Source organism: Pseudopipra pipra, chromosome 1, assembly GCF_036250125.1.
Source record: "Pseudopipra pipra isolate bDixPip1 chromosome 1, bDixPip1.hap1, whole genome shotgun sequence".
In the NCBI taxonomy this organism is placed as follows: Eukaryota; Metazoa; Chordata; class Aves; order Passeriformes; family Pipridae; genus Pseudopipra; species Pseudopipra pipra.
Window position 1 is genome coordinate 106,895,420 of NC_087549.1, and position 52,120 is coordinate 106,947,539.

The 52,120-nt window shown below is 39.3% G+C and overlaps 1 protein-coding gene across 1 annotated transcript; it reads right to left on the reverse strand.

The window, feature by feature from the left end:
* Positions 1-2,046: 2,046 nt before the first annotated feature.
* On the reverse strand, positions 2,047-33,580 carry DCLK3 (doublecortin like kinase 3). Its single transcript, XM_064669787.1, has 5 exons — positions 33,308-33,580; positions 18,122-20,004; positions 9,454-9,586; positions 8,381-8,548; positions 2,047-7,422 (listed from the first exon to the last, which is right to left on the reverse strand). The coding sequence occupies exons 1-5, from the start codon at positions 33,366-33,368 to the stop codon at positions 7,226-7,228; spliced, it is 2,442 nt and encodes an 813-aa protein (XP_064525857.1). The 5' UTR covers positions 33,369-33,580; the 3' UTR covers positions 2,047-7,225.
* Positions 33,581-52,120: the final 18,540 nt, after the last annotated feature.

The window sequence follows — 52,120 nt, forward strand, 5'->3', positions numbered from 1 at the left end:
TTTCACCCATAAAGCTTTGTTAGATTTGTCTACAGCATTTATTTACTTAAGAAAATAAAACATTTAGGAAAAAGTTATGTTTTCCTTTAGCTTTTCCTCCTCTTGGTTTTTTTTCCCCACTTTTTTCTTTCAGAATCTTTTTTTGTTTTAAATTATGAGGGAATATTTAACATGGTGTCTCTCACTCCATCTTTATTTGAAGAAATAATACCTTACCAGGACACATGCTGGCTTTTAGCCCAACAGCCAACATGTTCACCTTTCCAAGGAATATTGGAAATACTTGTCAATAATATATTTTTCACCCGTCAGTCAGCATGTGAACAATACTTTGGCCAGTCTATTTGCAGCCAAACTGAAATTAATAAGATGTATTTGACACATTTAGTTCCACCCTTACACTAGGCACAAAAGTTTCTTCTGCACCTGTTAAATAAGGAATTTATATACTGTAGTATTGCAATGTCATTGAAACTGTCAACATTGCAAGCTGGGCAGCTACAAATGCTTAGCATCACAAAATTGCACTCTTTTTGAAAATCTAGCAATAAAGTTTTCTTGACAACTTACCATAGTGGTTAACAATCATACACTTCCATTTTCCAAGAAAATTTTCTTCATTGCTGAAATCCTTTATGTTAAACATTATCTAAAATGTTTTATGCTGAAGTTCTTCATTAGAAATGAAGCAATGACAACACAGGAATAACCTTTTGCTTAGGATGCAATTCATTTTTCCATTGATTAGAAGGAGTAGCACTTTTTCAGACCTGCACTCCTTATCCAGTATAGCAATCTCAAACAGTTCCTGCTGCAGCCTCTGCTTAGCCCTAGCAATGTACTTCACGGCTCACTATTCTCACCAGGTCAAATATTCTTATTGCTTGAATTGCTGAAACACTATGGGAATCATCTTGCATTTCTCTAAATTTTTTAAATGCTTCCAGCTCTTCACTTCAGTTTCTGAATTCAGAAAACAAAATATACTTCTGTTGACAATTAAAGGTTATTAGCTCTACTTTTTCTGTTTTTCAGTTGCTACATCATGAAAACCATTCTAATTTCAAAAGATAAAATTCTGTGGGAATACAACATCTGACTTTTATGATAATCACCCAAATTTATTGCACTGCTGGACACTGCCTTCAACTACTTCTAACACAGGAAACACATCTGAATCCCACTTGTAACAGCAAAGCTTTAAATCAGATTTAATTAGCTGCCCTTGTGTGATTATCATAAAAGTCAGTCATTCCAAAGAGTTTACAGCTATTCTTAGAGTAGTGAAGAGGCTGTGATGTCTTTAAGGACGAACATGCAATAAGCGATTCTCACTGGCAGCCACTCTGTCACACGTGCTCACATGAGGAGGAAGTAATTTCTTCAAAAACACCATCAATATAATAGACACAGTTATATTTCCACTGCTTCAGATGATACTGCAGGTCTGCAGGAAAATACCATTTTTAATAACAGAACTGAAATATACACAAGGTACTAAGAAACCGTGTCCTTTGAAAAAGCCACATTTGCAAGCAACTCAAATTCAACTAGAAAGTCTGTTTCCACAAAGAAAGCAAATCTTTTTCTAAATAAACTTGCATTTTACAGAACAAGAATAAATGATGGGAGAAATCAGTTCTGTGTGCATTAAGCCTCAACAAAATCAGATCTGCTTGCCACGATTGCTTTAACATCACAGCAAATATGATTAATGCAGTATAGGGGGTAAAAATGGTGGGAGAATGAATCTTAGCCCCAGTTCTGCAAAGATTTGTGGTTTTTTTAATGAGATTACATGCAGCAGTAAAGAAAAACACATCTGTAAGTATTCAAAGGACTGCAGCATTAGAATGGGTTCTTTGACTCATAAAGGACATTACGCACAATACTTACTGAAATTGCAAACCTTTTAAAATAAGCGTTTCCCAAAGAGATAGTCAGAATAAAAAATAAAAAACAAAACAAAACAAATCACAGAAAAACCAAAATCAAACAAACTAACAAAAAAACATAACCCAAAATAAATAAATAAAAACCCCAAACTTGACCACACAATTGTTTCCCAATTTATTGGAAAGAATTGAAACAGACATCCACTATATATTTTGTCTTTATTAGGGGAGCAAGGGAGGGAGGAACAACAACTTTTCTGCTGAAATCTATAATGTATTTTAATCTAGAAAATGACACATTCAGCCTAGTTACAAATAAACCATATTGTAGAACAAACAGTGGCAATATGCACTGTCAGCCCAGTTAAAGTGCCCGTATTTCTTTCAGGAGCAAGAATGTCAACAGTAAAGTATTACTGGTGGACTTAGAGAGGATGGAAAAATGCATGCGCAGCAACATAAAAAACATTTTCCATACATCGTTTAAACTAAAAGAAATCCAGCTCACAGAAGAAATTATAGGAAAAAGATTTCAGAGTGATACTTACATGTCTTTGGGAAGATCAGTTTATAAGTACAGCAAATTTACTATATTCTCAAGCAGACCGAATAATTCCCCAACCTGGACACTCACAGAAAAGTAAGCAGTTGACTCCAGAAAGTTCATCTACGACAAGACCATAACCCAAAAGGCCCAAGCTCAGGGAAAACATCCCACTATCCCTCTTTCACCCTACAGCCAAAAACTGCAGTAATGGAGATATGGGAAATCCACCTGTAACACCAGTCAGAACAGAGGTGGCAGATTTAATGGTATTTGAATCCAGCTATTCCACAGAGCAGCTAAACAATCTTAGATGAAGAAGAAGGTCCCTGACTAAAAGAAGTTAAAGTATCTGTGTCTCAGAGGAAACCGTTTCTGCTGTACTGCCAAGCTTCAATCACAAGTCTCTTGGGCAGACATTTTTAAAGAATAGGTGACTGAAGATATGAGCAACAACCAAATTCCCATTGTTCATTTTCAGATGGTTATGCACTATGCAATGTGAAATGCCAGTCTTTTGCACAGCTTTAGATGCCTAAATACTTTAAAAAAATTTTGATCATTCCCATTTCTAAGGCCAGAATTTCCTGAAGAAAAACATTAACGTGCAGATTTCACCATCTTTCAGTAATGGGAGTTATCCAAGGGGATAAGAAGTAGATGACAGTAGGCAGATGATAGGTGATAGAAAATAGGTAGGTGAGGTCTAGGATCAATGAAATGTAACAGCATATGGGAAAGTGAAGAAGTTGACCTTGGCGGACAAATGGAGGAGATATCCAGGGACAACTTTATCTTCTGACAGTGGAGAGCACGCCACCGGAGAGAGTTATTACTTAGTTTGTCAGTCACAGGCAGCCATTAAAAGCCTGGATTTAATGTTCAGAGACTTCTAACACAGTCAAAGAAAGTTTATGATGCACAAAGCTAGTAACACTGGCTTTTAAGGATACTCAGAGTGCTTCACAGGACCCTTTGGCTGACCCCTGTGAGTAGCACATCCTTACCAAAAACCCAACTATCCCTTAGTGACCCCTTTTGTTACTATGGAAGTTGAAAGCCTTGACTGTGACTTTAAGTTCTGACCCATTAATAAAATAAAAAATTTAAAAAAATAAAATAAAAAAAAGCAACTCTATGAGGAATGTGTGTCACTATGAAATGAAATATTGATGACTCAATTCTATGTGTTTGGATCTTTGTGCTTCACAAATCCAAGACATATTACAGTTAGGGTACGAAAATATGCAAGTATGCTTAAAAGCTGCAACCAACTAGAGAATAGCCAAATCAATGGTTATAAATCATGGAGAGCCTCTGGTTTGCAAAGAGAGAAAAATTTTTGAATAGTCAATACCAGATAGTAAAGAAATAACCCCGGAATAACTAGAACTCAATCACTTATTTTGAGATAGGAATCAACCAATACCTTTAAGAGGCATGAAAGGATTCCTACTCAGCTGATCTGCAAAAGCTTGCAAAAAACAAACAAGTTCTTCCCTTCTATTGCCTTAGATCTAGCAAATCCTCTGGAAGTGGAACTTTCCTATTGAGGTCTGCAATACTAATCCATTCTTTGCACTTAGCTTTTTCAGGTTTTTTCCTTTTCTTGGTGGTATATTCAAACTTTCTTCATTGTTAGAATTCAAAGATCTGGGATAACTTATTTTATTTTCAGAGTACTATAAAGCCAAAGGAGAGTCTAATCCACAAAGATTTAAGGAAAGGCAAGGAGGGATACTTCTTCTTCCTAACAAATCAGCAAGAACTTGCTCTTTCTGAGACTTAATTGTCCCCCAGCTTTGACCTTCCTCAGACTTCCCACAGACAGAGGAACCAATCAAGAAGTGCAAGCATAAAGGGAAGATGACTCCAGAACCCAAGGAGACAAATCACAGGAAAGGAAGAACAGTGATATTCCTCAATCCTAAAGTGTGAACTTGGTTCATGTATTAGAAACTGTCTTACAGAGCATAACGATGAGGTCTGCATTGAAATGTCACACAGTGGGAAGAGAAAAGCCTGAGAAAAGTCAATATGAGATGAGGGGACATTGAAGATTTTTGAGACGGGTAAGGGTTTTTCACACTTTTTTGTCTGAGTCCTCTCTAATATTATTTACTTTCAATATCAGCAAGCAATGCTTGAGGCTGAGCTCTCCAAAATCATATGGGTTCTCATTGTTACAAGTAACTTAAACCATAACGTTTGGGGACCTGAATTCCCTACAACAGCACAAAAGCAGAGCAAGAACATCGGAAGCAATGAGAGAAAAGAAGGAATATCTAAGTAGGAGAGAGAAAGAAAGAGATAAAAACCCTGAGAAGCACCTGGAAGCTTTTTCAGCCTCCAACCTGAAGAAGGAGAGCCTAATGCCACACATCTATTAGCAACACTGACAAACCAGTGCCTTAGTGCCACCACAGCAGCATCTGTATATAAAGATGCAACGCAGTGACTACCCAGCACAATCCACATTCAGTCTGTCTAGAACCCAGAGAACTTGAAAGAAAAACAAAATCATTGAAAAAATAATTACTTATATAATAACAATATATATAATTACAAGCAAATTCTCTATCTTCTGCACTATGAATAAGGCTGTAGACAGGTTCTTAGAGGTGAAAAAGGCAACTTATAACAATCTCCAAACTTTCAGATTCATTGCTAATTAAATATTCTTTTTGTCACTTCAAACTTTATTCCTAAACGACTATATTAAAAATAAGATAATTACAAAATATAATATTGCACATCAGAAGCTATTTTTTCCACAGTTTCCTATCAAAATAGACTTAAATAAACAGATGAGACATTATTACTAGTACTTAAAGAACATGTAATGCGTTTAGAATATTAGGTTACACCATAACCTTAACTCAGGGAAGCACTTAAATCCATTCTTCTTTTCAGAAATAGGAAAAGACTTCCTGAGTCAGAGACTCCAAAGCAGAAGTATGAAATATTATATAGCTACCACTGCGGCATACAGTAAAGATTTAATTAGTTGGTTTCACTAATTCTTGAACTCCACAGCAAGTCTTATTCCAATAAATATTAGAAATAAGCCAATTAAATTTAAAGTGCAATTCTCCTTTGAGAGTCAAGTGGTCTCTATTTTCATATATTATTCTTGCAGCAGAACAATACAAGATGAAACAGAAATATGATGACAGCACCCTACACTTTTTGGTTATTCAGAAAGTTCGCACAAAATATTAACACTCACCAAAAAATAATATTCTGGTTCATATAGTTATGAACATGTTCTACTAATTCTGAAATGCTTCTGACACTTCTCATTATGAAATACATGGGCAGAGCAGCAGGTCTTCAAGTGGAAAATACCCTAACTCATTTCTCAAAGCTGTGTATTCAATCCTAACACCACTGATATTCTAACATCAATATTATTTTCTAGCATACAGAACTCATGGACAAAGAATTATTAAATGGACAACTCAAGTGCTTTTTGAATTTGATTACTTAACCAAAAATTCTGAGATTCAAAAGCTATTCCAGGTCATGACCCTTCTCTGGACTGTATTTTTCCCCTCAGGATTTCTTTAAAACTACATCCAATAAAAATATAAAAAACCTACATGCAATAGAACATCTGACACTTTCCCTGGGAGACCTTTCCATAGCCAACAAGTTGCTTTTCCTCAAGTTGGACTTTAGTGTAATTTCATCCCATTGCCCATTCTCAAGAAAGCAAGGAGAAAGAGGCCTCAGGGAGGGTAAGAGGGGGGAAAAAACCCCCAGCAATTGCTAAACTACACTAAAAAAGTGTATAAAAGCAATTCAGCTGTGAAGTGTGCTGATGAAAGGGGAACTGTGAAGGCAAGGGTTAACTTTAGTCATAGTTTCTCAGCTTTTTCTTCGCCATCAGCATGGAAGAGTCACAGATGCACATGGATGGCTCCCAGGAAAAAAATGAACGTGGAAAAATGCTTGAGTTATCATTCTGTAATTATGACTTTGGGAAAAGAACCAAAGTGCCCTTTGAAACGCTCATCTTCTTACTTCCCAGAATAGAAAGAAAAGCTCTCTGAAAGTCGTCATTATCACAGTCTTGAAAAGGTATCAGTCATGATATCTTCCCACTTCTCAAAAACAAATGAAACTACCCTACTACACAGCACCATTATCGTTTAACAGAAACATTGTACCATCTGTTACCCTGACCCTGAGAACAACCAGTGAGAGATTTTGCCAAGGCAGATATCATAAAACGTCAGATTTAGTCTATAAGGATTTTTCTTCTCTCATAACTTAATAAATACAGTATCTGGCTGGTTATTTAATATATTCTACAGCTAAAGAACATATTTACTTTTTATTCTTCTTTCTCTGTGGCTAGAGGGAATTAGTGGAAATACAGTTTAAAGAATTAGTGCAAGATGTATATGCAGACAGCTATTTTGAAAACATTATAAACAAAAAACTCCTGGAACATATCATACAAAAAGGATGAGAGAAGACTCATCACTAGTGTCAGCCACAGAAGCAAACATTTGTCATCTAAAACATATATAAGAGCCCAAATCAGTATTTAAAGAAAAATAATAGACACCCTCCAGGACTTTTCTAGTCCCAACTGCTATCAACAGAGCACCCGGATGTGAATTTGATCTCTGTCCTTCAGAATCTCAGAATAAAATAAAAAAAAAGGTATGGAGATAGCCACCAACAGCTATACACTAAAATCCCAATTCATTTAGAAAAGAAAACATAAATGATCTGTTAATCAATAAAAAGAAGACTAAACAAGCTTGAAAAGACTTCATGTGTTCTCATCAGCAACTTCCTTTCGGCGTTGGGCCCGGAAATGGCGCTCAATATTTATTGTCACTTCCCTCTGCAAATTCCTGCTGTTAGTTTTTCCAGCTGTTCTGATCCAAGGGTGCTGAAGTACTTGACGTGCTGTGTAGCGCTTCAGGGGATCCACTATCAACAGCCTGGTTATGAGGTCTTTTGCTGCTGTTATTAAAAAAAGAAAAGGAGTGAGAGGGGTGAGGTACAGTGATGTGACAGTCCTGTGCAATGTGCTCTAGGATGATCCTGCTTGAGCAGGGTGGTTGAACCATGTGGCCACTGTGGTCCTTTCCAGCCTCACCCATTCTGTGATGCTGACAGTTATACCCACACAAAATGTCCTTCTTATTTCTTTTATTGGTTTTACCATAATGACCCTTGCGACTATCCTCAGGAAATATTCTAACAACTGGATTTAGAATTAGTAACAGAAGATATTAAATCTCCATAACTGATGTCATTCTCCAATTCAGAAAGAGAGGAGGAAGTGAAGGGAATTTAATCTTGAAAGCATGCTGAAGGCATCAGGCTAGGTGATTAACAGGAATCACCTGTGCATTGAGTATCTCATCCCTTAACGATCATAAAAGTTGTAAAATGCTGTGGAATATGTTCTTTAAAAGACTGTACAGGGTGCAAGGGGGTTTTAGAGTTTCTGATTCTGAAGAGTGCACGAAATACACTGTACTAGCCTATGAGAAGGAAAAAGTTATGTGCAGACCCCATTGATGTCAAAAGAAAATCCACACTAGAGGGATGCAGGGTAAGGATTTCATTCTCAGCTTTTGAGATATTTGCATATATCTTTACAATCTAATGTAACTCTTAAGATTATTTTGGTACCTTTTTCTACAGAGACCTATAAGCAAGGTGAGGAAAATCCTTGCTCTTGCCTAGAAAGGGAGCAATCCATTAAAACATTCAGAGCTAATATTCAGAAACACAGACATTGATAGTACCAGAGGACTAAATTCATATCTAAAGCAAACACAGAATCACACAAAAGAGACCTGTAAGACACCCCATGTTCATTCAGCTCACTGTCCTGAGCAAAAAAAGAGAGATTTCCCCACTCCAGGGAAGAAGACTGTCACTTAGATCTGCTATAAGTGCAGAATCTTACCTGCAGAAATATTGTCCCAGTAAGGGGAAAGGAACTCATAGTGACCCAGCTGTATGATCTGAAACAGCTCATCTTGATCACGGTCCTGACTGCGAAAAGGGGGAAAACCGCAGAGCAGAATGTAAAGGATGACACCAGCTGCCCACATATCTACTTCGAGCCCATAGCCTAAAGAAGAAGGGACAAACCATAAATTCTGCTTTAGAAAGAAATCTCACAGTAGGGAACTGTTTCTTGGAAATAGAATGAAAAAGAAACACAGAATCTCTGCTCAGTTCCTCAAAAAGACAAGGTCAACAAAAGAATAAGTGGCTGGTACACCACGCTTACAAGCTGCCTATGATTAACTACAGCTCTCACAAAGTGTCTCTCTTCCTCAACATGTTTCACAAACACTGCCTCACAAGGCCAGTGTCAATTGGAGACTAATTGAGAAAACACAGCATATATTTCTAAAATAGTTCTCCTCAGATTCCCCTCAAAAAAGCACTAAGAGTGCCAAGTTTCCATTGAAACTGGATATAACTGGAGATGTGCAACCCAGCTCCACAGAACAAAAACCAGAAATAGCTTTACTTGAGTCATCAACAAAACTGACTTCTTTCCAGGTCTGAATCTTTTTACATATGAAATCTGAAAAATTCCCTCTGATGAGAAACATGTTTTGGCTTGTTACATAAATTTAACATACATGTTCACAATGATTTTTTATCATTAGGCGTCTTGGAAAGTTTTTTGGGTTACAGTCATGAAATGGGGCTGGCTACCCCTAACTTACACCATGAACTTTTGGTCACTTCCCCACTTCAGCAACTACCATCTATCATACTTTATGGCTTATCTGCTTGGAAGTCAGTGCTATATTCACATAGACAGTAATAATACAAACATGACTGATTTCATGCTTGTGTTTGTTAAAAGCTAAAAGTTTTCCTTTCCCAGATTACACTGCTAACCAACTTCCTACCTTAAAAAGATTTATCAGTAGGTTGAAACATTCTGGAATATTTCCATTATTAGAAACTTCAGAGTAATTGTATGATTTATGAAAAATTGTAAATATATACACTCACCCTTCTCAGCAAGTATTTCAGGGGCAACATACGTTGGTGTTCCACACACTGTAAATATGGGTTTTGTAACCTGCTTTGCAAGGCCAAAATCTGCTAGTTTCAGTGTAGTAGATTTATCTGCATTGTGCTGAACCTATAACCAACAAAATATGCATATATTTAGTCCAATGCATTTTAAGACAGCAAAATACAAAGGAAGTAGTTAATAAAACAGGAAGAAGTTCTAATAACAGTACTAATAGTGGAAACAGTCTTCAGAATGTGGGTGTTTTCCCTATATACTAAGAGGTTGCATATATTTTAGAGGATAAGCAATTATGGAAAAAAGAAAACTTCTCTCTAGAAACTCTGGCACACTGCAATTTCCAAGAAATAAAAAGAAGGAACACAAAAAATAACAAAGAGTCAATTAAATGCTATTATTTCCTCTTGGGAAAGTAAACTGTTCTTTTTCCTAGGGAAAGCAAAGAATGCTGTGGGCATCTTTATACTTAAGTGCAATAACTTTATACTTAAGCTACTGACTTTACAGTGTCATTTGATGTTGCGTTTTAGCCCCAGACAGCAAATAAGTACCATACAGCTGCTTGGTCACTCATCCCCCTCTTCCCCACAGTGGGATGGGGAGGAGAATCTGCAAAAACAGGGGTTGAGATAAGAACAGTTTAATAATTGAAATAAAGTATAAAAATAATAACAATAGGGATAGTAACAACTGTAATAAGAAGGAAAGAGAGAGAGGGAAAGGAATAAAACCCAAGAGAAACAAGTAATGCGCAACACAATTGCTCACCACCCACTGACCCCCAGCGCAGCCTGCCCCCCAGCAGTGACTAGCAACTCCTGGACAACTGTCCCCAGTTTCCCTCAGTTTATTTACTGACCATAATATTCCATGGTATGGAATATCCCTTTGGGTCAGTTCTGGCTATGCTCCCTCCCAGCTTTTGGTGCACCTGCTCCCTGGCAGAGCATGAAACACTGAGAAGTCCTTGACTTAGGGTAAGCACTGCTCAGCAATGGCCAAAACATCACTGTGTTATCAATGTTATTCTCATATTAAATCCAAAGCACAGCAATGTACCAGCTACTAGAGAGAAAAAATAACTCTATCCCAGCTAAAACCAGGATACATGAAAAGCATACCTCCATCATACTGGTCTAACAAAAAAACAAAAAACATAAAACAAACAAACAAACAAACTTTACTTTCTTTCCAATTACTCTGCTACTCCACCTGCTGTCCTGAAAATAAATTAGCAATGGTCACCACATAGGAAGAGTTGAAGAAAAAAATCCATGCAGAATGACCTCCAAAACAGGTCTTTTCAGCAGTTCTCATCTCCTACATCCACCTGGCAAGTAGTCAAAACATTTTTTCCAATTCTAATTCTGTATGCATGTGTCTTTAGCATTAATTTGTAATGCAGCTAATGAAATGTTATTTTAAGACATAAAATATGTTAATGACAGACAGTGGGATCAAGCACAACCTCAGCAAGCTGGCATATACCACTAAGCTGAGTGATGAGTTTGATACACCTGAAGGACGGGATGCCATCCAGAGGGACCTGGGCAAGCTCAAGAACTGGGCCCATGGGAACCTCATGAGCCTCAACAAGGACAAATGCAGGGTCCTACACGTGACCTGGGGCAATCGTCAGTATCAGAGCAGACGTGGTTGTGAATGGATTTGGAGCAGCCCTGTGGAGAAGGACTTGGGGGGGTTGGTGGATGAAAAATTGGACATGAGCCAGCAATGTGCACCTGCAGCACAGAAAGCCACTATCCTGGGCTGCATCAAAAACAATGTGACCAGCAGGTAAAAGGAGGTGATTCTGCCCCTCTACTCTTGCTCTGATGAGACTCCACCTGGAGTGGTGCATCCAGCTCTGGGGTCCCCAGCACAGGAAAGATACAGACCTGTTAGAGCAGAGTCCAGAGGAGGGGCACTAAAGAGGGATGGAGCACCTTTCCTATGAGAAAAGGCTGAGCTGAAGTTGTTCACTCTGAAGAAAAAGTTCCAGACAGACCTTATTGTGGCCTTTCTATACTTAAAGGGGGCCTATAAGTAAGATGGGGACAGGCTTTTTAGTAGGGCCTGCAGCAATAGGACAAGGGGCAATTGCTCTAAACTGAAGGAGGGCAGATTAAGACTAGACATTATGAAGAAATGATTTATGATGAGGGTGGTGCAACACTGTCACAGGATGCCCAGAGAGGTGGTAGATGCTCTATCCCTAGGAACATTCAAGATCAGGTTGGACAGGGCTCTGAGCAACCTGACCTAGTTGAAGATGTTGCTACTCACTGCAGGGGGGTTGGACTAGATGACCTTTAAAGGTCCCTTCCAGCCCAAACTATTCTATTATTCTATATTCAAAGCCCAAGTCATAAACAATGTAGCAGGATAATTAAATACATTGGTATGGTTAATACCAGTGACTGATATTCAAACTCTTTGAGGGGTAAAAAATATGAATTTCCTTTAAATGAAAAACTGTTTGTCTCTAGAACCACGGGGAACAGATCAGCAGCTAAAATGTCTACAAAAAGGCAAAGAAAATCTGGACTTCGGTTTTGAATGGACAAACTGGAATATAATGAGACAGGTATACTCCATGCTTTAACACCTCATACTTTGCCATCAGACACTGTTTAAGAAAGCCAAAAATTCAAGATGGTCTCTATTATAAGATAACTAAGGAAACAGATGGGACAAAATTTGCTCTTGTACATTACAGCTGACAAATCCGTTTATCATCTTTACTGAAACCATAAGCAGTCATCCGATTTTGATTAAGCAAAGTGGTTTGGGGCTTCTTCTTTTTTTTTTTTAAGAATAAAAGTATTACATTACAAAATAATACAATATAGCCTACTAATCCCTTTTTATCTTCTTTATAAAAAATGCACAATACAAAACTGGGCAAGTAATTGATGCCCCAGAATCCTATGCAGCCGTTCAGAAGGATGTCAACAGACTTGAGAGACAGGCAGGGTGGAACATTTTCAATTTCAACAAAGGCAAATGCAGGGTCCTACATCTGGGGAATAGTAACCCCTTGCACCAGTACAAGCTGGGTGCTGATCTGCTGGAAAGCAGCTCTGTGGAGAAGTAGCTGGGGATCCTAGTGGACAACAAGCTGTCGTGAGCCAGCAGTGTGCCCATGGAGCCAAGAAAGCGCACAGTGTCCTGGGGTGCATTAGGAAGAGCATTGCCAGCAGGTCAAGGGAGGTGATCCTGCCCCTCTACTCAGTCCTAGGGAGGCCACATCTGGAGTGCTGTGTCCAGTTCTGGGCTCCTCAGTACAACAGAGACATGGAGCTCCTGCAACGGGTCCAGTGGAGCGCAACAAAGATGATTGGGGGACTGGAGCATCTCTTACAAGGAAAAGCTGAGGGAGTTGGGCCTGTTCAGCCTCAAGAAGAGATGCCTCAGAGGGGACCTTCAGTATCTGAAGGGAGGGTGTCAAGAGGATGGAGCCAGGCTCTGCTCAGTGGTGCCAAGCAACAGGAGAAGAGGCAACAGGCAGAAGCTGAAACATAGGAAGTTCCATCTGAAGATGTGGAAGAACTTCTTTAGTGTGAGGGTGACTGAGTACTGGAACTGGTTGTCCAGAGAGGTTGTGGAGTCTCCTTCTCTAGAGATAATAAGAAAACGTCTGCACACAATCCTGAGTAATGTGCTCTTGGTAAACATCCTTGAGTAGGGGGCTTTGATCACACCCAGTGGTCCCTTCCAACCTTAACCATTCTGTGATTCCATGATATAAGCACTCTTCTAGTTTTGATTAAGCAAAACACTTTGGGCTTTTTTCTTGCTGTTTCAAGAAAAATATTTTTCTGTATGAAACTGAAAATAAAGTTTACTACAACAGTGCAGCCAAAATTTCTGCAGGGAAAAGCAAAAATGCCATAGCCATTTTCTCTATTATATTAGGCAACTACATGATGATTTTTTGCCATGATACACTGTGGACACAGATAAAAATGAAAAAAAAAAATTATAAAGGTAACGCTTTCTAGAACAGCATCTATCTACAGAATTTATATTTTAACAATAAGGCCAACAGTGATAGGATGCTACAAAAATTCAATTTAAATGTTCAATTTTATATGTAGTATGAAAATATGAGCATGAATATATTTTCCTATTGCATACATAATTTTTTAAAAATTATAAATGAAAATTATGTCACATGGAATTTCATGTGACTCCATGCTACTGTACTGAGACAAATAATACTGAAATGTTTATATACATTTTTAGAAACCAGTGGGAAGGATGGAGAACGCACTGGTCTTAATCCCAATCCCAGAATCATTAGGAAATTTCTTGCTTTGTAAAATGCACTTTTTCTTTCCTCAGGATGCCTGACTCCTAATCTCCCATCACAGCACAAGGTGGCAACAGTGCACCATCTGTTCTTCCAAGACAAAACCACTGAGAGTTCATTTTACTTAACCAAACAGGTAGGAACAGCATGCACCATGGGTATATTTTCACAGTTTTGTGACAATCACTTCAAAGACAGCACAAAACCTGTCAGTATGCCTGCAAACCCCAGCCCAGAACTCCTCAGCAGCTTCAGTAACACTATGCTCAGAACAAATCAGTCAGCTCAGAGCATTCCCTTCATCCCCAACTTTGTACTCTCCAGTCTACCTTTCTATCACCTGGCATCACCTTGAGCATGCAAATATGCTGCACTGCAGAAACAAAAGCTTCTCAGGTTCCTTTTATTCATAGCAGTATTACAGACATGTACAACCTGCTCAAGAGAAATCTAGCCTCTGACATCCACAGTATGTATTCCATGAAATGGTGAGTACAAAGCAAAAAGAGTAACATTAAATCACACTAGCCTTTCCAGAGACACCTAAAAGATAGCTATTACTCTTTCTGCATTCAAGACTGAAAAGAATTGTTATAAAAGTCTATTTAAAAGTGCTGCCTCCCCATAGAGTTAATTAAAGTAAGAAAGACCAGTATTCAGTACACTTCCTGTAGACAGCCAATTTAGGCCATACAACTACTAAGGTCTTTCAACTGCAAGGTAAGCCAACATCTGGTGGCCTTGGACTAAAGGCAGTCAGAATTGCTCACTACTTTCTCAAATACAAAAGACATGGCAGGATATCAGAATATTGTCTCAGGATTTCTAGCTGTCCCACCCATACAACCAGAAGGTCATAATACAAAGCCAAGTTCATCTTCAAAGAAGGGAAAAAAAAATCTTTTCCTTTTCTTCTGTCTGTTGATGATTCCCAGTACTTAATGTTCTTGTTTGGTTTCATATCTACCTTATGAAATCCATCAAGGTGTTCAAGATGATAATTTACAGCACTAATATTTCTCTGTATGCATATATATATAATAGCACAGATTCTCCTAATGGACATAATGAAAGCAAGCTAGCCCATGGGATGTTTGGTATACTGGAAATAGATAGAGCTTAAGAAAAATCACTGCTTAAACATTTGAGTTTCAGACACCTCTTGCTGCTAGCTAGAAGAATCTCCATGAAAAATCATACAGAAAACTTCCTACGTAGGTTTATCATACTGAAAGTTCTTGACAGGTAAGTGGTTAAACAGGACTTTAACTCACATGCACTCAGACAACTGACAGTGTTTTGTGTGTATGGTAATAGAGTCACAAAGTTAAAGGACAGAAAGACTATACTTGAAGTTATCACACTTTTATGAAAACTTGAGAAACAGGGGTGGGAGAGAAGCCCACATGCATAAAAATCTGTAACACTTATTTACGAAGTTGAGTGTTAAACAATTACAACATTAGTATGGTAGGGAAGTGTACAAGGAGATAAGTACACAATCAGAAATACATCCCTATCCCTTCCCCCTAAAAGGAGGTGCCTTTGTGGCTTTATGGCTGGAAAAACACCACCACACTTTGGCATTAATTTCTCACTCACAAATCAAGAAATGCCAGCATCTGTAGAATTAAACAGTCCTTATCTAAAAATGTGGCCAGCAAATCCTGCTCCACCAGGTAGCATTAAAGAAGTGACTTCATTTGTGGGACCAAACACACAACACTGCCCATCCTTGGTAGCAAAGGTTTTCTTGCTGAACACCTAGTCCTAAATGAGGTGATTCTGTTAGCAGATGGGAGGCAGTCGTAGCAGCTGTCTTCACACCAGTCATCAGACAGATTTTGTTTTTGTAGCGCAAGTCACCACCCTTCTGCCTCACAGCTATGCTGCAAAAAGTCTGATCATTGTGGGCAGACACAGTAGTGAAAGAGGGAGGGGAAAAAGCAGAAAGGATGATGGCCTGGTACAGAAGTTTATAACTAGAAGATAGTTCCATAAGAGAAAGAAGTGCAGTAAATAATTAAACCAGGTTTCCAACTCTCTCCTGTGTCAATAATTTTACAATTTACTAGACATCAAAGCGTATTTCTACCTTTTCTTCTGTAGGGACAGAAAAGGTTTTCCTTCTTTCCCCAGCTGCTTATTTTTGGAAAACTTATGGAAATATTTTTTCCCAGATTGCTGCTTCTCTGGCAACTCTTACAAAAATTAGCCAGTATGTTCAAAAGTCATTAAGTCAACAGCCTAAAAGTACATACCTATTTTTGACCTCTGTGTACAAAGTCTAGGTAGACTTATTCAGAATTAAAAATCTTCAGTGTAGCAATCTGAAGTGAAACAACAGGTATCCCACAACCAAGGACATCTCTGCAGGCTGCTGGAAACTTGAAGCACTGCACTTCATCTCCAGAAGGGTGCACCCAGCCCCTGACCCACCAACAGCAGATAAACACATGAAATTTGCTTCAATACTGTTTGTTACTGGCTTATGTTAAGATTTGTGGCAGCTGTCCTTCCTACTTTGCTTCTATCACTGCTCCAGCCACTCTGAGGAGACAGAGGTAGCACATTGAAAAGTCAGAAAAACCTGAATCTTGCTCAAATGGCCCGTATTTATAAGGATGCTTATTAGACAGCACAGGACCTATCCAACACTATCAAGAAATTATAAACTCATCCGGCTGGTTGAATAGATTCACTTTTTGAAAGGATGCTTTAGGTACATGGTATCTAATACTTGTGCTCACACTCAGTTAGCAGCAAGGTGAAACAGGAACAATTTTCTTTCCCATAGTGTTTAAGTAACACTGTTCTTGTATGACAAAATACCTACAGTCTGAGAGCTGGTCTGTCCTTGAAAAATACCTTCTGGCTGTCAGAATGGGCAACATGATTATTTCAGTGCTACACAACAGCATTCTGTTTTGCAGTTCTGTGAACTAAATGTGAAAACAGCCAGAACGGACCTGTACCTTGCCCCTCTTTGCTTACCTACATCACAGTATGTATTACAGAGAGAAGTGATGCATCTGCTCTCAGCTGTTTCACATGCACTAGCTTGTGTTCAGCAAATAGGAAGGAGAAGAACCTGGTTCATAATGGAAAATCAGCTTATGGGAAAAGCACTGCAGTTCTAAGTGAAGTTTTGTTCTAATGGCAAACAAAACACAAAGGCAGGGCCTACACTTCTTCCTTGCACTCACCACCTTATATTTACAGGGCCTACACCACTCACTTGCACTCACCACCTTATATTTACATTCAGACCCCATAACAAGAATTTTCATCAGACTAAGCAGAACACATAGCAGGACCTAATAAAGGTGCTATTGCTTAATTAAAAGATTCGGGACCAAACCATTCCAGCCCAGCCGTGTTCAACTTCTGCATGTCCTAGAAGCTACACTGCTGCTTTTCTCCATAAATTAATTCTCTTAAAAGCATTGAATGGCACATAGGATTAAATAATCTATTACTTTTTTTGTCTGCCTAACTATGATCTTCCACAAAAGCAGATCAAATGCTACTTGTTAGAGACTGGCAAATATTTGGTATTTATCTGTTCGTCATGAAATTTGGAATACAAGAATGTAACACACACTTAGAAAGGGAGAGTTGTTTACTGTTAAGGTTCTACAAAGGGTATCTTGTGGAACATCAATACTACAAACATTTCTACGCATATTCACATGTGAGTAACTCCATTGACTTCAGTGCTGGATGGAAAGAATGTAGCCTCAGAAATGTGATGGAAATAAGAACTTTTCTCTTTGGCACGAAGTTACTATTTGAGCTGACTTTAATGCTGTATTCACCAAAACATTCACATTTTACTGTAAGATTATTTCAATCAACTACATCATACTTCTGCTTCTAAGAAAATTAGTTGTCACAAGACAGAAATCACTACAGTAGAGGATTAGCACAGCAGTCTGAAAAATATGTAACTGCAGTGGACAAAAAGTCTAACAAATAAATAAGCTAAATTAACAATTTTAATAAATATTGGTCTGCAAGGAAAATGCCTTATGATTCATCCTCGCACACCTAAAAGTCAGATGCTAAGTAACAGGCCTGATTTCAGAAGAATATAAATGTTTGCTATCCCTGAAAGCCTGATAATTTTTACTTGAATTTCTATCTGCAATGCACACTAGATCTATGTAAAGAAAAACTACAATTGTAATTTCACTTCAAAATTGTACCCATTTTTCCAAACAGTCCTGCCACAGCACATTATCTCTGCATAGTATTTGCTTAAAAATATTCAAAGAAGGAAAATAAATTCAATTCCTGCATATATGCAATTGTTTGACAATACTTACCAAAAGATTTTCTGGCTTGAGGTCCCTGTGGACAATGTTCTTGCTGTGAATATAAACCAGTGCTTCACACAGATCAGTGATCATGACAGCAGCATCATGCTCTGTGAACTTCACACTTTCTATGATTGCATCAAATAAGTCCCCTCCTGGGACATACTCTAGGATTAAGTAGATCTCAGCTTCTGTCTCATACACCTCAATTAAGCTTACTATATTGGGATGAGAGAGACTCCTAATGATCAGAATTTCACTTTCCATCATGTCCTCTTTCCCCTTTAGCTTGGATTTATCAACAATTTTCATGGCGTAGATCTGATTGGAATCACAGTGGCGACATTCCTTCACCACTGCAAAGTTCCCATCCCCAATAGTTCTGCCAATATCATAGTGTTTTTCCACATCAGTTCTGCTTTTAATGGCATACCTCCGGCTTGTGCTTTCCAATCCCTGAGCCTTGTTTTCCTCTTTATTCACTCTGCGCTCCCCTGTTTTTTCCCGTCTAGTCACGTCACTTTCTCTACGTGTGACATTCCCCTCTCTTCTGGCAGCTTCCTCTTTAGCCCTTTGTCCCTCTCTGACCTCCCTGTGTGTTTTAGACAGTTTCTCAGCATCCCTCAGAGTGTCTTTCTTTAGCCAACCACTTTGGTTCATGACACAGCTACTTCCATTATCTTCTTTCACTTCATGAGATAGATGGAGCCCTTCTACAGCATTCTTCCTGATTTTTACTACTTCCTTCCCATGGTTTTCATGCTTCTCCACATCCTTCTCCATGTTCCTTTTTTGCTTCTCCAGCCCTTCATTAACAATCTTTTGTAGGGGCTTCCACATCCTCCTACTGCCATTATCTTTCCAGGCAACTTCCTCACCATCCAGACAAGTTTCAGAAGATTTTCGGCAGTTCCTGATTTTTGCATTTCTTTCTACCTGGTACCTCTGACATGCGCCTGTGTTCAGGTCTCTATTTTCAAATGAGGCCTCAGCCTTCCTTTCCCTTTGTAACTTTTCTCTGGCCTGCCTTTCCTGTTCACACTTCTCACATCTCAGCACCTCCTCTGAACTCTCTTCTAAACCCTCCTCAGAACTCCTCTCATGGTTAAGGTACCTCTCACTTTCTCGGGTTTTCCTAGAAGGCTTCACTCCCTGTTCACCACTCCAGCTCTCTCTAGTCCACTTTTTTTTGGTTCTCATTTTTTCTTCTTCCTTTGTTTTGGCTTGACTTTTTCCTTCATGTCCAGCTACCAGTTGGGGAGACATGCCATCGCTGCAGTTCTTGGTAATTTCTGTCTCATCAAAGCCACTGTCTACTTTCAAAGCCTTGTCATACAGCCTGCTCTTCAGTTTTCGGGACTGCTCCTCATTCTGCTGAATGGCAGCACTGGCAGCATAAGGATTTTCAGGATAAAGTTCTTGTAATACCACTTCCAGGTCCTTCAAAGTGAGGGGCTCCCTCCCCATAGCTATGAACGCATCACCTTCCCTGAAAAAGTCAGAAACGCTTCGGATTTCTCTGCCTCTCAGATTGTAAAGTTTTCTCACACGGTCATTCTTCCAGCGAGGAAATCCCAGAGCTTCTGAAATGTCAGCCATGAGCTGTTCAAAGGTCTGGACTGACCTCCTGTTGAGAAGCAAGGTTATCCTTCTGAGCGTGCGTCCCCCGGGTTTCACCACTGTAATTATCCTTGGCTTCACAGGGCTGTGCTCTGAATGTATCGTGTGAAAACCCTTGCGGGGACTGAAAAATGAGGACCTATGGCTGCTTTCACTCAAACATGGCTTCCCATAGTTCCCACGACCAATAGGAGGACAAGTCCCATGTAGTTTCCTCTCTTTTACTTTTGAGCTTGCATTGTGTGGCGAATGGTCCAACAAGCCTCGGCGTCCTAAGGCAAACAAAGAACAGGCATATTAATTATTTTGCATCATCAGACCTTTCTGAGCAACCATTTTCTGCATGTCAGTGTATGCTACCTCAGAGAGTAAGGGTAGGTGACTTCAAGGCTTAGAAAGAACTTTAACTGCCACTAAGGAGTATCTCCACATATATGCAATTACAAACACTGTCAAGTTTGCGAGAAAATGTAAATTCATTTTGTGACAGAGAAATGTCATTAAAAATAGTAATAATATTGAAAACAAACAGATCTTTCTTCTAATTCCTCTCATCTTTCAGAAGTCCTCAAGAAGTGCCAGGATTGCATCGAGTTTCTTTAGCATTCTCTTTTGAATATATCTACCATGACCTCACTCCTTTCTGAACCCAATTACAATTCTGGCCTCTGTAAACCCTGTGGCAACAAGTTCCAAAATTACATTGCATGAAGTAAAATAAACTAAATACTCGTGTTTTAAAATTACTACCAGATGGTGCTGTATGTGAAACCTTACATTTCTATAAGTAATTATCTCCTCTTCACCTTCCCTGGACCCTCTATAACAAATAAAATAAACTGAATTCTTTTTAAAAGACATTACTTTTGCTGTAACTTTTACAGCAATTTTATAGATCATCTAATAGTAGTGTAATGTAATCTTTTGTCTTAAAAAAAGGCCATCTTAGTTTTGTTTGATAACTGGAGTTCCGGTTTTCCAATATTTTGGTTTGACTTTTTTATTCTAAAAGTTATGTAAAATCACACGAAGTTCTGAGTATTCTCTAGGGACATTAACAATTTTCCATCTGATATTTCATCTTAGAACATCAACCAAAGAAAATGGCACCATTTGTTACGCCTAATTGTGAAAAGGAAGAACTCAAAACATAACATATGGTTATGGACAAACCAAGCTATAACATAATTCCCTGTTTATCAATACAACAATAAGCTAGGAATAAAAATGTCCCCCAAAAGTACTCTGATCTCTTGTACTTGTTAGGATTAAAACCTGATTACAATGCATTTATTTTCAGCCTCAAGAAATAAACTTTCACAATGAGATTACAGAGAGCTTCCAACTCCATTTAATAGCCTCGCACTTCAGTTGGGAATAAACATTCAATATATATAAACTAACAGGACCAAGACAAAAGAAAGCAGCCAGAATGTTTTCTGAACCATTACTAGGATGGCTTATCTCCCAGAGAATCCTGTCCTTTCTCTTACATTACTACCCTTGCATAGCCATAGTGCAGTGGGCAAATCCTCAAAGGAAAATCTGCACATATGAGTGCTCCTCTTGGTGCTATAGGCTTAAGCTTACTACATGTTGGTTTCGAACTGCAGAAAAGACATTTTCAGTATTTCAAGCTATACGTTTTTATTTGTCCTTTTCATCAAGGCAAGAGAAAATATGCCTCCTCGCCTAGAACAACAAACAAAAGGGAAAACTGCAACAGGTGCTGCAGCATTCTCCTGCTCTGTCTCAAAAAATAGTGTGTCCAAGAGGCCAGGGCTTGAGTGGTGAAAGCACATGAGGAGACACCGCTACAGACACCACTCTGCTGTTGGCTCTGCTTGATGTATGATGAAGGACACTTCTTAGTTGTGATACTCTCACCAGCTAAGCACTGTGTGCCCCCTGGCACGTCCCTTAACTCTTGGCTTCATTTTCTTCCTCTGCCAAATGAGATAGATGCTTCTCCTCCAAACAAACATTATAAAGAAGCCCAGCTGCCAGCATGCTGATTGAAGACGTAAGCATTATATAAGAGCTATGTGTGACTAATGCTTGGTGGTTGTATAAGTTATTTCTGTCTTCATTCTGCTTTTCAAGGATGATCTCTTGTTATCAAAAGATGACTACATATGTGCTAGTGATTCTTCAGCAATCGCATATTTACATTCCACCCAGAAAAAAGCTTACTGTGAATGGGGAAGAAAAAAAAAATCAGCCATAATAATAGTTCTCTGAAATCTAAATCAACTCCAGAACATGTTACTTACCAGGAACTGATGAAGCTCTGAATTTAATCAATGTTTCCAGATTCTTGCGTACACACTGTCATCAAAGCATTATCTTGCTTATGGGAACAGTGCTTAACATTCTTACTGCTTATGATCTTGGTACAACATAAAAACAATGGCGTGCCAATAATGACTTTTCCCACAGCTTATGTTCCTCCCAGCTATGCTGCTATTACAATACCTTTCTATAAACCACTGATTTTAAGTGCTTGGCTACACTGTTGATTGTTTCAATTACCTAAGCATCAGTTATTTTTCCTTTCTTCACTAATTTGGCTAAGCTTGAAACAGAAGCCAAGTTTATTGTTTAATTCTATAACTAATGGAATAAGAGCAGTTTTATGTCATTATTAAAACAATGTAGGAATGTGTTTTTGTGCTTTTTAAACTGGCTTGATTCCTAGCGAAAAACAGTCTGACAAAAGCCATAAGTTAATACATAACAATTTTAGGAATAAGAATAGTATTGCATATTTTTCTAAGATGAAAAAAGAAAATTACATGACTGCTTAAATCAACGCATAAAAGAATCTTTTAATATTTTCCAAGAAAAGGAGAAGTGTCAAATTCTGTCAAAGGGGTGGTCACAGTGATTATATATTACATAAAATTGAAAATTCACTTCAATTGCCTGTTACAACTATTTCAGTCATAATTTCTGTTGTTTGTCAGTTATGCTATATTTAACTGATACACATGAAGCAAGCCTCAATCTGTCAGGGAAGTGCACACACTCAAAGCATAACAAGCATTTCTAGAAAGCCTTCAGAGGTCACACACATACCCAAATCCTTTAGCTACAACTTCTATTGCTTCAAAGTCATGTTTCCATATTTATGTACAAGTGGGAGAAGGAGGAAGAGGGAGGCGGTATCAGAAACACACTTCAATGAGTTCAAGTACTGGCAAATTATACATCAGAGAATAAAAGGTGTTCTTTCTTTTACTGTCCTACTGAGACCTAATGATTATCAAATATAAATATTTCTTAGAAATGTTAAAATGGATTCATGCATGCATGAGTGTGTCTATTTTTATCTGTATACACATCTATCTGTATATGCTGGTGTATCAGAGTATCAGTGGTACACCACGGCCGAGGGGGATGCTGAAGCCTGCTGCTGTGGAAGGGCAAGGGCAAGGCAACACAGCTGGTCAAGGACACCTTGCATCCCACCAAAACTGCACATATTGGAACAGAAAAAACAGAAAATGACCTCACAGAGCAATACAGATCTCCATATGATGAAGACATGATGGTCTAACAAGGCAAACAATGACACCAAGTCACTAGAGAAGCATGGCATATAAGACAAACTGGGATTTGGGGGCTCAAACAGGTAGCAGGAACAAGAAACTCAGCACTTATGACCAGAGCACAAGTGCTCCCTAGGGAGAAAATGCATTCCCCTGAAAGGAGCACAGCTTCTGTGTTCATTTTTAAAATTTACAAATAATTTGTGATCGTCACAGTCCTTCCCACTGTGGGGGTAGGGAGAGTGTGGGAAAGCATGGGGGGGAAACCAACAAAAAAATTCCTCTAGAAGACCTTTCCTTGGAGTGTTTTGGATCATACTCTGGACTTGGAGTAAAATAAAGTGAATTCTGAAGACTTGAGCTCTGAAGAAGTTCTGTATACAGAACTTAAAGCAACCTGTATCTTAAGGAATTTAATAAGCTCGGTTGTTTAGAGTATGGTGCTAAAAATGCCAAGGTTACAGGTTTGATCCCTGTACAAGTCATTCACTCAAGAGTTGGACTTGATGATCCTTGTGGGTCCCTTCCAACTCAGAATATCCTGTCATTTGGTGAATTGCCTGGCTACGCTCCCTACAACAGCAGAGTAACAGGGTTTGCCAGAGGTCACATATTGCAATTAAAAATGTATTGCTGCCATTTGTCTTTCAAAACTTATCCCTTCCCTTGACCAGTCTATAAGTTTTTCTTCATCTTGAGTTCTTCTTGGCTCTCCTGCTTGAGATTACAGTTTCAGTAATTAACTGAATGGTTTACCCAGCAGCTAATTCTGCTATCAACTCACAGGTTGAAGTGGAATTAAATTTTTAAAAGGAGTTTTACAACACAATTTAAAACAGAAGGCAGCATTGAAATAAGATCTAGGTATGGCATTGCTTTCTGTGAATAAGATGGTGTTATTTAAACCCTGCAACTTCTTTAGAAGGCTTCCACTTACAAAAGCAACTGTGAAAACGCCCCAAATCATTAGCAGTATTCTTCACACAACTAAAGTTGCACATGACAGAAACCGTATATCTGGGAGTTGTTTTGATGTGTTGGTCTCAATATAGGAAAAACAAATACAGGATAAACAAAACACTGCTTTAATGGGATGGGAAAGAACAACAGCACAAATGCCTGTTTATTCCTTAAGCCCTAGAAATTCCTGCTGAGTAATTAAAACAAACAAACAAACAAAAAAAACCTAAAAAAAAAAAGAATAATCTTACTTGGAACCAAAAACATTTAGTTCATGTCACCATACTAACAAGTGTCTTCAAGTACTTGAGTGTCAAGAATGTTTCTGGCATTGAACTGAGAGCAGCCAAGCATGTAGCTCTCACACAGGTTACCAGTGTGCATCAGCAGTTGGCCCCAGGATGCAATCCGAGTCCTCTAGAAACATGCCATCTTGATCTCCTCTCCTTGCTGTAAATTATTAAAAGTTGCAACTTCCAGGGCTAGTGTACACTGTTAGTGCCCAAGACTGAAGTAGCAGTGTGGCGAGTCTCAATTCACTAAATTAGATACATGGAAACAAAACATGATCACAAGTGTTCTTTTACAGCAAGTAAATTTTACATGGGCATTATCTACAGCCCTAGTGTTGGAAACACCATTGGTAAATTTTTCTCTGAGGAACCTCTGTAGCACCCTCTCCTTCCCTGATGCTCATCCTCGCCTCCTTGCCATGCTGTACAGCATCTTAAGGAAGAGGTTTTGTTTGAGTCAGAGCTGGTGGTTATTTCAGCAACAATGACAGACACACACGCTTGTATCAGTTTTGAACAGATAAAATACTTAGTAGAAAAAGAAACTCAAATTTCAGAAAGAACTGGATTAAGACAGCGTCAGATGTAGCAGGACAGTTGCTGCTAGTTCCAGGCTTAGCAAGCTCCAAAGGCTCACACAGCTCAGAGGTATAAAACTGAAACTGAAAAAAAGAAACATAGTGAAGAACTGGACAGGGAGGATAAGAGAAAAGAAGTTTTAAGAGGGACTGGGACAGACCGCAGGGAATGAAGCAAATAGTGCCATAGTCAGGCACTATCTGACAGCAGTTCCTATGAACTTTGATACTGTCTGATAGCAATTTCCCTGAACTTTACAGACACAGTGGAAGCAGATGGAGAGTGTAATAGGGAAGCAGTAAAATGTGAGGGTGAGAATAAGAATGGATCAAGAAGTTAGGCAGAATGCCAAACTTAGACAAAGGATAGGATTGGAAGTCAGCAATAGAACTATCCTTGCATGGTCTGCTCCTTTGCAGTATCCATAAAGGACACATACGTGCTTTTGTTGTCACTTGCCATATTAGTTCACCTTAATTTACATTTTTTTAAAGAACAGGAAGAGCTACATGCACATAAACAGCTGACTACATTAAAAGAACCTTCGCAAGCTCATCAGTAAAACAGGAGAAAAAGTTATCAGTCATATCCTGTGTATCAAAAGAAGTGTGGCTAGCAGGTCAAGGGAAACAATTCTTCCCCACAACTCCACTATCATGAGACCCCCACATGAAGTACTGCATCTTGCTCTGGGGCCCCCAACATATGAAGGATGTGGACCTGCTGGAGCAAGTCCACAGGAGGGCCATGAAGATGATCAAAAGGCTGAAGCACCTCTCATATGAAGAGAGACTGAGAGAGTTGGGGGTTTTCAGACTGGGGAAGAAGGCAGTTCTGGGGACACCTTGGAGCAGCCTTCCAGCACCTAAAGGGGCCTAGAAAAGAGCTGGAGAAGGACATTTTACAAGATCATGGTGTGATAGGATGAGGTGTGATAAACTGAAAGAGGAGAGATTTAGATTAGATATGAGGAAGAAATTTTTACTGTGAGAGTACAGGTTGTTCAGAGAAGTTGTGGGTGCCCCATCACTGGCAATGTTCAAGGCAAGGTTAGATGGGGCTCTGAACAACCTGGTGTAGTGTAAGATCCCTGCCCACATCAGAGGGGTTGGAACTATATGATCTTTGAGGTCCCTTCCAACCAAACCATTCTACTTTTTGAAATTACTTCCTCCTTCCATACAAGACAATTAAGAAGTGTATACAGTTTTTCCTATGTCTACTCCAGGGTACAGCAGATCCTCTTTTACAAGTAAACTAGATTAAAGGACTGTGTTGGGGAAAAAAAAGAGTAACTAGAAGAGCTGAAATGTGTGTGAAAAACTATAGGAAGAATAATTTCTTCGCTTAAGGCAGTGCAGCCCTGAAGAATTGTTTTTGTCTCAACCAATTCCATTGAGTTTCAAAGCAATCAACTTAATCTAGATTTCTCAGAGAAGATTACAGTCTGGTACCCAAAAGAACATTCTGAGACCTGATCTGCAAACCTGCTCAGTGCTCACAGCTGCAAGGGCATATACTAGAAGAGGTACTTCAGACAAGGTAACACAACACAACACATAGACAATGCTAAGTCATCCCAAAATTCAGGAACCGGGCATGTCAAGTTGCTTTCTTCCACAGATTAAAGTACTTTTGATTTTATTTTTTGCACCATGACTCCTGCTGAATGCAGTACATGCCCTCTCTTTACAGGTGTTGCAGATAGGCTAATCCATGTTTGCTACTGCAGCAATAACCATGACAGAAAAGCCCTCAAGTTAATAAGCCTGTATTAACAGCAGGGTTCAGAAAACACATAGCAGGAGGCATGAAGAGCCAGGGTAAACAGTAAGTAGGTGCTCATTAGATACGCTCTGCCCATCACATACACTGATGGAGCCATAGCCCTTGGGGATAGTAAAAGCAGTATCTGAAAATGTAATTAATGTGCATATCTTAATACACAGGAACATGGGGTGGGGGGATAGCAGTCCTAATCAATAATCATAAAGGCTTGATTTTGTCACATGGCCTCATAGAAATGCATTTTTTTAATACATTGAAGAAATACATTGAACAAACCTTACGTGTTCAGAATACATTTGATGGTAAGGCAGTTATAAAATATACTTTGCAATAAAATATTATTGTAAATCATATTGTATAAAACCATGGCTTACTAAGCCAAATAAAAGGAGCACAGTCAAAGTATTTTTAGACAGCCAAAGTGTATTTTATTCAATTACACTAAAAAAAACCCACAAACCCTCATCATGGTATTTGCATGAATTCTTATCTGCATTAGCTACTGGAGCAGAAAGAAAACAAAACCATGTTCAATATTACAAATACAATTTATCAGCTGGAATCTTTCAAAAACAGTTTTAATACTGTAACAATGAAAAATAAATTATAAGGAGGGAATGATTTTAATTTCTGTAACATCTTTTATGCTACCCTAATGGGCATCTCCAGTCATACTCATGCCAGCACATTCATGTCCAATTTGCACTAGTGTAGTGGAGATCAATTGCTGAGACAGTCTAACCCAATTTTTAGAGAATTAAAATCACTCAGCAGTTCAGACAGTATTCTAAGTTCACTGAAGAAAAACTAATTTGGGCTCGCATACCAAAAAAAAAAAAAAAATCAGAATAATCTCTCTATCTCATAAATATATAGTTTTAGCCCTAAAAGATCATAAAAAGTTAGTATGATGGGATTACAAGTTCATTATCTTTCACAATTTCACATCAAGCATGCTTAAATTTGCATGCAATATCATTATTTTTCCTTTAACTGTCAGCCCTGTAAACTCAGCTGTGTGTCAAGTTGGCTTCCTTCTGTCCCACATGTCGCCAACAGAACTAAACATTCTCCCGGCCAAATATGTCTGGTCCCATTAGGTGAGCTGCCAAAGTGTCAACTGCAGGGAGAGAAAATGTCCTTAGCAGCTACACCTAGAGTGCAAGAGTATGGAAGATGCACACCTTTGTACCCACTCCCTGTCCTCATATAAGGGCAGGCAAGATGACTTCAAAATTTTGCAGACCTTCAACATACCTGCTTTTTATTTTAAGAATAAACATACATTGTGTCATGCAAACTGGAAACGAGCTCTTCAAATCTTTCAGTCCCATAAACACCCATTCTCATCCTTCCCCAGTCTTTCACTCTAGAAAGAAAGAAGTGAGTCTAATTCCTTCTCCCTGCCTGTTTATCTCACTCCCTTATCACTGCCAGTTTTGGGACACAAACCTCTGAGTTAATGGGAGATCCTAGAGGACAAAGAGCACCAGAGCAGCTGAAGTCAGCAGATGCTGTAGCAAAGGAGTTCCTAGGATGGGAAGGACTATCTAGAATGACAGTCTGATGGGAAAACATTGCAGCTGGCTGGACTTCAGCAGAGAGATGGAGACAGAGCCCCTCCCCATTGGAGCCCTAGCTATGGCTATGTGAACTCTGGATTTTCCGTTCTGAGGATGGATGACCCCTCTGCTCCCAGTCCCAATGTGAGAGTCATCCCACAGAGAAATGCACATGGGAGGCCCAGGATCCCAATGGCCATATTTAGTGTATGAGAATCCCAATGGATAAGTGACATTTCACAGCCACTCTTCCTTCTTTCTCCTCAAAGGAGATAAACTTGGAATTTTCTTAGTCTATTTGTCCCCCCTTCTCCTTCCCTAAATGTTCAGACTCCCTTTGCAGTCTGTGCTGGCCCTCTCCTGCCCAGGTCCCCCCACAGTGGAGCAGCAGCACCCAGACTGCTACAGGGAAGTCTGGTTTGCTCTCTGTGTTACACTTCCCTTTCTAACCTGGCAACAGTGGTTGGGCAAAAATTACCTTCCCAGGTGCTTACCTCCTTCCCACTGCAGGCCCACAATCACTCCACTGTTCAGTTTCAGATTTTTTAAATCAAGCCATTTGTAATTAAAAAAATAAAATATTTACAGCAAACACAGATGGTTACTGCCATGTGTTAGTGTTAAACTGAGCTGAATCACCCCCAGAGCAGCAGATGAAGGTAGATTTCATGGAGTCTGATAATGACTCACAAGTGTCATAATTTTTACTTTTTTTTTGGAGCAGAACCCCACTTTCATTATCTTCTTTCTGACATTTTAAGGGTAGCAAATTAAAAAGCAAGAATAAAGAAAGCCTTATAGAGATGTATACAGATGCATAATCTGTAAAGACTATGTGAAATGTAAGACTGCACGTGAAATGAATCAGTGCCTTTGGAGGTGTGAGGCTCAGTTTAAGTTGCATAAAACCAAAAAAAGAATATTATGAAACTGCTCATTTATTTAATTTCTTTCAAAGATGACAGGCTGTGTATTTTACTGGGAGAAGCCATGACTACTTTCTGCAGTTTGACTGCTTTAGGGTCTGCCCCAGTAACCAGGAAAGTCAGCTCTGCAGATCAGGACCCTCCATCAAGAATCTTTCAGGAGAGGGACCAAACTGACAGAGGGAAACAAAAACATCTTACACAACTGCAGTATTTGCCAGAATCCATCTGGCAAAGCCCTCAGTGTGTTTCTAAAGGATCAGCCTACAAGGAGTTTCACTTTCACGTTGATGCTCTTGACTCTTGAAGTACCATATACTTTCAAATTAATTATTCATGTTTCATCACAAAGTAAGCTTTTAGCTGCTTTTTAGTCCTGTTAGCCAACAATGCCTCAGTCAAAGGAGCAGGATTGTGTTTCTTGTGGGAGATTTTATTTGCGTTGTTTCCTAAATCTCAACTTGATGACTAATCAGTTGCAACTGAGCAAACCCAGTGAAAAAAGAAGAGCCTGCAGAGGTGTCACTGAGAGTTTAATTAAGCTTCCAGATCCTTTATTACCAATAACCTTGTTGCCTAACTAAAGGAAAGACCCAGCCAGAGTCTGATTCTCCGTCTGGTTTGCAAAAGGGGAAATCAGACAAAAGTTTTCTTTGGCAATATAGCACATTTAGTAGATGTTAACTCACATATAAATGTAGAATTCCCAACCCCATTATTACAGAACCACTTTTTCAGAAGAGACTCATATAGGAAAGTCAACATTGCAAAATAAATTGTTTCACAGAACTTACAAAAGAAAATTGGTTTCTCGGGAAAAATGTAAGCCAGTGTTAATTAGACTCAAAAGCATGATGACAAAGCAGAAAGATCACAATTTTCACACCACCAGACATTTCTCAGCATTTCCATTAACTACATTATTTGGGGTCATGAGAAAACTAAAACCAGGAGAATAAGTGCAGGCTAGCAATATTGATGGAGTGGGAGATGGTGTTTATACAATGTCTACTGAGAGCTTCTTCTAAGAATATATGACATAATTGTTTTGCATTCTTACAGTAATTAGACTGAGTAAACAATGGTAGAACAGAGGGAAGATGCTAAACATATCTTCCGTTTGCAGTGAAAGCAAGCTACTGCTAGGTAAGATGGACAATTTGAAAGCATTACCAAAACTCCACATTGACATTAGAATCAACCAAGGCAGTAGCCCCCCCTCCTTTTTTCATTGTTTCCAGAATCTAGGGAAGACTACAAAAGGACAAACTCCATACCCTGAAATTGAGAAAAACATGGAAAACAGTATACTGTTAAGAAGAGAAATGTAACATTCACCTCTTCAACTACCACATTTTCAGATCTGATCCAAGTTGCACTGAAGCTAATTAAAAGATTCACATTAGCTTCAGTGAGATCTGGATCAGATCTAACCGAGGCTCCTAAAGTCACCATAATGTTCTGATGCTAATTATATTTACAACAAAATCTATATAACGCTAATTTCAAATGTTGTTAAATGTCAAGGAATCATCAAATTAAAGGAAATGAGAAAAAGCAGTGACAGCAACCAACTCAATTCACCCCAGAGCTGTTGCAAAAGAAGGAAGGATCATGAACTTTCCTTATTTCTACAAAACTATAGATGTTTCTGCAGAAAACAAACTAAGCAAAGTAATCTTAGAAATGGGGAAATGAATCCCACACAACTTCCCTTAGTCACCACATGCTGAAAATCCTGCTGATGCCAAAATTGTGACGCTCTGCAGAATATGACTAGAAAAAGCAGCAGTGCAGACAGATACAAAGAATGTAAGTGACACTACCAGATAAAGATACATTCAAAAGTCAGGTTAGCATGTCCAAGGTAATTAACTTGAGTATAAAAAAAACTATAAAGACGAGGTAACTTTAGCACAGCTCAAATTCAGAGGCTTGAACAGCTGCCAATAACCTGAATTAAACCAAGTTATCTTATCTTTGCCCACAGTTTAAGTCCAATTAACCAATTCAGGTTAATGAACCACAGATGGAGATTTATGAGAAGCTAACTCTCAGCTGACATGTCCTAACATCCTACAAAAATTTTCATGGAAGAAGTCATGCCATTTCAGGACATCCACACCCATTACACTACAAGAAAGAGACTAACTCAGCAGGATCAGTTTTATCTGGAGAGCCGCAGGGTGGCTTCCTGAGATACAAAATGCAGCCACCTCTTGAGAAGAGCATGATAGAATTGCTATAACAACTGCACCTCTACTACATAAAGTAGCTGTAATATATGTTTTGTAAGCTTCATTTCACTTGCTGGCTCTTTCAGGAGTCTGTTGGGTTCCCAACATTTCAAAGTGTCAAAACTGCATTCAAACCATATAAAAAACCACAAGAAGCATCAAGAGAAAAAAAGAGGGCTAAAGAATAAGGAAACAAGGAGGTGAGAAGACAAACTTGCATGCAGACCTGCATATATGCACATTTTTATTTCTTTGTAAAGTTAGCAGCAAAAGCATATATAACGAACCATATTTGGTGATAAATTTTTAGTTTATACCCTCACACGGCATGGGTTTCAATCTAAATGCTCAGAGGAAGAAGCTTTAGAAACTTGTTACAGTGTTGCAAGAGGTTGGTTTGTTTTGTTGGCTTTGGGCTTTTTTTAAAAAAGAAAACCCTTTAGTACACAGTACAACAAAAGCTTCAGTTTATGGGGTTGTTCCCAAACACAGCATCTCTCTCAACCTGAAAACCGTTCCATCAGCTCAAACCAGTGGCCCGTCCAGTCCTGCTGACTTTGTGTACTGAATGTACCCTGAGGAAGGCAGAAGATAACACTGCACCGTGAAAAGTCATGGAATAGTTTTCCTATAAATATCTGTTCAGTTATTAAATAGAAGCAAACATAACTGATATAGGGGAAGTCAGGGGATGCAAGGGCACAGCCAGCATTCTTCCCCAAAGAGGTTTGGCTACCACATGTCACAGCATCCCCACCTGACACAGCAGCCCTCCCCCCCCTTTGAGCCCCTGCCCGTGACCCGTGTACCTCCAGCTGTAGTGATTTCCCAGTTGAGGGAAAATTCACCAACCTCAAGCGCATTTTAACACAGAGTTGTGCAACAGCTTAAAATCCTTACACTGAATGCTATTTACTTTTCTGCCACAGCATCGGTGTGCTCTCAGCAGCCCAAAAGCATCCTTTCCAAGTGAACTATACTCATGCTGCCTATTAAGACTGCAAGTTACTCCTAATCTTCAATTTTATGGCAGCACAGAAGACACTTGCGTGCCTTTTGGAACAGCAAATAGTTGACTTCAGACTCAGACTTCAAAGCTTACTCTGGTACATCGCACGGCTGCTGAGGTGGTCTCGGGAAGGGGGCACAGATGGCCTGACACCCACCCAGCAGCAGGGACTGGCTCTCCGTGCAGTCGTAGCCCCTTGCTCTGCTTCCCAACGAATCCACTTCACTAATCCCCGCGACGATACAAAACAGGGAGGGTGAGGAGGCTTCTCTTTAATACAAAATACAGGTAATGAAAGGAACACGGTGAAACAACCATCCCCAACTTTGCGCCTTCGGGGACCTCTCTTCCCTCCCAAAGCCCTCGCCTCAATCTCACGGCCAAGAGGAATCGCACCTTCCTCCGTCAGTCTCAAGCCCCCATTTCAAGCCCAAAGGCCACCGAAAGCCTCCCTCGCTCACCGCAACCCCACGGACACGCAAGATCCCGGAAAGGAACTTTCGCCGCCGGAGCCGCCTCATGCCGCCCTCAGCCGGGGCGCGGCGCCCCCAGCTCGCCCCCTCCTCCCAAAAGGAGCTCCCCCAGCCGGCGACCTGTCGGGCAGGGGGGTCCGGCACTGCGGCGCGGGGGCTGCCCCCCGGGAAGAGGGCCGAGGGAAGGGGGCACTCACCGGCGCAGTGGCAGCAGGAGCCCGCCGCGGGGTGGAGCGGGGTCGGCGCGGCGGCCGGCATGGTGTGGGGGCTCGGCTTGGTTAAGCTAGGCTCGGCTTGGCTTGGCTTGGCTGGGGCCAGGAGCTGCCCGCACCGCACGCAGGGTCCCTCCGCGCCGCCTCCCGGCTGCGAGGGCAGTGGGAGGGAGGGGACCCGGCGGGGAGGCGGCGCCGCGCACCGGCCACACCGGCGGTCACACCCCCGCACCCCTCCCCGGCCGCCCTCCCGGGGCAGCCCCGCCGGCCGGCACCGCCCCACGGCCACCGCCGCCACAGCCTCAGGCGGCCGCCCGCCCCCGCAGCCGCTCTCCTCCCGCCCTTCCCCGGGCCCCGCTTCTGTCAACGCCCAGCTCGGCCCCAGCCAGCGAGGCGTCCCCGTTTACCCCCTCACGGACGCCCACCCGCCCGGCACCAGGGTTTGTTGTGCGGCGGGGCGTGAGGCGCTGCTGCCAGCCCGCCCATGAGTGAAAAAGCCTCAGTTGTCGCCCCTTGCGTGCCAAGTAGGACTTGGTAAATCGCTCGATTTGGCTTGGATTAAAAAAGACAAGCGCTCACGCGACGCGAATGAAGCGTGTGTTGGACGCGCGAACAACTGGTTGCCCAGCATCTTCGTGAACTATGAGAAGGGATTTTATTTCATCCAGGCTGCCCCATAGGATGCTGGCTGGCTACAAGGCAGGCACATCTGAAAAATGTGAGAATGAAGTGATGAGCCACAAAGCTGATTTAAGGGTCGTATAAATAGATGTCTGACCACTTACCATACTACAAAAGGAGATGCAACTTGATGAGACCATATACATACCTTCATAGGGGAAAATACTAGGAGCTAAAAGGCCCTTTAATCTTGTAGTGGAAAAGAATAACAGAGTCAGTGTCTGGAAGCTGAAGTTGGACAAATTCAAATAAAAAATGTTATCGATGGGAGAGACTAATCATTGGCACAAATTGTGGAAGGAAGCTGTGTTTTATTCTCTGAAAATCTCCTACTAAAACAAGATGTCTCTGGAAAATACACGGTGTCCCAATAATTTTACCACAGGTAAAATTTAGTGTCCAGGGATATCCAGTAGGTCAGGCTAAGTGTTCCATCATTCTGGCCTCAAACTGTATGAACAGGACAAAGCAGAACATGCTAAACATATATATCATACTCTGATTTCTTTAATTTACTGAAGATTTTGTCCAGCTGCCTTGTTTAATGGCTTGTCTTCTGTGATTTTACTTCTGGAGTATTTCATCATTTTTGAGGCAACGCAGTCTGACACAAACACCTTTGAAAAAAAGGATCTTGATCGATGTTTATACTGAAATGTAGTTCACTGTGCTCTTTAAGAGCTGAGTATAAAGACATAGGTATAAAGCTCAAATATCTTTTCTCACTCATTTACATAGAGCATTTATATTTTGCTAGACTATATGGTGAATGAAACCATGTAAAATAAAAGCATAAACAAAAAATATCTTGTAAACTAGTCAAAACTCGGGTTGTCAAAACCTGCAATACATTATAATATCAAATTTCTATCTGAAAATGTATCATAATTTCACTTTCATTTGCGATCTTCATATTTGTTTAAAATCTCAAAAACTCTCAAATTCTATATTTATTTTCTCATGTTTGCCTTACTTCTTTGTCTAGAGCTTGTTAATCCTGAAGTCATCATTATCTGTTTGCCCTGTGTATCAAAGTTATTTTGAAATAGTAAGTCTTCGAGATTAGAACTGCCTGGAAGAGCATAACTAAAGGGTCGTCTTTCAGTCATTTTTACATGTGCAGTTGACTATCTCTTCTGAGTCAACTGCAGTTGACTGATAGTCAGTCTCAATGCCCATGTGAGATCTTGGCTTCACTAAAGTGGATGGGAGGTGTCTTCTGCTATTCTCCATCTTTCACGTGGTTCTTTAAACAATGCTACCATTAATTTCTGCAGTTGTTGGCATCTCAATGATTTAACCCTGTCTTTAAGAAATCAGGGACTGTTCAGTTCCTGTCTCTGGAACTCCTCTATCAGGTTATTCCACACTTCTGTGTCTGACTTTTTCCATCTGTAAAATGCAATAATGACACCAGTTAAAGGGATTTGCAAAATCCTTAGAAGAGCTAAGTATCGCTCCTAGTTACCTGGTATTAATCCCTGCAGTTGGTTTCCAAAATAAGACTGTAACATGACCTAAAAATCAACACTAAATCTGTAGTACTCGCATTTCTTATTGTAGAATGAAAAACAGATGAGGAGTGAATACAGACTTCTGAAAACACCTCAGTTCCTACTTGCCTCTTGAAATTTGTCACCTCTGTCAGTCAGTGAAGCTGATTTTCCTTTAATCCACTTTTTAACCAGCCAGTGATCTTAACCACACCATTCACCTACTAAACCATCTACAGCTTCCTTACCATTTCTTAATAAGCATACACAAGAATCATGACATTTGATTCTCAATAATAGCCTTGTAACCCCAGTGCTTAATTTCACAGACTGAAATTACAGGCCAATGACTAATTAGCAGAAAGTTGTCAAATACATGTCTCCGTGTGTTGCACACCCAGCTCATACACAGTATTGACATATGGCGATGACTGACAATAGGTATGTTGATACAGCCTTGGAAATGGATGTTCAGTCTCCTTTAGTAGGAATCCTACTATTTTTGACCTTGTCCTAAAAGCAACAATTTCCTTCTGTCTTCGAAATCATTTCTTCTCTTCCTTTTCCCCTCCCTCGAGACCCAGGATTGTGCTGGCACCTATTCTGTTTCAAGGGCTGTACTTAAAGGAGGTACATAAAACAAAATATTCTACTGATCCTCTTAGGATTTATCCTCTCTAGATGGTCATGCTCAGAGATTGCATTTTATGTGTTTCTTGTCACATTCTTAAGAAGCTATAATTAGAGTAAAATCCACATATTTTCATGGTGGACCTATTAAGTTGTATCCCAGATATGATTATCCCTTCTGCTATCACAACACACTGTTTTGAAAATGATAAATCCGCTGTACACATTTATCATATCAAGTGAAGAAGAAGTGGCAAGAGTTATATATATTTATTTGCCTCTGTTTTACATAAGTTAAAAGAAATTACAATTGCTTTTTGACAAGAAAAAACCAGCTATTTTAAACTTAATCAGTTTATTCACAACATCTGATAAGAGCTGTCTTCCTAATGTCCAGAAATCTAATCTAGGATATTGAATCAATCAGCATAAAAGTAGCATTTTCATAATGTGGTTTCAATAATAAAAATGTTAGTTTGTCATTTGTATGTGAAAGTTGTTCATACACAGTGGTTCTCCAGCTTGCTAATAGTCCTTGAGGAAGCAAATAAGGCTGGAAGTCTCGGAGCCCAGTGTTATAATGTAATTCATTCTTAGTCTATAAAGAAAAGTGTGTGTATTATTTTCAGATGAATCTGAATATCCCATGTCTCTGGGATATTCCAAACACCCAGGAGCCAGTGGTTGCTTTGGGCACATTAAACTTTGTCACAACATGTGGTGTAGAGTAACTTTCACTGATGCAGAGCCTGAAATGCAGACATGTGTGACAGTCACTCTGACACCAATGCTACTGGCAGAACTAATGGGGATGATTTCATACTTGCAAAAATTATCTATACTGTAAATAAGACAGCAGTTACATGGCTCCCTTAAAAAAAGAACCAAACTAAAAAAGAAAAAAAAAGAAGAAAAAGCCTAATATATGTTTTTAATATAAAAATAAAGAAAAAAAAAAACCTGACCTTTACAGAGGACAAAAAATAAGACCGAGTCCTCTTTAAACCACATATCTATCTTATGTTCTGTGTCTTGCATATATGAAATACAAGGGGCAAAAGAAGCAAGTATTTCAGATCTCTTCAATAATAAATCAAACACCATCAGTAAAATATCAAAAATTACAGGTATTATTCAAATCACAAAAAACAAATGCCAACCTATGTGTGAACAACACAGCTTGTATCCTCCAGCTCAAAAATAAATTTTAAAAAAGAATCAAAGAATTTATATCCATGCTAGTCCTTAGATGTATGCTAAATGTAATGAAGAAAACAGTTCCCAATAGAAACCAAGTCCTAATACCAGAGTGGAACCAAGACATCGTATAATTTTGCCAGAACAATGATATTACAGGAATTTACACAACAACTGCACTGAGCAAACTCACAAGATTAAAAACAAAAGATCAGAATCCAAAGCTTCCTCAGCCTCAGTCAGCAGGCCAGCAGATATTCAAAGCAAAAACCAGATTTTGGCAATTTATTCCCTAGTCAAGAAAATTATAAAGAATATAATTCTCTACTTCTTTCCAGAATTAACTTTTTATTTAAAGGGCATATTTAGAAAAGGGCATTGTAGTTTCAACAAAGTAGGTTTTGTTATCTTCCTCTAACATACTGCCTTATTTCAGTTTCTGAGTCATGAATATACTTAATCAGTGTCAAATTCAGATAATTAGAAACTGCAGTGGAAAAGGGCATTGATAATAGATGTATTATAAACGCCAATGTTTTGATGATGTGGGATAATTCTCAATGACTTGTTTTAGAAAGTGTTTATGTATTAAAGATACACTCATTGGTATCCAGTGAGTAGATATTGTGATCGCCTGACACCCTCTGAACACTCCAGGTTTCTGCTTTATCTGTGCTAAACAAATAATACAGGATTATGACCTTTGCCTTCTAGCAAGATTCACAGAATGGCATGTTTATCATTAAGAGACTTCTCAAAGGAGACATTTTATATTTGATTTATATTTATTATATGTTACATTTAATAATGTCTTTTATTCAAGTGTTGCAAAGGTCATCAACATTGAGTGAAATCCCACACAACGATGCAACCTGATTAATAGACGACCTGATCAAAACCTAGAGCTGGAAAAAAGCAATTAAGATACATAAACTTTAGTATCTTAAATGAATATTAGAAGCAAGAAGATTGAAACACAGAGAAACTCAATGAGGGTCACATAGCAAGACACAGAAATAGAACACAGACCCAAACTGTCTGACTTTGCATGCCTCAATATTTACCATTTTTCTTACAATATTTGACTCTGGGTGTGTTTTTCTGAAAGTACTCTAGGTAACACACCTACATAAGGTCTTTGTGGATTTTTAAGAAGCCAAATCCCCTGGCTGACAGTATAGCTTCAAAAACACACTCCTTTCCTTGCTTAGAAGTTACACTCCCTTCCTTGCTTAGAAGTTTTGAACATTCTCCCTGCTGTGAATACTTCTATTTGGTACATATCAGCTTTTTTCATGCCTCATGTAAAACGAAGAGGAACCTTAGCTTCTTGGAGACACTGATTTTCACTGCCACTAATGGCTCAGGCAACAGAGAATTTAGCTGCAAAGAGTGTGAGACGGTGTTTTTACAGATACATTTTTAAATTACATAATTCATAGTGTTTGGAAGCAGGCAGTTTATACTTACTAATCATGTCTATGTTCTTACTGTAGAAATGGATCACTACCAGAAAAATAAAGATGGATGGGAAAAACAGACCAGTAAACCAGAAATAACAATGCCAGTCTGACACCCTCTTTTACCCCAAGGTCATTTAATCTAACACAGGTCAGCATTGATGAACATGCCTGACTTCTGAGTGATACCAGAGCAAAGCAGCTACTACTGGGAAGGCAAGAGAGGCATCACGGATTTTCTGGGCACCTTCTCAGGTAACTTGATGGGCAATATATGTTTCTCTCCCCATGTTCAGCAGCTGGGCTTAACAAGTACATTCAATTCCTCACTTCTGCACTGAATGAAAAGGCTGGAACAAAGAAAGTGTTTCTGTTTCCAGAGGTGGATGAACAGGACTCAAATTGCCCCACCTCTGCTGCATCTTTGGGAAATGTGGCTACAGCCTGTCGTGTTCATACATGCAAAAGGGAGGGACTCACTGAGATACTGCAGTCAGTGTTCTGTGGAATATAGTTGTAGATCTCTCTTAAATTCATTCTCACTTACCTTTTGAAATATGGACTTGTCACACAAACAATGTCTATTATTGGTGAGAAAAGCAAGAATCTGAAAACTGAAGATTTGATCTGAGAAACCTCACAAATAATATAAAATGCAAGGTTTAGCATTGTCATAAGAAACATCCCATCTGTGCTTTCATTAAGAATACTTGAAAACTGTCTTTTGTGCAAGGTTCAGCCTGATTAATAATGCTTATGATTCTTAGAAAACGGAGGAACTCAGGCACACAGAGATTCAGCATTTTGCCCCTACTCCCCAAGGAGAATTCACACAGAAAGCCTACACAGCAGGTGATGTCACAGACACAGACATCATTGGCACTCCTCAGCGGGACTCCTCAGCCATCACATGAGGCAGGTCAAACCATCTGGAAAGACAGAACTAGCTTGCTCTTACTGATAGTTAAAGAGAGCCAACCTCTCTCTGTACAGAACTACAAAGCCCCTGCAACAAGGCTTTGTACCCAATAGGGAGGAGAAATTAGAGCGTGTAACTTACCTTCATTTTTACTACACTAACCCTCAAAAGATTGTCTTGCCATCCCAGTTAATCAATCCATTATTGTCCTAGTACAGTAATACTAAGAGGTGACAATGTAAAGTGGCCTGTCATTGCACCTGGAATTATACAGGTCCAACAGTCTGATGACCTGGGTCCAAATTTACACTTCAATTAATCACTGATTGTCAATTATAATAGGAAGAAAGGACAAGGTTAAGCCACATGGAATGTTTCTAACTTAATACAACCCCCAGAAGGAAAAGTTAACATATTTTTGTTTGTATGACTCATAACCCCTTTCATATCCACAGGATCCGGAATTTAGCTATTTAGTTCAGAAAAACAGGGAAATAAAGACCATTTGTGATCCAAGTCAGTAACGAAGAAAGAAACGATCTACAAAAGAGAAAAGTATATTAAAGAACAGAATGTGGTGGGTGAAAAAACTGTATCACTTTGAGAAGGCCAAGATGCAAGACAAGCTTGTGCATGGTAAATGCATGGAGTGTTCACACTTTTATGCCAATGACAATGTAAACACAAATATACCTAACAGGAATGCAATTCTCATGAGAAATCACAGCCGAATGACAATTCATGAGTGTCTGAGAAGCATATGATGAAGCAGAATTCTTAAAATCAAATAACACCAAGGTTGTGGATTCGATCCCTGTATGGGCCATTCACTTAAGAGGTAGACACAATGATCCTTCTAACTCAGAATATTCTGCGATTCTGTAAAATTACTTTTTTCCCCACTTTTTTCTCTTGTCTCAATAATGATTTTAGCAACCTCGCATAAGAGTAAATGAACACTGCTCAGCTGTATCCAGAGTATTTCAAGTGTTTTGAAGAGTTTTCTAAGTTTATTACGTTTTTATAATGTTTCCTTAAAACTTTGGGGTTTGTAACAATATATTAGAAATGCAACATTTTATTTGGGACAAAAGATTCCCATTGGGAGGCAGGGGACTGAGCTCTTTTCTCAGCACAGACAACACCAATCTGTTCTGGAGCCTGGCACAAGTTACCTCATTTCATGGTGCCTGTGTTTCCTCTTCCACCCTTTGCCTAATTAGCTATGATATTTTGGTGGAAAGGGATAGAGGAGACAGGACTGTCTCCTACAGCGTTGTAGATACAAAAAATAGCACCTTCAGGCTCCACTTTCAGCTAAGACCTCTTGGTATTACTGAGGTATAAATAATAATATCGCATTGCAAAGCACCCCCTAATATTTAGGGAAAGATTATGTGTAAAAACAGTCACCAGCTGTTCCTTTTCTGCATGCTTAGGATGACTGGTGCCATTCCATAACTTCTGGGAGCCCCAACTAGAATTAGCTATTTATTCTTGACTCTGATGAGCAAGAGAACTAAAACAGGAGAAGCTGTTCTAGCAACATTTTATATTTAATTAATCTCACAATCTAACAACTATTTTTTGAAGTCTTAGCTACAGTTGTATGAGAATTTGCACTATCATAAAAAAATGCTCAGCCCTCCCCATTGAGAAAGAGTATCTTGAAAACACCAGCATTACAGGTCGAAGAAGCAGCAGAAAAATATGCAATACTGGCATTAACTGTTTTGAGACTGAATTGCCAAGGAAGAAAGCCTTTTGAGACTGTGGTTTTCTCCCCAATTTCTCATTTTACTTTTTCCCTCTTCTTGTACAATAATTTTGACAGCAGTGACTAACTTCTACCAAAATTGACAAGAGAGTAGACATTTGAAATATAACTGTCTTGTATACATTTTGTGAAAACTTAAAGCTGGCTAGTACACTGCAAGCCAAATTATTTTCCCTCCAGAGAGCAAAGCAACCAGGATGTAGCTGCTCTTCACACATGAAACTGCTGACAATCCACTGTCAGTCAAACATGTGTAATCATCCATGGGCAGCTTCACATTAGCCCTGGCCCTGCTTTTCAGGGCTAGTGTTGATAGCTGGTGCATCAACAGCACATGATGGAGAGCTGACGTTGCTCAAATTGGAGGAAAACATAAGGAGGAAGATAAAAGACTGGAGGCAAAGGACAATTCATAGCAAACCAGGATTGCTATGAAAACCCACTGCTCCCAGAAAAACTTCCTTGAATCTCACTGGTTTTCTGATAGGGACCACAGCAGACATACTGTCCATTTGAAGACAATACAGTAAAATGAGCAACACAGCATTCACTTCGATTTCTCAGAAAAGCACTTTAAAAGCCTTGTCACCTTTTTGATAGCACTTTTCTTTGCTTTCTATGCCAGTATGCAGCAATACATTATTTATAAGCTTTCGAGCTCTTCATGCATTAATTTCATTGCTTTCCTGATTTAGTCTTGCAAAACAAGAGTGCAAGAGATGCACGTAACTGGACAAGGTGAAAAATCATGAGATAGTGTGTGGTTTTCTACCAGCCCTAATGAACTTGCCTGACCCCAGAGAACACAGGGGAATCTGAAGTACTAAAAGTACTTCCATAGAGCTGCCAATGTACTCATACTCAAGTAAAGGAGAAAGATGTAAAAGGCAAGAGCAGGCAGCTAAGTGCTTTATTAGGATTTTTGGTGGATATGGTGCTTTAGCACACAGCCACATGGCAACAAGACAATTTTTTTTTTCTGGTTTTGTCCTTTTCCTCATGGTGGAGTGAAACAAAGTGAAGAAAAATTTGAGGGGCATCCCAAACCATGGCTCCTCAGCCAAGAAGACTGCCTGGTATAACCTTTCCTCTGCCATGTGTCCTTCAGACACAGTAATAAGCTCACTTAGAGGGAGAGGGAAACAATCTACCCATATATGTTACACATAAAATGGTGTGGGCACAATCAGTCATTCCACCTCCCAACTCAGTCAGATCAGAGCTGCCCCTGTCTCTGAGACATTTTGTTGGAACAGAACTTGGCATAAGATGCTCTGTTTAAAAAGTTTTCTGCTTTCCTTCCCTGGCACAGATTTGTGATTCCAGCTCATTCTCTACTGCTCAATCCAATGTTATTTGTAACATCTTGCTTTGACGGGATATTCAAACTGAAACAGTTAATGCAGGTGCACCACTGCAGAAATGATGTTGTTACCCGGTTAAATTAGCCATTCTGCAAGACGTGAACACGAGCTTTCTATCAGACCTCCACCTCCACTCAAATTTCGTTCCTAAACAGCTATACTAAGATTTTAAACTGCTTTGAACTAAAAGACCGGAGACTAGACAAATTTTCCTCCTGCTGAAAGGGATGAAATTTTTCTGTACCTGCAGAATAAGGAGAAATAGTGTATTGACATGAGTGCTTTTTCAGTCTCCTCAGGCAGAAGACATGGATGAAGTATTAACTGTACAGACAATGATATTTATTGTTGTGGTTGCAGACGGCTACAACCTTTAATTTATACTTTTCTCATTTGCCAGTGTTTCTGACAGTCTCTGTCTAAACCAAGGAAAATTAGACTTGACATTTCAATGGTGAAAAGGCGAGAAAAGAAAAACAGGTTGCAATTTCCATCCCTCTGAGAAAATTCAGTCTCTCTAAAGCCATCTTAGCTCTACTGCAGATCACTTCACAAAATCCCATGTGGCACCTCACTTCAAACAAAGGCACCACAATGCAGTGAGAGCCAGTTGCCTGTATCACTTCATCTAGTTAAACAGTAATTTATCTTAAAAACAAGCAAAGTCACCCAAAAATTTAAGTTCACCTCAAAAACGTTCTCTGCAAACAGCAATTATCCCTCTCCTGAATGATCCATAAATTTCTCTCAAGTAAGGAAGCAGAAGTGAAGCAGTCTAAAGTAAGCAAACGCTTTCTAATCCCTCTATATATATTAGAAACAGTTCTGTGGTGTTGTACTTGCTCTCAGCTTGAGAGCTTGGGGAAAATATTCTGCTACCCAGGCAACTTATTCACATCAGCAAGAAAGCCCTGTGGATAGTATCTGCCAGCTAATCTGAATGAAAAGTCCTACATCTCACCAGCTATGTCTTTTATTTACTTAACAAGATACAAATACAGCAGCTGTCTTACAGTTTTTGTAGAGAAGGAGTGACGTTTACTATGAAAACTTGATCAGAGTTGTTAGCCAGTGCTTTATCCTCCTATGCCTGTGCTGAAGATCACTGAAATCAGACTGTGAAACACACTCCTAGGATGCATTTCCCTTACAAGAAGCTGGTGCTGAAATATGTGTTAGACATTTGTGTGAAACTGCAGATGCAGATGTGGATCAACATACCCTCATTTTATCTGAGAGTAATTAGCATTATCTGCTGAGTTTTGCCATCAAATATGAATAAAATAGCAAGTCAAGTAACTAAAGATGTAAAAAGTCCTAATCTATCTGCTGAAGCCAAGCAGATGAGAAGCTTTTATGGACAACTTTTCTCATTTTAGGGACAAACACGAAGACACTACTCTTTAAAGAAAAAATGAGCATTCCATGTATAAATTTTACCTACTTCAAGTGACTGGTTGAGGATATAAATACAGAATGTATTAAATACATAGGTCATACATGTGCCAATGCACACATTGTCATAGTCAATATGGTCCAGTGTGTGACAAATTCTCAAGAATCAGAGAGGAGGAACTGAATCCAGTCTGTGCAGAACCGGTTTTAACACTACGTTTTGAAAAGAGTGCAGGCTAGCTGTTCCCCTGCCCTTTCCACTGGAAGATTGAAGGAAGCTACACCCCTTATTTCACTCTACTCAGTGCTTCATACCCTGTGGTGAGTTTGAACTGCACTTGAAAATCAAGATTGTAAAAAAAAATTACCACCATAGCAAGCTGATAAGGGAAGGAGCATCGCCATGTGAACAAATTCTTGCTTCATATTTTAAACTTGGTTTTTTTAAGGCAGTAATGGAAATTAATTTATTTTAGACATGTAAAAAAGTAAATGTTTCAATCAAATTTCTGTGTTACAGTAATACAGGCACCTATATTGCCAGGGCATAGAAAATATCTGGAGGCAATATCAGTTTTGAATGTTCAATGAGCACTTCAAAGGAGGACAATTTAGAGAGAATCACACTGTGGTAAATAAGGAAAGTTTTCAATAAGAATTCTTTCAGAATGGAGTCTATCTGAGCCTGGGATTTTTTATGGCCACTTTTCTAAGCCAGAATTTTAAGGAAACCTGAATATCTCTGTTATGAAGTCCATGAGTGGGTGCTGTTAATAACTCCAGTAGGTTGGGAATGATTGCACATGACTTACAGCTTTGTTTATTCACTGCATATTTTCTTAGATGACGTGGTATAAATCCAAAGGGAAACAATTAGTATTCATGTGCTGAGAAACAAAGCAGTGATGGTTCTTTTACTTCTAAATTCTCAGAGGAGTGACCAAGGACTAGATTTAAGAAAGAGATGAAAGTCATACAACGAGACTTAAGTTCACCAAACCAAAATCACATTCTTAAGCATCTCCCCTTCCCCTTAGCCATGTCTTAGTTCTCTCAGCACCTCTGTTTTATCCAGAAGCTGTTTAGTGTACAATGCATAACCACAGAGAGGTGAGCAGGTTTCATCACCAAATGGCCCCAGCACTAGGCTGCGAGATCTTGGTCCTTGTACCTCCTTCCTTTCTCACCCAGTAAGTCTCTTAATGAAAGGACTAGGTCTAAGATGGAACCTTGCTTTCAGTTTGTCTGTGTTATGGTCTCAAAGTGGCAGATATTGGTGGTCTGAACATTCTGGGTAAGAAAAGGCTGTTTGTGCTAACATTTTGTGTACAAATGCTCCCACCAATTTCACTGTTGTCTTCAAGATGGAGCTCTAGGAGATGTCTTACGGAGATGGATCCCATGTAGACACCAGGGCACCTCAAGCAGAGATTGATTCTTCTCTCCATTATTTCCACATGCCTAGCTTGAGGCAGCTCTACATTTTAGCTGAACTCATAAATAAGTGTAATGGTTGCACTGGATCACATCCTGACGAGTTTTATTCTCTACATGAACTGCATATATTTCTGAACAGAAGATTTTGGATTTCATTGTGGAGCCAAGCACCAAGCATTTGAGTACCTAACACATTCACTGAATACATTTGCTTTAATGTGCTTTCACTAAAGAGAAGAGAGAGAGAGCGAAAGATGTACATTCGAGATCTCCACATCATTTTAGGTCATCTATTAACTGTTCATTACTCAACTGATACCAGAAAGAAAACCTAAATAAAATAAACTCACAAATGCAGCTATCATCAAATGCACACAAAGCCTACAAGAGCTCAAAGAGAAAGGTAACATATGGGTAAGGCTGAAAAAGCTAATTTTAACATGATTTAGTTCAGCAAAGAACATGTCCTGATTCAAAATGTGGCTTTATTCTTATCTCACATTGGTTATACTTAGTTATTTTTCTGAAGATTGATTCTCACTTTTAGTAATTATTAAGGCATGCTGTTTGGCAAGTAAGTAAGGCGTTTTTACTAAATTTGGTATCTTTTCTTTGGTAAGTAGAAGAATGTATATTAGGTAACTTAATTGTTAGACTGTATTCTATTAGAAAAAGGCAGATAATGCTTCTTGTTTCTAAGGGGATTCCTTCCTATTCACGATTTGAGTTAAGCTAATTTGGATGGAAATTTCAATTACATAATAGGCAAAAACTTCACTACTTCAGGCAAGTAAATATAATTACATGGGATACTATGAATAAAAATAAAACATTTATTGAATTATATTTTGAAGTCAAAACTATTTGAATAAGGAATTCTTTGTGGTCATATGTCCTTAAAGATAATCTACAAGCAGAAGAAGTTAACTCCTCCTCTTCAAGGTTGCCATTAGGTTGTAAATTTTCTTCACCCAGGTTTCAACACCTAATCAACTTGTCAAGTTCTAATGGTCCTTGTATTGAATTTAGCTTTTCATGCAGCGAAAGGCATATAATTTACTGCTTCAGCAAATCCTAAGCACCAAATCACTAGAGGTGATTTCACCTATTACATTGACTGGACTTCTGTGACTGACAACAAATACAGACTTTTTCCTAGGCAATTCACAAGCATTTAATAATTAACTTTAATCTGCAATATACATTTTCATAGCAATATGCAGGTCATAAGCAGTAAACACATTCTAGTAGAAAATATTCTTGACAGTGGGCCCATTTGCATGTCTTTTTTGAAGCCACCATTATTTTATTCTGTTATTTCAAGCTATGGCAGAAAAATAAATCACCAAATATACATTTTAGTTGCTTTGTTAACCTACTCCTAACTTAGTCTGGGAATGGGTCAGTTCATGCTCTTTCACTCTGCTTAAGATATTTTTCTTAAGCAGAGTGAAGTACATGAAGCAAAATAATTTTCTATCATTGTTTACAAAGCTGGTTTTGCTCAAGGCTCTTTATCTCTTCATATCAATCAGCCAAGACTAATATGTGTGACAGAAAGTAGGACAGAGATCCCCAAAGAGGGACAAAAAAATGAAATGACAAATAAGCTGAAAAAGATGCAGGGTCATTTCCCTTTCAGCTTCAGTGAAATACCTTGTTTTATGAGTCAGCACTGAAGACATAAATAGTTTGCAATTATATAAATAGTTTGCAATTATAAATATAGTGAAATTATGAATGCCAGACATTTGCAGAACGTATTTTGCTACCTCAGTTTAGTAAGGCAAGAACAAACAGGACTGATTGGTTTGAGATATCACAGTTAAAAAGCAAAAACCCAGGAGATGAATCTATGTTTTGGTTACCTAATCAAGCAGCCAGAACACCAGGCCCTTGTGCGACACAGGCAGAATCACCTTACAAAGAAAAACAGCCAAGCAGTCTAATATTTCAGAGGGTTAGCTTAGGAAATCCTCAGAGACACACTCTCCCAGCCACAGGAATAAACACTTTCAACAACACCTAAGAACCTGAGAGAGCAAACAAGAGGTTCATTGCCCTGCAGCCTTCAGTTCAATACTATCGACGTCCAGCCCAACTGGCAAGAGAACATCCCTGTTTTGATTTCGGACTAGATGAATAGGTCAGAGTACTTCAGAAGGTACACTTCAGTTCGTACATTGAGACCTGACTGCCCTGCAGTAAGACCTGAAAAATCTGACTCTGGTTTTGTTTGTTTTCCCTTTACAACAATGAAGGTAACCTGATTTTTACCAGATTTACTCAATTTTCCCTTAAGTATGAATAAGATTAAGATGTGTCTGGAAGCATTTATGCTGGGTGCAAATATACCCACATAGTTACTTCCAGTGCAGGGACAGCAAATCTTACAGCCCTCTGAGCCCATGTTTAAACATTTCACCCAAAATATATATATCTTCACGTAACTGTGGTTTTAACATTTTTTTAAGACAGCAGTGCTTTTTTGAGAAACTGTGGAAACCTAATTAATTTATATTGCAACAAATTATCAGAGATGTTTTTTTTATCCACCTACCCCCATTTAAAACAATTGTTGAGGGGAAATAAGTAAGATTTGCAGTTGGAAACAGTACAGGTACTTTCACTTAGAGATTCTCTCCTTGCCATTTTCAGATAAGAACATTTGCTTTCCAGGAGAGCTTTAAAGTCATCAGTGCTAATGAAAATGACAGGTAAATTAAGCCTGATCAAGGAAAGCAAATGACAGTGTATTCCAGGGGGAAGCTGGGTCAGGCAGAATTGTCCATGTTACTGCCAGGCAGCTAGTCAAAGTCTGAACAACATATAGGGAGTGAGGTCCTGTAACGGGAGCAGAAGATGACAGTAGCATGCAAATCAATATTCTTGTGCACCTAAATACTGTCATGCACTCTCTATTCCTGAATTTCTTAATCTCAAAATAGGAATGATCGATACATGTCCACCAGAATATCATAAAGCTCAGCTGTCTAATGTTTGTAAAGCATTTTGACAGTCCCAGATGGAAGCTGCTCCACGGAGAACTGCCTCTATCTCCTTGATCCTGCTACACTTTTTAATACACTCCTTTATCAAATGGTATTTCATGCACTCTCCCTTGCAGACGAAGCAATGAGCGAACAGAAATAACAAAGTGCGCTTCCAAACTTCCCTCCCACTCACCTCTCCTCCATCTGTTGGAGAGAGAGATTTTATTTGCTGCAGAAATGCTGTCTGGCTAAAAATGTGAGCACTTTTTACAGCATGATCCCACTCTCTCCTCCACACACACCCACTGCCCAAGTGCTTCATTTTGAAATATGACATTGCGTCTTAGCTATATCTCTGTGTAAAAAGAGGCTTCTACAGTACATTTTATTAGGTGATGACTAAAAAGCTGCTGTAAAAGCCCACATGGTGTTCACTGCTGATCATCTCCACCCTACCTATTAGGAACGAAAAGAAACAGAGGATATCCAACCACAGACTATGTTTCTCTTTTCTCATAATGAAGTCATATGCTTCATTATTGACAAATTCTGAGGTTTAATTCTGAGTCTCATGACCAATTGGTATTTCTCTTTAATACTTGGCTCCTGGAAGGAAGTGCTCACTTCAGATTTTCTGTTTCTTTGAAAGAGAGCAGTAAGTCAAGCACCTCTGGCTGGGGAGGAAAATTAAGTTTGTCTGAAGACACTTTAAAAGATTCAGGAAAAAAAGGTATATAAGAAAGCATCAAACTTCATTAAACACACAATGCAATCCTATGGTTTTAAGCCCATATGCAACAATTCTAAATTGGTGGATCTGGCACTTTGAGGAGTGGGGGAAAGTTTGTGGTTATGAATACAAAATTGTCCACCACGTGTAACTAAACAGAATATCAAGACCTGCGTTCAGTTAGTATTCTAGTCCAGATCTCAAGGTCTGGTCTTGAGATGCTGCTGAAACATAAAGCACAAGAGTAATTAGATGAAAAAGGGAGATACTTTCTCATTTATCACTGAGGTGAAACCTCCCAACTTTGAAAAAACCTCAGCTTCATTTTTACTCTGAATATTGCAGCTTTCATAAAGAGAAAGGTTTTTATAGTTTGGGATTTTTTTCAGTTTGAATGGTCAAAGGAAGTATTTTTCCCAAGTATCTCTAATGGCCTATCCATCAATCAAACTAGGTAGACAGATAATTTTAGGTACATTTTCAGGTAATTTTTCAGTAATCTTTGCAGAATGATTTACAAAATAGGGGTGGCTGTGATGTCCAGGTGTTAGAAAAGTGAATTAATTTTTGATGGAAAATTGTCATGTTAAGGTTTAGAGCTTGACATGTTTTAATGATCTCCGACCTAGGGGGAGCTTAACAAAGCTTGGAGACAAGGATGTACTACTGATAGTGGGCACAAAGAATGAAGAATTTACAGGCCACGGGATATTTGGCAGAACTCCCAAGATAAGGAAGAAACTAACAAAGCCAATTCAGCAGCTGTGCTGAGATCAGCTCCAATGGGGTAAAAGGTAATTCCAACAGAGGGAGTCTGCGACCACTGACCCATGGACCACTGACCCAAGAAACCCAGTGACTGAAAAGAAGGGAAAAACTGAGTATGTGGACTAATCAGTGTAAGAATTGAGGGAGTCATTTAACCAACAGAAAGTAGAATACTAATTCATAAGAGAACTGTGTAACTTGTAGCCAATGAACATTAATGCCTTTGTTTGCTGAAATGTATCAATAATGAAGAGTTTTGATTGTCATCATGCTGGCTTTGTGGATTTGCCATCCAGCACCCCTTTCTGTACAGAACTATAAATAAATCAGATACTTTGACTCTCTGTGGGGATTGGCCTTGTGCACACCAGGCGAAAGTACCCTATTTTGGGACAACACTTGGAAGATGAGCATCAGACAAGTGGTATTTTCTCTTCTTTCTTACCCGTTTTAGTTACAAGGAACATGGAGATGGAAGTCTATGCTACAAATGTGAACCTGGAAAGATTGTGTCCTTTCTTCCATAAGGACGTAACTTCTTCAGATTGTGCTCCAGCAATTCCAGTCAAAAGGCTTCAATCAGAAAAGCAGATGTACCACTGTTGCCAATTAAAGGCTCAGGCTGTATTACTAGGTGGTTACAGTTCCTATTAAAAGCTCATTAACCCTAGAAGGAAATGTTTTCCAGTTGGGGAATTGTGACCAGTCTTGGACAAGCTTCAGCCAATCCTGACAGCTGCTCGAGAGACTGGACAAAGGGCATTTGTCTAACCTAGGTCCTCAAAAGGGGAAAGTTCAGCACGTTTATCTTGTCAATTCGCAAGCCACAAGAGTTTCAAAAAGATCCTCCAGCAAAAACCAATGGAATTAGCAATTTAGCAACTAGACACAAAGCAATTAGTGTCTAGCAATTGCTAGACAATTTAGCAACACAAAGTGGGCAAGGTGAGGGGATAAAGAAGGACTTACGTACTCAGGTTGGTGGTGGAAATAGGCAAAAATCTCCTCTCCACATCCATATTCACTGCTCAGTAAAAACCAGCAATCTAATTCACAAAGCAAAAAATACTCCACACAACAACCAAAGTCTTTTCTTCGCCCTACAACCAGTCTGTTGCAGAACATAGAGTTATAAATACCCCAGCTCACAGGTACAGTTCATTGTACTACAAGTTTATTCCTTTTTTAAACATCAGACATCTCCAGTCAAAGTGAAGAATGGTGAGAAACTGTGAATGTAACATCAGGAAATTTCTTCCTATTAGCTGGTGTTTAATGTTGTCTGAATAACATCAGCTTGAACAGCAAAGACACTCAAAGTGATAGGGTCAAGAAAAAGTGGGAGTTGCCCAGGCATGTTTACAGAGACAAGCAGAGCAACTTGAAAAGCTGACAGTTTTTTTGTCACTTATTCATTTCAGTTTGATATTTCTGTTCTTTATGCAGGTCTCTAGCCGAGAGTTCCTTGTTAACTGTTCAAAGTGTATCTTTTAAGGAAACTTGACCATGTTTTATCTAGGAACTGTGGAAAATATGGTTAATGATTTGTTGGAACTGTGGAAAATGATTTGTTAAAACAAAGTATTTAAAGGCTTTATATCTGCCTTTATATGATGTTTCAAATAAATACAATAGCACTGCTAACTTATTCCAGTGAAAAATTATCATACAAGATAATTTGCATTATCTTGCAAAAGCAAAGCACCAGTTGTCCTAAAGTTTCCCAATTCTAAAATTGATAGAGTTATGTAAGCAATATTAATATCTGCATTTAATGGACCCAAGGGCAGGAGTAGCCTCATCAGTATGGGGATGGCCTGTGAAGCAGCATTCCTTACCTTGAAGATAATGTCACTATGAACTTGAACCTATAAAGCAGAAGACTGAATGGGGGAAAGGAAAGGGCTTCAGAAGAAAATGGGAGGGATTAGCAACTGGCCAATATCAAACCCAA

Excerpts from the sequence above, each read along its gene's own strand:
- DCLK3 (XM_064669787.1), bottom strand. The coding sequence starts at position 33,368 with ATGCCGGCCGCCGCGCCGACCCCGCTCCACCCCGCGGCGGGCTCCTGC. Across the intron at positions 9,587-18,121 it reads TCAAGCCAGAAAATCTTTTG|GTTCAGCACAATGCAGATAA; the intron begins GTAAGTATTGTC and ends TGTTGGTTATAG. Across the intron at positions 8,549-9,453 it reads TGAAATACTTGCTGAGAAGG|GCTATGGGCTCGAAGTAGAT; the intron begins GTGAGTGTATAT and ends CTTCTTCTTTAG.